Source organism: Haliotis cracherodii, unplaced genomic scaffold (genome assembly GCF_022045235.1).
Source record: "Haliotis cracherodii isolate W230 unplaced genomic scaffold, xgHalCrac1.p SCAF_19, whole genome shotgun sequence".
Lineage (NCBI taxonomy): Eukaryota > Metazoa > Mollusca > Gastropoda > Lepetellida > Haliotidae > Haliotis > Haliotis cracherodii.
In genome coordinates, this window is record NW_027266274.1 from 18,802,916 (window position 1) to 18,875,004 (window position 72,089).

General features: G+C 42.3%; 1 protein-coding gene across 2 annotated transcripts; it reads right to left on the minus strand.

The window, feature by feature from the left end:
* Positions 1–1,521: 1,521 nt before the first annotated feature.
* On the minus strand, positions 1,522–48,413 carry LOC139466833 (Na(+)/H(+) exchange regulatory cofactor NHE-RF1-like). Of its 2 annotated transcripts, XM_071248542.1 has the most exons (8): positions 47,779–48,407; positions 23,405–23,872; positions 21,908–22,012; positions 19,076–19,141; positions 15,260–15,604; positions 10,986–11,063; positions 4,492–4,532; positions 1,522–2,449 (listed from the first exon to the last, which is right to left on the minus strand). In XM_071248542.1, the coding sequence occupies exons 1-8, from the start codon at positions 48,152–48,154 to the stop codon at positions 2,198–2,200; spliced, it is 1,731 nt and encodes a 576-aa protein (XP_071104643.1). In that variant the 5' UTR covers positions 48,155–48,407; the 3' UTR covers positions 1,522–2,197. The 2 variants fall into 2 exon arrangements, with proteins under 2 accessions (XP_071104643.1, XP_071104641.1); XM_071248540.1 differs by lacking the exons at positions 1,522–2,449; positions 4,492–4,532; positions 21,908–22,012 and having other exon boundaries at positions 10,825–11,063; positions 47,779–48,413.
* Positions 48,414–72,089: the final 23,676 nt, after the last annotated feature.

The window sequence follows — 72,089 nt, forward strand, 5'->3', positions numbered from 1 at the left end:
ATTTAGGTGCCTTGGTCTGTTATTTCAAATTACATTGTCTGCCAATGTTGCAGTTGATTACACACAATGTCATTACAATGTCTAGAAACTCCACGCCCCCTTTCAGGAATGGCCTATTGGGGACAAGTTCGACTCCTCAATCCCTACATCATCAACCCCAGAACCATTAGGCCTGTAGGGACGTTATTTACATGTACTACGCTTTAAGCAACCGCTTCGTCTCAAAGCTACTGGCGCGGAACCACGCCAGCTTGGAGTATGCTGAGCTGCATAACGTGAGCTATGCTCCACTTCACACGCCTGGTACTGGCCCTCCATTTGTCATATATCAGCATGCTCAGAACACCTAATGTGGGCTCTCATAGTTTAATAAGACTGCAGAGAAACGTTTATGACTATTTCTTGTGCTGCCTAGACCCTCTGGATGGAGCATTTTGTTGTATTTGTAAAGATTAATCTGTTGTCTCCTCTGCGTATGTTTGTGTGACCACTTTGGAGGCGATCTTTGTCATGGTTGCAATTGCGGTTACATTTCCTCACCTCATTACGATTCCTGCTCATTCTCACCTGGTGGTGAAGATCCAGGGTAAAATAGGTCTTCAGCAACCCATGCTTGCCATAAAAGGCGACTATGCTTGTCGTAAGAGGCCACTAACAGTAGTCAGACTCGCTGACTTGGTTGATGCATGTCATTGTATCCCAATTGTGTAGATCAATGCTCATGATGTCAATCTCCGTCATGTAGCTGGAATATTGCTGAGTGTGGCGTTAAACAATAACCAAACAAAATCCTGTTTAACATGCAGTTAGTTTCTTTCATAATCTTCCATCATCCCTTGTCAGCCATTTCAACTTCAGTCAGCCTTATTCTCCAGGCTTGGTTACCTTTCAGACCACCACACCTCTACCCTGGTGACAACTGGGCAAAATATAAATCAGTACATTACGTTTCTGATCAAGGAAGAGAGAGTATAACACCATGTGAGCAAAACCCTCCAGCAATATCACAGCTTGAGACACCAATGGGTTTCACAAACTATAACCCGGTGGGAATAGACCCAGGTAGACCGTGTTAAGAGCAAAGGCTTTAACCACTAGGCAACCCCATTTCCCAAAATCAAGACAGAAATCCCATTTTTCTTTTCTCCATCTCTGATGAAATCACAATGCAAACAGGTAATAATCTGGTCCATACTCCAGCATGCATGACTTATCACGCTATATAAATGTCTACTACTTAGAAGACGCTAAAGAAACTCATACAGTAGTTCATGGCATGAAAGAGCAACTATAGATATACGAGACATCCAGGTGTTCTTTAACTTGTTAGTGTGGTTTATGATCAAGTGGCCTGTCACTGAATATATTATGTCTGTATGCCAAGACCAATTTTCTTCCAGGACTTCTTTTGTTGTTCAAGTCAGTATAACAAGAAATGAAACTTGCCAGGGAGGTACCGGAATATGTGGTCAAAACCTTCATCAATATGCCCACAAGATGGTAAAAAAGCACAAGACAATGTTTTTGAAATGAATTTATTCTTAACAAAATATATGTGTATACAATTGTTCCTGGAATAATTATACAAGTGAGCAGTCAGAAAGACATGTCTGAGCCTCCCAGAGTGGACATGGGCGACAATCTACACCTGTAAAACTCTGTACATTATCACACTGTGGACTTGAGTTAGCAGAATTAGTCAAATCATTCTATTTCCTCTCAATGCAGCTTCTGATACACTACCCCTAGTCTTCAAAGTCTCTGTACACTAGCCAATGAACATGGAATGCATAAGTGTATAAAATCATCCTTGTCACTCAAGCTTCAACAAAAGTAAAACATGAGTTCTCTTATTTGCTTTGAGGATATCGACAAAGCTTTCTACATAATGTAATATGTAACCAATATATGTATAGATATATATATATTTATTATATATATGTGTAGGTGTAAAGTCAAATAAACTTGGTCCATTATGAATCTGGCTGGAAAGGTGACCCAAAAGTGAATAGGCATTTTCACAAACCATATCCACAAATTCGCAACAAATTCAAAAAGAAAATTCGAGCAAAATCTGTATCATGTCTCCATTATTAGAAAAGTCTCATGTTGCTAGCTGCTTGCAGCTCTTCACTGAAACAGGTGTTCCAACTGGTTATGCTAGTTCTGATTGGACAATTAGGGGATGAGAAGATGTTCATAGACGCTCAAACACTTTGTACTTCTCCCCGAAACCGACACCTTGTGTACGTGGGTCAACCCTTCTTCGGGACTTCAGCCTCTCTTTCATCTCCTTGGCACTGAGGCCGAAGATATCGCCAGTTCCGTTTGCTTGTTTTGGGGGCTCTGGTGTGGGCTCTGGTGTGGGCTCTGGCTGAGTGACAGGAGCAAGGGTTGGTTCTGCTTCCGGTTCCGGTTCCGGCGGGCTGTATGTCGACACTGCTTCAACCTGAACAGAGGGATGAATCATGAAGTACTGTTTGTTTATTTCTTATGCCTCACTAGGCAATATGCAAGTTATACAACAGTTGCCTGTAAATCAAACCGGTGACTATTATGAGCAACGGCCCACACTGTCAGGGTATAAGACCCAATCAAATAATACCCCCACTCAACACAGTATACTAACTCCTCGCTGACCAATCCTAGATGAAACCCAGTTAATCCCAATACAAGGCAGGGTAACAACAAGTGCCATTTTTAACATCTATTAGGATGTTGTGGCAGGGATCAAACCCTAGACCTTCCTCTCCCCAGGTAGACGCTCCGTCCACTAGACTATAGAGGGGAGCTCCCGAGGGAGTATGATGGTGACACGCAATCACTAAATTCACAAAACCTGACCACCCAATCTTGTTGCCTTGCCAGACAATCCAGTGATTGATATCCCGAGCAGCGATTCACTTAATTGGGATACAATGACATGCATCATCCAAGTCAGAAAAGCATAGTCGCTTTTACGGCAAGCATGGATTGCTGAAGACCTATGACCAGGAATGAGAGGGATGATATTTAACTGCCTAAATGAATATACGAAGTTCACTTCCTTCCACACTTATGATTTAATAACAGACCCATTCATTTACAAAACTGAATTGTTAACTCAAGAACCACACATACAAAGGTTTCATTTACCTAAACAAGATAAACATCTAATCTCTATTCTATCAAAATACATTGCCCCAAGAACCAATACAGAAAAAAAAGTTTTGTAGCTGATCAATCAAACTATCAAGGAAGACAATAGTTGGACAAGTGAACATATTGCAAAGTGGCGTAAACGGATGTCATCATCAATGACAACTCTGTTGACTGATGTACATCAATGCTTGTACTTCCTGCCCATGTAGGGTGGCAGGCCGACAGAATTGAGCCCTGGTCATGTGTAGCAATGACCGGCCTGTCCAACAATTGTGGAGACCAACCAGTAAGTGCAAATATCTACAGTCAGCAGAGCATACTCTGTCTGAGGGTGAGGGCAGTTAACATTGCCACAGATAGTGCACTGGAAGGGACTAATTATCAGTCCAAATTAACCCCAAATTATCAGTAAAAGAAGTAAGTTTATCAACCATGTTGATTAAATAAAAAAGACGATGAAAGAGAACAAGTAAAGAGACACTGTAATCAAACACATACCTAACAAGCATGAAATACTCACATCCCCCGCCAATATGACATGTCAAGTGTGTGCAATGCATTAGCTCCTAAGAACTATGTTCACTTGGCCTTTTTGTAAAGAAATATGGTACGTTTTTCAAGATCTGCTCCGGAAACTAGGACTACTTCCATTTTCAGTTTAAATCAACATCATTGCCATGGAAACTTGAAAAATAATTTTTTTTTAAAATCCATGGTAATGAGGCATTGCATTGTACATCAGTATTATTATAACAGACAAATGTCACGATCAAGGAACAGATTTCATTTCTTTTACTCTAGGATAAGCAGAAATTATAGAACTTTCATAACCAAACTAACAACATGGAACAGTCAAAATAAGAGTTGATTTAACACTTCATTGAGGATTACCGGTAGTTTTATCACAATGGGTTCAACTTGATGTGGGAGGAATTCCGAAAGTCCAACATTAGGTAGGCAGTGGCGATCCAGAAGGAGGGTTCTTACCGTGGTAAGTTGATTTGGTTGTTAAAGTAGAATTATTAATGAATGGCCCAAGTGGACCCCCACCCACCCCCATTTTTTAAAATCCTGGCTACGACCCTGGTAAGTGATTTCATCACAGGGCTGGGTGTTTCCTAGTGGTTGAATGATTGAGTGATGTATCAATACATCACAATTGTCTCTAGCCCATGGCAATACATCAAGGACAGGTTAAAATATCACATCAGTCAGAGGACCATAATCAGTGTGACAGATCTAACAATCCCACAAAGAGCAAATCCTGACACACCCAAGGGATGCAACTCAGCACAGAATTGGAGCCTCTTAGACCCTTGATATTCATGAGAGAAATGTTGGCATACTTACTGTTGATGTAGCCGACTGTCCGTTCACAGTGCTTGCAGCAGCTGTAAGATAAAATGCCATTGGTCAACACACAATAATCTAAACAAGATTTAATTCCCTGGAAGAAAATATTGAACCACAATAATAATACTGTCATATTCTAAAAGAAACGTGAAAACAAAGTTACAAATGCCATAACAATTAGCATACTAATTTCTGAAACATAAGTATGTTATCATTAATCCAAATACACAACATATAAACATGACTCCTGAAACAAAGTGGCAGTGAACAGCTAGAGCACAGAAATTCATCAGTTATTAAATGTTGTTATCACATGGGACTAAATCAGGCATAAGCACAGCATACAAACATGCCCAGTACACCAAGAAGCAAGTCCTTGACTCTTGATGGGGATTTTTCTATAATTCAGCAAATGGAACTTGATTGACTATATTTTTAAATTATTGGCCCCAACAGTCTTCCATATATCAATATTAATACCAAATGTTGATTAGTATATACACAAACATTATCTATTACCGTAAAGAAATATAATTTGTTTGTCATAATTTCAAACTACGTGCAGATGAGTAGTATGACTACCGACTCGGTAAGCTGAGTCTACAAGACTGATACGGTCATTGATCATGCTGTCCTTAAGCAAATTTGATTGCATACTGTGCTGGTTCAAGTTGGGGTGCATTCATTCACTCTGCCATAACTACAATCAACATAGGTGTGAACTGTTTCATATGACCGTGTTTCTTCACATTTCTTTCATGTATGTACATACTAACATGGATAAAATGCCTGTTACTGCTCATTATTTTGGCAATTATGACTAAATTAATAGATTTTCATCCCGGTCCACCTCAGTAACAAATTTTAGTGCTGGATATCGCATATTTAGGTCAAGTACAAGCTCTCATATCAGTCACTAATACACTGTTATTGTTTTACATGAATGAAATCACTGTAAATCTGTCAATCTGAACAAATTCCAGGAAAGAAGGTTCAACAGTTTGAAGATAATAGACCAAGCATGAAGATTTTGATTGTTAACAAATCAAGTATGTGACAACAATGCTGTCCAGACGGACAGGTACATGTATAGGTACTTAAATACTTACTCTCCCCTGTGATCGTCATTGTATGTTCAACCAGGCAGTAACCACAAAGTCAAGACAAGCTATCCTCCTGAAGTTGAAAACTTAACTGACCTGCAAACTCCCCTCCCCATTTTATATTAATCACAAAAAGCAACACTGCCTAGTCCGACCAATCCTAGACTTGGCAGGGACAAAAAGAAATTCCCATCCCGGACACGTTTACTGATGTTTAATCAGAGAGGGTGACGTTTGTCTGGATGCATCTCCGAGACCCTGAATTTGTGTGCTGGCAATGAAGCAAGTCATGGGGCTTTTCTTCCAGGTTTAAATAGTGCTGTGGACATGAGACTCCTGTGACCACACTGTGACAAGCTCTTGATTTCCTCAAGTAGCACAATTCAATAAGATTCCTAAAGTGCACCTTTGTCAATGTTGGAGGATCTACACGGAAACTGATGATGCAACACACGCCAACACATCGCGTACAGGAGACAGCTGTGAAGAGGGATGGGGTCGGAGACAGATACAAATGTGCGTCTTATCAGAGAACATGACGTACTATCACGGGCTGATTGTGCTGCAGCCATGACTCACTTTTTCACATCATTCCGATGTTTTGTTTTTACATTACAAAATCCTGATGGTGGAATTGTGATTGTTAGACGTTAAACAATTCCATATGGCACTCAGGTGTCAATATCATTACGTCACGGAAGGTAATAATGTCTTGGCAACTTGCAGAATGTCCTGACCTATTGCCACAAGTTAGTGATTCTAAACGCACGGACAAACTTCTCAAGAATGTATTTACTTTATAATTGTGGGAGTATTCACGAAGATCCCCTCAATATCCTTAGGTACAAATTTAGGCCCACCATCCGAATTCAGTACCACAAACATGTCATAATACCCTGTCACGTTTAAACTGATACGAGTTCAAACAAGTTTGTTTACACTTGTATTTTTTGTCTATATTGTTATGCTTATCAGTTGTTGCATAGAATCTACTATTGTAACTGTTTCAAAGAAACAACCATTCGCACCCCTGACAGGGTCAGCCAATGAGGATAGACTATCAACAGGAAGTAGACCAATCCAACGACACTATCTGCCACACTACTCATAAATGCTGTTAGGAAATCCAAGAGTTCCGTCTCCCAGCCAACCTACACGTTCTGTGTCTTGCTCTCCAAATAAATAGCAGTGGGATGACGAGGAAGCTTAGGGGTCTGGTTGATTGTGTGCCTGAAGTCTATATAAAGATGACAAAGGGGGAAATAACATGTCTGCTAGCCTGCCATGGTGTTCATGACTAGATAAAGTGCCAGGCACACCAGGAATGCAATGATACTTGTAAAAACGCCAGGTCCTGTCACAAGCACCTGATCAGCACTATTAATAGATTGCACAAACAATGTGAAGGTTGAGTATTCATGTCCTGGTGACCGTTGTTTATATTTCACGACAAATTAAATTATTTCTGGAAATCATTCCCACACTGGGACATACATACATCAAGCTGGAAACAGCACAGATCAATTCTCTTTGCCACAGGAAATCACTACTTTGAGTCTCTTTGAGCGCACAAACTACAACATTAACTGAGGGCAATCTAACCCGGGTCTTTGGCATGATGAGCAAACGCTTTAACCACTAGGCTACCCCACTGCCCCTCCTCCCATATCAAACACCCTATCCAGTGAGTCCCAAACTACCCCCTAAAAGGTTGTTTTGGTCCATGGAGACAACACATGGAGAACTATGAATGCAAGCTGATTAACAGCTTAATGTCACAATCTGAAGCAAGGCCACCTTTATCAATCCACAATGACAGGACAAGAAAAGATCAATAATCACATTCAGATGTATGAACTGATCTGTGAAGATCCGGGTTAGGATTGGTCTCCAGCAACCCATGCTTGCTGTAAGAGGTGACCAACGGGATCGGGTGGTCAGGCCCTTTGACTTTGATGATGCATGTCATCGTACAGCAAATGTACAGATCAATGATCATGATGTCAACCACTGGATTGTTTGGTCCAGACTCAACTATTTAGACTGCTGTCAAAAAGCTGAAATATTGCTGAGTGGGGCGTTATACAACAAACAAAAAATACAATCTCATTAGAACATCACCTAGCACCTGGATCCACTGATGCATAAAACGCAATTTCTGAAGATTAAGAGATTGAGAACAATAGCTGTTTCATCTCATCCACAAGCTTGAAACAACAAACATGCCCGAGGCATACAGTTAACACATACACTGTATTGAACACTGGACACACACCTTATTACCTTATAACAGGATTTATACACCAGAAGAATGGTTGGAATATATACTCAGAACTACAAAATATATGACACTATATGATCTTTTACATTGCAGTATTTGTAATATTACCTGCTATTCAAAGGTATGTGATATATTTCACATATCATTCTATGTATGTAACAAAATGGCAGCCTTAACATATTTAATGGGAACTGTCCAATCCATCATATATTTTTGGGGGGATGTCAATTAGCTATTAATGTTTGGATAGAATTCATGACCATCTGAAGATTATAGATGAAAAGAGTGTCCTACTTGTTCCATATTGCAAACACACCAAGCACTGAATGTGACCTAATTTATTCAATCTATTTGATATAATTAGTGTAGTGCAACACATACATGGACAATATGGTAATTGACTGCCTCGATAAACATAATGCAAATGCATTTCTGACTGGTATGTCATGTTCAGAAAAAAAGTGTCACATTATGTTAAACATGGTGTACAGTCTTATCACAGTAACTGGGATATGGTGCAATATAGAACGGCAGATAACAACGTATTCCCCACCCTGTATATCACTGGATGTTCATGACAAGTGCCAGGTCATGCTATAGCTTGTTTATACACCACAATCATGCTTGTCTCAAGTGACTTGGTCGTCCTAACAATGTACTACCTAGGCAACAAACAAGGACTTGCCTTCAGTTCAACATGCCACAGAAACAAACAAGACATTGCACAAATGTAATCTCCATACCCATTCATAAAACATGCTTTCTCCTGTGAATGGATTACAACATAGACAATCAAAGCAGATCATTCTAAACTCTCCATTCTTTCCACAAATATAATGTAAAGCATAAATATAACAAATGTTTTACATAGCATTATCTGGATGATATCAATTGATCAAATCCCATCTTATTCTGCACCAGTCCAAAGTATGTTCTTGTTCTCATCAGACAGCTGCCCGTCATCAGTGAGTATGGCACCAACAGAAAAGTTGATTAACCAGACAATGACAGTGAACAGGTGTTTCCAGAATATTTAATAAAGCACATGTGACTAATTAATTAATCATAGTGTTTCACAAACATTATTTCATTCAAAGGGTAAAATTCTGCAAATTAAATGATATTTCTTGACATTACTCCACATAACTTCACGGATAGTTGGCAACAATGTATGTCTAATTTGATCTACTAGCTAGCCGTATCTAATCATGATATAAGAGCCATGGGTGTTGGCTTAGCTAGATTGACAGGTATCATGAGACCGATCCCACCTTATCCATGCATCAGTCAACATGAAAAGTGCTCCCAGACACGGAGAAATACATGATCATCATAATAAAACAAAACATTTAGGACCCGCTCTTCGATCCCCTCAAGGAAGACAACTTTTTATACTTATACGTACACATTAACTGTCTCTAGCATGTTCAAAACCTTGAGCTTAAGAAAGTCTAGATTACTGCAGTTTCTGAAAATGAAAATTGTCTCTTGGCTCCATTTTACTATATCATATTAAGATAATTTAACTGGTTTGTTTTTTTGTTGTAAAATATGCTCATTTCAGAGACTAGATGTTTGTCTAACATTTTTTGAATAAACTAAATATCAATCATTGTTCTGATTCTCTGCACAGCCTTAATAGGCTCATGACAAACGCATGTATGTCCTCCAGGCCAGGACAAACATTTTACACAGTCGGTCTGGAGCATTCCTGGGTCCCAGCTGACAAATGGCAGCCACTGTGCTATGCCAAGGAATGGAGGAAATACCTGTGCCCCTAATCCTACACACCATACTAGTCTAATTGCAGAGATGAACTGCCTGATGCTGGGCCAAGGGGTGATCACATGTTCCTTCACCTGAACCCCGCCTCCCCTAAAGCCATGCCACAATACAATACTCTATGATGGAATATGTCAACGAATTTAATGTGTAATATTTCACACCACAACTTTTTGATCTAACATATCATTATCAACTTATTTCATTACCGGACGGGCAGCCAGGGTAGGACCTGAGCTAGTCTTGTAGCTAAAAAGCCCCTATTACCCGACCCTACCCGGGTACCCGGTGTAGGTTTGAAGAGGTAGGTACAAACTGTCCAATTGGGAAAAGTTTCACCGTAGCTCTGGTAAAATGTGTTTAGATACATGTATGAAACAATCTGGTGTATACACTGAAGTTGTCGTAAGTTTTATTTTGATTCAGACATATAAAAGTCAGAAGGAATGGGCGTAGTAGTCAGGAAGAACAGCAAACATTAGTGACTTGTAGTTTAAACAGAGGTTTAGATACTTTTTGTCATTAAACAATATATCACGTGACTAACCACGGGTCTGGGTAGTCCTGTGGGTACCCAGGTCCTATTCAGTACCCACCCAATTGGTTGCTTAGTAACATGTCTTCCCAACATAACAAAGGTGTCGTCATACATTTTCTACAAGTCAACGAGCAGACTACCAAGTACAATAAAACAGGTACAAATATAGCATGCACAATAAAAGGATGGTCTGAAGACTCAAAAGTACATGCAAGAAGTTGGGAAGAGATGAAAAGCTTCAGATCTGTTATGAATGAGTGAGTAAGATATGGAGGCAAGGTTCTACCTTTGTCAGATTATCACGAGAAGGTTTTAGTCTATAGAGTGAGTGAGTGAGTAAAATATGGTGGCAAGGTTCTACCTTTGTCCAGTATATCACGAGAGAAGATTTCAGTCTATATAGTGAGCGAGCAAAATATGGTGACACGGTTCTAACTTTGTCCAGTGTATCATAACGAGAGAAGACTTCAGTCTACAGAATGAGTGAGTGAGTGAGTATGATTCTAACTTGAAGCAACCTTCTGGTCAAATCACGGCAGTGGACATCAGAAGCGGGCTTCACACATTGTATCCATGTGAGGAATCAAACCAAAACCACATTCGTGAAAAGCAACCACTTTAATCACAAGGCTACCTCAGTGCCCCTAACTAAAGAAATAGACATTAGTTCTGCAACACTGCAAAGACGAAAGGGTTAAATCCATAGCCATTCAGTGCAGTTAATTGTTAGTCCTTGAGTCTTGCCAAACATTATTAATTAGTGACGAGCTTAGTACAAGTGTTTTACCATCTTCAGCTGTTTCCACGGCAACCTCAGTATTTTCTTCAACTTGTTCCTCAACTTTTTCCTCAACTTGTGATGATACTGGAAGATTTCGGCACAACTGATATCACATCCATTACACAAATCCTAAACACATCCTCTAAGTGTTTCTGAACAGTGGTGCCAGCACACAGATATAGGTACACAATATACACAAGCCAGGAGAGCATGCAGCATATTATTAAACTTAAAGAGCTAAAATAAATATTTAATAACATTTCAGGAAAACAACATCTCATGACCACTAATGTGTCTATGCAGAAAGTTTTACATAATAATCCATACTACAATACATGAAGCAGGATTTGTGCTGGGTGAAATGCATGCTGGGAACGCACTGTCCTCCCATAATCGTGGTTTCTGCTTTTGTGACAACGACTAGTAAATTTAATTTGGCAACATATATCAAAACTTGATCATTTGTCTAAAAAAACACATTAATTCAATATGTTATCATGCTTTTCTTATGAATCCATTCAGTAGATCATTAGCATGAATACACCTGCAAAAAATAATCCCAAACTTCATATGACAATGGCATTGTGTTAAGGAAACAATTGTATTGAAAGCAACAACCACTGTTAAAATGCGATGTTAGAGGAGTATACAATCATTATGTGAAGAAAACAATAAATATGATGAGCGTGAAAATGCAAGTGTGTGTCTGTTATATACAGCATATGACACAGGCAGACATGCTTGAAGTGAAGCTTACCAACAAACAAAAGAAGCAAAGGCTTGTCAATTCCAACAAATGAAAATTAAGCTGAGTAAACAAGCTTTCAGCTCCAAGCCTGTATTTGTGGCGAGTGAAAGTTGGTTTATGCCAGTCAACAAGCTTCCATCTACGCCTATCATGTCAGCCTGCAAATAAAGTGGGCGTGGCAAGCCTGTGACTAAAAGCATGAGCCATCATCAAGGCACCATGACAGGCAATCAGCCATGATCCACGTCATCGAGGGACCATGACAGGCAATCAGCCATGATCCACACCATCGAGGGACCATGACAGGCAATCAGCCGTGATCCATGTGATCGAAGGACCATCACAGGCAATCAGCCTGATCCACGTCATCGAGGGACCATGACAGGCAATCAGCCATGATCCACGCCATCGAGGGACCATGACAGGCAATCAGCCATGATCCACGCCATCGAGGAAACATGACAGGCAATTAGCCGTGATCCACGCCATCGTGGAAACATGACAGGCAATCAGCCATGATCCACGCCAGCGAAGGACCATCACAGGCAATCAGCCTTGATCCACGCCATCGAGGAAACATGACAGACAATCAGCTGTGATCCACGCCATCGAGGGACCATGACACACAATCAGCCGTGATCCACGCCATCGAGGAAACATGACAGACAATCAGCCATGATCCACCCTATTGAGGCGCCATGACACACAATCAGCCGTGATCCACGCCATCGAGGCACCATGACAGGCAATCAGCCATGATCCACAATGAGGCACCATGACATGCAATCAGCCATGATCCACGCCATCGAGGCACCATGACAGGCAATCAGCCGTGATCCACGCCATCGAGGGACCATGACAGGCAATCAGCCATGATCCATGCCATCGAGGCACCATGACAGGCAATCAGCCTGATCCACGCCATCGAGGGACCATGACAGGCAATCAGCCATGATCCACGCCATCGAGGGACCATGACAGGCAATATGCTGTGATCCACGCCATCGAGGCACCATGACAGGCAGTCAGCCATGATCCACGCCATCGAAGGACCATGACAGGCAATCAGCCGTGATCCACGCCATCGAGGCACCATGACAGGCAAACAGCCGTGATCCACGCCATCATGGAAACATGACAGGCAATTAGCCGTGATCCATGCCATCGAGGGACCATGACAGGCAATCAGCCGTGATCCACGTCATCAAGGCACCATGAGATGCAATCAGCCATGATCCACACCATCGAGGGACCATGACAGGCAATCAGCCGTGATCCACACCATCGAGGCACCATGACAGGCAATCAGCCATGATCCACAATAAGGCAGCATGAGACGCAATCAGGGGTGATCCACGCCATTGAGGGACCATGACAGGCAGGCAGCCATGATCCACACCATCGAGGCACCATGACAGGCAATCAGCCATGATCCACAATGAGGCACCATGAGACGCAACCAGGGGTGATCCACGCCATCGAGGCACCATGACAGGCAGTCAGCCATGATCCACGCCATCGAGGCACCATGACAGGCAATCAGCCATGATCCACAATGAGGCATCATGACAGGCAGTCAGCCATGATCCACGCCATCGAGGCACCATGACAGGCAATCAGCCGTGATCCACGCCATCGAGGGACCATGACAGGCAATCAGCCATGATCCACGCCATCGAGGCACCATGACAGGCAATCAGCCGTGATCCACAATGAGGCACCATGACATGCACTTGGACTTCTGGTCCCCATGCAAGTCAGCTTATAAGTACCAGACATCTCAGACCTTTTTTAACACTGATCCTAAACTTGGATTTCGCTGACTGTAAGCACAATGGTAAGTGTTCACACAATATGTGACTTTTGATAGTGAGTTTGGTTTAACATCACTTTGAACAGTACTCCGGTCATATCATGGTGTGTCAGCGTACTGTGGGAGGTCAACTAAGGTCAAAATTGTTGACTTTCTATAATAAGTCAATAGTTGACCAGCGACAGTAATATTTCATGAACAGATATTACAACTGACATCAAGTCAACTGACTTGGTATACTGGCTATAATATGCATAGCATGCAAAGCTTTACACTCATGGCAACAACCCTTGTACATCACATTATAGACATTGACCATACTCTTCTTTTCGCTCCACTCATTCTGCTGAAGCACCAAACATTTGACATTGCAGTCGAGTGAATGAATGAGTACAGTTCAACCCAGCATCCAGCACTATTCAATATGTGGGAACACTAAGAACAGGACTTACACATTGTCGAATTCGGGGAATGGGAAATGGGCACTAAGTCCAATGCATTTATATAAAAATAGCCTAATATACTTATAAATGAAAAAAATCTCTGACATGGTTGGAAAAATTTGGAGTCCTGTAGAATCAATGAAGGTCTGTGTACTTTGACACAAGCATGACATTTTAATACCTAATCAGCATAAATATACTGTTCCCACATAGATGCATTTAAAGATATCAAGCACCTGCTCTCTGGAATAAATGTACCAAACAAGCACCTGCTCTCAGTTATCAGTGTGCCTAACAAGCACCTGCTCTTACAGATCAGTATGCCAAACAAGCACCTGCTCTCAGTGATCAGTATGCCAAACAAGCACCTGCTCTCAGTGATCAGTGTGCCAAACAAGCACCTGCTCTCACAGATCAGTATGCCAAACAAGCACCTGCTCTCAGTGATCAGTGTGCCAAACAAGCACCTGCTCTTACAGATCATTATGCCAAACAAGCACCTGCTCTCAGTGATCAGTGTGCCAAACAAGCACCATTGCTACTGTGATCAGAATGGGCAGGATGGAGCTTGTCATTGCACTGCTCCAGATCAAGAAGCCCACAGCCTCACCAGGAACAAGCTTTGTGTTACACACACTGAACCATAAAATAAATACTTTGTACATGACTTGGTTCCATTCACAAGCCCGATTGGCCACTTCCAGAGGGTTTACCTAGCTGCACATTCAACACATCGTTTGAAGCCAAAGTATGACCAAGTGGACCATTACAAAAGACACTGTAGCGAATGAATTGATCACATCTCCCATTGTACAAGTATGAACACTGAATCGAAAGAATGTCTGGCAACAGTCAATAAAACTGTTGAGTTATCATTAGACCACAAACCATAATGTATCTCCATCTTATCAACGACCCTCCAATTCCCCACGAGCATGCAACATAAAACCATCAACCAATCAACCTTACCGGTATTAATAGGAACAAGGGGTTTTGTAAGGTACACATTTAGACTTCACAAGGAAGGGACATCGATTATCTGGAATCTACCAACATGGTTGACACATTATTAGTTAAACAGTAAACAGACAGAAAATGTAAGATTTCCACAAGATTCTCTCATCTGTACAATCATGCATATAAAACTGCACGAAGGACAACACAAGTTAGACAGGCTGTAGTCCACTAATGACCCTTACACCAGGTGTTCTTTGCTGAGCAGGTGAATGCTTCAAGCTGCAAAGCTCATAAATGTAGAAACCAAAGCAGACTTTACCATTTTCGGTTATTCCCGTAACATTGTTTTCTGTAATATCCTCGGTCACTTCAGCATGTACGTCGGTTGCTGCTTCAACTTCAACCTCGGCAGCCTGTGCAACCTCAACTTCATTCTCTAATTCACTGTCAATGACTTGCAATGACTCCATGACCTCAGCTGGAGTTTCAGTAATTTCCTCTGAAGTTTGTTCAATTTCTTCGGTTGCTGCTGCCGAGGTTTCAGTATCGGCAACGGCTTCAACGGTCTCAGCCACTTCAGCTGAGAATTGTTGTTCAACTTCCACCTGGTCATTTTCAGCGATATCAGCTGTGACCAACTCCTCTGGTGGGGAAGGAATATCCTCTAAGAAAATAATCATAGTCATGAAATTTCAAACGTTTTCTTCTCATCTTTTACCTTTACGAAAGATCAATACAATCAACAGCATTATCAATACGAAACGTTGTGTCAAATTAAACTGAATCTTTTCCTTCTTACAAAAAATACATTTAACATGTTTAATAGTCATCCATCTTTTGAGTAAACATGACTGAGTAAACATGAAACAACAGCTATGTAAATAATACATAAATGAATTTTTAATTATCTTTCAGTTTCAACAAATAATGTCCTCATGAGGAAATTTGAATTTGAAACATATCAGTACTATTTGAACATGTTTAGTTATCGAAGTTTCTCAGAGATAGCTACCACTTGTGAACCCTCCTTCTACATCTAAGTGTTATCCAACTAACAACTAGGTGCAGTGCTCATCTAGGACTCGACCTTAGGTCGACAAATGGTGGATATCTATTGCCCTATGACCCTTCTACCAATTCAATGTCATATCTAACATCAGACTGAAATCATAGCAAAACTATATTTTTTACCAAAATATTTTACCAAAAAACTCAATGTTTTATTTGGAACATTTAAACACTAATTTACCATTAACATTGAAGATAACAAATCTATTCATATCTACTATTTTACATTTTGAAAATCTTCGATGATTAATTATCAAAATATGACTTAATCTCCTCCAAAGATTACTTTCTTCTTGTTTCTTGTCAGATACAGAAGGAACATGAAATTGAGCTTTTTTCAGCATACCCTGTTCCACCGAGTACACGACACACAATATACATGGGTTTCACTCGTAAATATTGGGCCTCGCCCATTCACATTTTCTACAGGACAAAGAGCAGTTGGGGCATCCAAGGAATTGGGAGACACTAAGTTTTGTTATGAACAAGCGGAGTCCACCTGAAGCAGTTATTAATTGATGAGAATGAAGATGATGGAGAAGAGGATGAACCTTGAAGTGTACATTCATGAAACATGTAGCAAAGTATGACATAACATGTTATCGTCATGGTGCATAAATATTCATAGCAGTGCTGCATGCATTATCACTTATACCCCACATCAAGAAGGATATCTCAAATGTTGCTCTGCATATTTAATTCATACAAAAATTCTTCCTTAGCCCTAGTTTCATTTACCAACACATTCAGTATTTATAGTGAGTGAGTGAGTGAGTATGGTTTTACGCCGCTTTTAGCAATATTCCAGCAATATCTCATGGCGGGGGACACCAGAAATGGGCTTCACACGTTGTACCCATGTCGGGGGGAATCGAACCCGGGTCTTTGGCGTGACGAGCGAACGCTTTAACCACTAGGCTACCCGACCGCCCCTCAATATTTATATGTAAATAGCAGGAGCTGGCTTGACATTGGTGTAATTCTTGCTTAAACAACGCAGCACCAACGGCGTAATTCTTGCTTAAACAACGCAGCACCAACTTTCACACACAAATATAAGATAGTGACCTATATAAGCAACTGGTTTCCAAGGAAACATCCTAGAGCCTCATCATTTAAGTTTTATCATCTATCAATGAACATATCTTAAGGGATTTCTTGCACACATCATGCAAAAGAATAATGTTAGAACGGAGATGTAATGTTATCAAATGCCATGATGCATGTGCAATGTGATATAACTGTATGATATGCATGTGTGTAATATAGGTCACATGGCCTTGAAAAACAAAGAGCTGATTCACTGAAAGTCAGTGATTTACTTAGTAGTAAATGTTAGTTGTAATGTGAGTAACAAACTTCTTTTAGTATGATATTAGTGTGGCATTCCCAATCTAAGGAAGATGCATGCATTGTTGGTGTTGCCTATCTGAGGATGTTACTAAGCCTCCACCCATTGATGCCTTGACTGGCACCTAACACAAATCACAGTTGGCAATGATGATGTAATGATGGTTAGTTGTCAAACACGTACTATAAAGCATGGCAGATATATGGAACATGCTGCCAGGAAATTAGCATGACATAATTCATGATCATAAACTATTAATCTACCGCTACTCTTCATATTATTGGAAACAATATTATATCGCATTTATATTTGTAAGAATGAATTAATAAATTAAACTAATCAATGACAAAACATAACATATATTACCAAAATTATCATAACGATAACTCTTGAAAACTAGGAAACTATCCTCATCAAAATGATGGAGAAAAGTGTGAGTTAGGAACCAGTCAATTATTATGGGGTAGGCGGATGTGGGTCAGAGGGAATCTGGAGAGGGTCACCAAAACTATGACAGTCTTCAGGTGAGGGTAAAAAAAAGTAATACACATTTTTTTTTTATAAACAAAGTGCCTTTGCATTTTGTCTTTTCAGGGAGGGTCAGACAAAATATACCAGGACATGGGGAGGGTCATCTTATATAAGGCAAGCATTAGGGGAGGGCCATTATCTTCATTTATTAGTTATTAAAAACCTCTGAAATACACTTACACATCCCATAATAAATGACTGGTTCCTTAAACTGATCTACAGTTAACCAGTTAAAGTAGTCAACAAAGACAAGAAATCCATACAAGGTTCAGTTATTGGCAAGTCGAAGAGAGCACAGTGTTAGGAGATGCAGAAACAAACCAGACAATGAAGATGATGTTCATTCAATGAATAAATGATGCCTGTATGATGTTCAAGTGATGTTCAAGTGATGTTCATTAGTAGCAAACTCTGAGTAGGAAGAGACAGTTAAAACACAACTACAAACAGTGTAGGAAGAGAAACTGGTATCAGCTTAACAAGTTAACATGATTAAAGCACACATACCAACAACAAGCACATCTATTTTAAAAATACATAATTCACAATGGGATATTCCTAGCACTTGATTCACAATTAACTCTCAGGAAATGCTATTGTAACTCCTCCCTTCCGTGGCTCTGAGGAAGTGGCCAATTGTCAATCAGATTCATGAGCACACATGATAATTAGTAGACGGGACGTACATAACCCTTTTTGTGCGGATATAAAGGCACAGTCTGAAGTTTGAACTGAGATCTAACCCAAATTTACAGACAGATACGTATGTCATTACATGGCCTATATCAAATTTGTGCAAATGACATTCAATAGCTTCTTCAGTTTCGTTATGTTTGAGATGAATGTCAAGGTCATGACAAACTTTCTAAAATTATCCAGGTTTCATTCAGTTCAAAATCTTACACATTAAGTATAGTAATATGAAAGAATCAGGTGGTGCCTTAACTTCTTTTGAGCACTATAAATAACGGTGCTATTGATGAAAATAACCACCTGGTTCACTGAATCAGACAAAAATGTTGTCTGACAAGATTTGACAAATATATACCCTACTTAACACCAAAACCATGAGAGCCATGCATGACAAATTGGTATGTGCTATTCGCTTCATCTTCCTACACTGTATGCCCCGCACCATCAACAACACTGACATCCTCTTATGACGATGTCATCAACCTCATTTACCGGGTGGCGGGAGCTCGGCTTCCACCTCAGCTGCCTGAGTCGCCTCCACCTGTTCCTGCACTGCTTCTGAAAACACCAGCGGAGCAATGATCACAACCGTCATGGCAATCTCTCAACGTCTAACCTCCCAACTTCACCAGCCCAAGAAACATCAGAGCCTGTGGCAGGTCATCTCACAACATTGTCATATTACTACTCAACACAATACACCCTACATGCCTAACTCAACCCTTCCACAGCTCGGCGTCAAGGTTGTATACTTCTCAGGGAGTTGAGAATACAATTTGAATGCTGATACAGGCCTTGTACATTCCTCTCTGTGCTGGCGTCTTGACCAATACAAGTGGCCAATAAGTTCATCAGGATTCTATTATTATCACACCTGCACCTGAATGCTTGCTAAAGAGCATTACGATTATGAAAAAACAAGGCGTTCTACAACAGTATCAGTTAAGGTGTAAGTCGTGCAATAAGCAGATCATGTAACTAAAGACATGACACTTTAATTAGGTAGATTGCAAAGTAATTTCCCCAAGTCAAATAAAATAAATAAACGTAACTGCCAACCTGAGAACCTCTAGAACACTTGGCCTGATTGAAATACTTCTAAATAGCATATGTCAATGCTTCTTAATGTCAGTGGTATCATGGCAGGTACACAAGGAACAGGCTTCACACGCTGTACCCATGTGGGAAACAAACCTGTTTTGGCATGATGAGCTAACACCTTAACCACAAAGCTAACTCCCTTGCCCTTTTACCAAAAGGACTACCGATTACTTATACATATTGACAGAAACAATATAAAGATATATCAACAAATCAAATTTCATTTTGCATGTTTAAGTCAATAAGTGTTTGTAATTGCTTAAATCATAAAATCTGAGTGCAAATTCTAAAAAAAGCACACTACAATTTTCTAGTCTATGAGAAGAGTTTGTGCAATGCATTTCATAGCTATGCCTTATGTTTAGTTGTTAACACTTAATTGACTTCATGTTATTATTTTGTATCAGAGACCTGTTTTTATTTTAACTACTCAACACGATCAAGATGTTTTGAAAACTTTACAAATTGACATTTCAGGTCATCTTACAATTGTTATAAGTTATCAAACTTAACTTTTCAAATATTAGTGAATGTAAGTTATATTCATAAATTTTAACGAACCAAGAAAATGAGGTTTTCAATTCAGACAACTCAGTAAACTTACACCAATATCAAACTGACCGGAATTACTTCGAATAATGATCTAAACATTGTTAAGGTGGAAAACTATTCTAAGCTATAATCTACCAGAGTCCACAACACATCCAAATGTTTCACTGTCACACTATTGTTAAGTCACAGCAACAAGTGAAGAAGACAGACACGCCCCCAAGCAACCATGTTAAGGACATGACAGTCACTGGCTCCAAGCCACTACGAATATCTCTGTCGAGAAAGTTTAGCTTATAACTAAATAAAAGACATTAATTCGCTGAAAAAGTTATTATTTTGACTGCATTTTGTATAGTTCAATATACTGAAAAAATATATTTTGAGATCATGAATATTTTAGGGGATATTATGAGCTCAAGCTTTACTTCACAAAAATATCCCCCCAATATTTTTGTTCAGTGTATTTTTACATGTTTAGTTCAGCATATTAACATCAGTATGCAGCATTCTTAGGATTCTACAGTCCTATCTGAAACAGATGGGATTAATACGTGGCGACTAATGCTAGGACACAGCATCTACAGACCTGGAAAGAAACTAAGGGTTTGTTACTGGTCAGTTCAACACCCCACTCACACGAGACACAGGACATGAATGGATCTACACAACGAGAAACAGAACAGCTCTAGAAGTCTGTGAGGAGGCAAAGCACTCCGCACCTTGTGTCAGGCCACCCAGTGTTTCTCACGGAACTTACATCACAGGGTGTCACCTAGTGTCACAGTCCCTCAACCCCATTGTCTTCCCTCCTGTCCAGCCCATACTGAATGCTATAGTCCTGAATAAAGCAAGTCTAGATTTATCCAGGTTCAGATCTTAATCTCCCATCTCACTGGGGCTCCTTATCAATTTAATTGCGGTTGTTTGTTTTTATCAAAACTATATTTTTTCAGTGACAAATCTTTAGTGTAAGTGTCTCCCTCATAACATCCCACAAACAATTCTACACATGCAATTGTAGTGCTACAACTACAATAACTACAGTCTGTGCCAAAAACAAGTTAACTCTACAATCCCAAACCTGGCTCCCCTTCCTTTGAGCAGATTTCAGTGTTAAGCTCCTCAAACAAATCAGAAACTTATTAGACTCAGGCTTCAGAACAAAAGGCAAAATCCCACACTGCCATAATACTTCAATATTACTTACAAAGTCGTATCTCTACAATCTATTTGTGGACCAGGTGTAGATTTAAGCAAGTCTACATGATAACGCTATGTGTCCAAACAGACTTCAGTCTCCTTTAACATTTTCTTGAAATGTGCAAGGGCGTTACTTTTGGTATAAACTATTGTGGTCCTCGTCTACAAAAGGTACAATGTTTTAAATATGGCCTAAGTTTAATGGACCTTGGTGGAACTGGGATCTCATTTTGAGATATAATGGTTGCATGCATTCTTATTGAATTCTGGATTCTAAATAAGTCTTTGTCATGGTCACTTAACAAATACTGCAAGTGTCCCCAAACATGACATTTTTTTCCTTGGTGAAATGGGACAAGAAACACTGGGTGGCAGGCCAATGCCGCGGTGATGGTAGCCTCACGCAGAGACGCGAGAGGCAGAAGCATTAGACACGGCAGCTGTGCTTGAGATCGAAGGATCAAAGGTTACCATTGAAATCATCAACGTTAAATTCTTCGTCATCTGAAGGGTCCTCGATGGGAGGAGGGGGGATGGAGAATACAGGCGGTTCCACAGCAACAGAAACAGCCTCTCCTGCAAGTCAGCGCTGACCGTTATATCTTGGATATATACTATGGAACACAGAATCTTGGTCCATACGTAATATCTCGCCATTATCATGATTATCTCCGAGCTTGATGTAAGCAAATGATACATTTTTTGCAGCACTTGTCCAAATACATCAAGCTATCAACAGTAAGAAAGAGAAACCTGAGGCTATGCTTGCTCCAAAGATGCTATTGTTGTGATACGAAGAAATAGCTGCAATATGTACAATATCTCCTGACGCTAAAGATGCAATTAGCAAGATACGTTCAATACTCTCTAATCCTACGGATATCACTGCTGTGATATATACAATATCCCCTGACCCTACAATAACAATAGCTGTGATACGTAAAATATCTCCCAGCCCAACAGTAATAATAGCTGTGATACATGGGATCATTCCCGACCCGCCAGTAACAATTGCTTCGATATGTACAACAATAGCCCCTGAGAGCAGTTCCCACAGGTATGTCGATATTGAATTTTCTATCAAAACAAGCACAGCTAATGACAATGTGACAGGGCTAAACACATGATCGGTTTACCAGATCTGAATCAGAGCATGGCTAAATCAGATCACAGCCTGAAATATGCAGAGTGGCACTCAGTCAGAAGTGTAATGGATGACAGCCCCTGGAAAGTGTAACAAGAATGCAGTCTTTATAAGGGCACGTCCCACATAGCAATGCTAGCTGGTTGGTCTATATTGCAGCATGGAGTGTGGAGCCCCTGTCACAATGCACACAGAGCTGAACATTTCATTGAAATGGTCCATAACTTCGCAAAAAGGGATTGCCAGTTTCAGTATCAAAGGAAACCCTATGTGTTGAGTATAAACTAGTCACTGGTGCATTGCAACATAGAACTTGTTTACAGGATACACAAATACACCTGGATGCACCTAGTATCATTTTGTGCATATGCTTGAGCATGCGTTTAGGAATGTAGCATACATTACAACATGGATACTTTAAGCCACCACTAGAAAATCTCTTCCTGCACTGTCAGCTTCCTCCAACTTAATCACCTTCTATTTCACAACCTTGTCATGACCCCATGGAAACGTTCCAATTTCTTCCCTAAATACATATCACAGCAATTACCGAGGTTGGGTCAGGGGAGTATTGTAGGTATCACAGCTATTGCCGATGATTGGTCAGGGAGTATTGTACGTATCTCAGCAATTGCTATCATTGGGTCAGGGAGTATCGTTCGTATCACAGCTATTGCTGATGTTGGGCTAGGGGAGCATTGTACTTAACACAGCAATTGCTGCTGTTGGTCTTGGATATTATGTTCTTTCAGTGAAAAAATTAAACATGCACAAATATGGCCTGGGTAGCAAATCAAACCGATTCCAGAGAAGGTCTATATTACCTGTAACGCTGGAGATCCTCCTCACTTCATCCAAATCCGTGGAGACAGTAATCCCCCTGCTCTTGTAGTACTCATCTGTGTCTTTGTCCAACACCAGCAGCGTCGTCTCGTCACCTCCGCTCTTCACCAGCTCAATCACCCGCTGGTGAGTCTCGCTTTCAATGTTTGTTCCATTCACAGCCACTATCCTATCGCCCTCGCGAAGATCTGCTCTTTCAGCTGGCGAGTCTTCGTCGATTTTACCGATATACTGTCCTGGTTTGTCTCTTTCCGCATGAAGATTGAAACCGTATCCGTTGAAATCGGCCCGTTTCTTGATATGGCAGAGCCGGGGAGCGAACTCGCTGGTGCTGCTCGTACTTGTAGTGATGGACGTCTGAACTTGACTAACCTGTGTGCTTGTAACGGCATCCAGGACAGGCTCTTCATCATGGACATCAGTGTAGGATGGGGGGTCTTGCTCTGGCTCTGAACATAAAGAAACAATGATGTTACATTTGTAAAACCCCAAAATACTGCTATTTTCAGCATGAATCATTAAAGCATTTAAGCAATATGGTATTATGTACCACTAAACAGGATTAACTCTTCTTCGTTAGTTTGGCACCTACCCATTTGTCTGCCAGCATATGTATGTTGTAATAGATATATACCTCCACGGCATTTTAATTGCTTACCAAAACCTTTAATTTGCTTTTGTGCCTCCATAACCAAACAAAATTAGGCCAAGCCTACTCACAGACTATATTCATCGCTTGTGCTGTATTACTATTTCATCCCCTCGCCCTGATTACCATAGTCACAGATACTCTTCTAAATTGAAAGTGTGGGTATCCATTTAAAAAACAGTCATTTTATATCTGTATCATGATCTGTGGAATACACAATGGTACTTGGAAACTATGATATATTATTCATCTTTTAACAGAGATATTCTCAGCAGGTGGGACATTTTGGTTGCAGGGTGTGTATGAGAGGCTACATGTTGGCCAAAGAAACAAACTGCATCTAAATTACCAATCAACTCGAGTGAAACATATAGTGATATATGAGCTTGTATCCAACTAGGTCATTACGAGTCAATATCCTGCCCACAGTCCCTATTCAGTTATCCAGCATAAGTCCCAACCAGATTGCCTAACTTTAGAAAGACCAACATTTCCCATGCACACCTGCGACTCCGATGAATATCAGTTGTTATGCTGCAGTGTTGCCACACAAAAAGATCTGCCCTTACCCAGAGGGGTGAATCCTAATGGCCATGTACATGAAACCTGACTTGTGCCTCCACATGCCAGGGGTTTGAATTAGAATTTAATGGGTTCCACTCTGAATATTATGGCAGGGAATGTTCCTTCATATGTGAGTGAGTGAGTGAGTGAGTAGGGGATCAAAGTCTCTTCAACCAATCTTGTAGTTGGTAGCCATGTCAGAATAATCTGCAAGTAATGACTTAAGTGGCACAGCTCCTGGAAGTTCCTGGAAGCTCCATAAGCATGGGATACCAGCAACCTTGTCTGTCATGGAATCCCAAAGGGAGTCAAGCATGGGATACCAGCGACCTTGTCTGTCCTGGAATCCCAAAGGGAGTCAAGCATGGGATACCAGCGACCTTGTCTGTCCTGGAATCCCAAAGGGAGACAAGCATGGGATACCAGCGACCTTGTCTGTCCTGGAATCCCACAGGGAGACAAGCATGGGATACCAGCAACCTTGTCTGTCCTGGAATCCCACAGGGAGACAAGCACAGGGTACCAGCAACCTTGTCTGTCCTGGAATCCCAAAGGGAGTCAAGCATGGGATACCAGCGACCTTGTCTGTCCTGGAATCCCACAGGGAGACAAGCACAGGTTACCAGCAACCTTGTCTGTCCTGGAATCCCAAAGGGAGTCAAGCATGGGATACCAGCAACCTTGTCTGTCCTGGAATCCCAAAGGGACTCAAGCACAGGGTACCAGCAACCTTGTCTGTCCTGGAATCCCAAAGGGAGTCAAGCATGGGATACCATCGACATTGTCTGTCCTGGAATCCCACAGGGAGACAAGCATGGGATACCAGCAACCTTGTCTGTCCTGGAATCCCACAGGGAGACAAGCACAGGGTACTAGCAACCTTGTCTGTCCTGGAATCCCACAGGGAGACAAGCATGGGATACCAGCGACCTTGTCTGTCCTGGAATCCCAAAGGGAGACAAGCATGGGATACCAGCGACCTTGTCTGTCCTGGAATCCCACAGGGAGACAAGCATGAGATACCAGCAACCTTGTCTGTCCTGGAATCCCACAGGGAGACAAGCATGGGATACCAGCGACCTTGTCTGTCCTGGAATCCCAAAGGGAGACAAGCATGGGATACCAGCAACCTTGACTATCCTGGAATCCCACAGGGAGACAAGCATGGGATATAAGCGACCATGTCTGTCCTGGAATCCCACAGGGAGACAAGCATGGGATACCAGCAACCTTGTCTGTCCTGGAATCCCACAGGGAGACAAGCACAGGGTACCAGCAACCTTGACTATCCTGGAATCACCAAGGGTACACACGCATGGGGTACTGTGAAGGCAACTTAATAGTGTCTCCACTTAATCTCTTTGTAAAAGTTTTACCAGTATCTTACAGGGACATATTAAACTCATTTCCCCCCTCTAATTTTTAACCAGAACCTAAGCAATTTTATATGGCTGGTTTAACGACAACCATAAATTGGCGATGACTTCCTTGTGTCATGTCATACAAAACCCACATTCTGTCATTGGACTAAATGTCTATGTGACAATGAGCTGGCTAGACTTGCTTTTGTATACCTTTTTCAGTTGTTGTTTTTTCCATAAAATAAATATATTCCACTGTCATGGTGCAGGAAGGACTACGACACCTGTCATAGCAAGATAATGTACATGTACATAAATATCCATGACTCAAATCACATACCACACTTAATGTAATAAGCTCCCAACCTCTGCAACAATGTGATACAATTATGTATTAAAGATTTAAAGGGGTCCTTGGCTTTTCTTGGTTTTACCTTTGGGGGGGGATTACTATATTTTAAAGGTCCTGAAATGAGAATCCAGCCCTACAACACAGCAGTGAAAAGTCAAACTTCAAATCTTTTAGACATGAGATGGAATAACAGTAATGAACATTATAATAAACTTAGTATAACTATTAAGATAACAGGACTTATCACACCACTGACTATATTAATGGGTACATAATGGCTTTATATTTGGTGTCCCTTGGGAAAGGTTTATCAGCGCTACGAATCCGGCTTTAGGTCATCATTGTGGGCTTCTCATGACCTCCGTGCTCGTGGGTTTCACCGAAGTGGTAAACGTCTGAGACCTGCATCACTTCGGGCTTTCCTCCCACATTAAGCGGACACGCCGCGATATAACTGGAATACTGTTAAAAGCGGTGTTAAACCCAACTCACTCACTCTCATGACCTCATGGGTCATGCCAAGTTCATGGCAACTCCTTCATTGCGGTTTTATTCCAGTACTGTATCATGTATTTGCAACACCATGTTTATACCACTAGTACTTATACTATGTGGACACCATGATAAATGTGTTTGTTGTTTAACGCTGCACTATTCCTGCTCTATCACGGCCACCTGTAAATAATGAAGTCTGGACCAAAGAATCCATTGATCGAAATTATGAGCAAGGATCCATGCTGTCGAGGTATGATGACACGCCATCAAGTCACAGCCACAGCCTGACCACCAAATTCATTTGGTCGCCTCTTAAACCAAAATCCCCACGGGAGGACATCACAATAAAAATCAAACTAGTTCACAAACTAAGTTTGACTTCAGATACCAAAACTAAAACTAATGGACTTAAAACTCTTACAGATTTGAATACGGTACAAGACTTGCATGATAAATCGCTTGACAATTTACTTCTTTAACAGATGACATGCCAGATCAAGCAGCCTGCCTTCCACCATCATAATACATACATTGTACATGGGCATTTTAAATCATAGACATGAAAGCTTGATCAAAGTATGATTTGAATTCCATGGAGGCAGTCTCTTTGCAGGTTACAACACAACCACTGAATGCATGAACAGAAACCTCATAAAGGAGTCCATACTTCAGTGGCTTACGTACCTGCATGGCCTTTCATTCTACCATGCAATAGAGCTGCATAGTTATTATCATCATATGCCCCTATTCTGATCGAGCCGATATACAAATATTACCCGGAACTATTGTGGATAATTATTGGTGTCAAATTAACCTTTTACAATCACTATGTTGCTTCAGCTTGCAAAGCAGATCCTATCTATGCATCATTGCAAAGCAGATCCAATCTATGCATCATTGCAAAGCAGATCCAATCTAAGCATCATTGCAAAGCAGATCCAACCTATGCATCATTGCAAAGCAGATCCAATCTATGCATCATTGCAGAGCAGATCCAATCTATGCATCATTGCAAAGCAGATCCAATCTATGCATCATTGCAAAGCAGATCCAATCTATGCATCATTGCAAAGCAGATCCAATCTATGCATCATTGCAAAGCAAAGTGCAAATGTCTTTGTTCTTTGACTTTGGTGTCACCAGGGGCCTCTAGAGCATGTTCAGGAGTTTTGGAAAAGATGGGTTTAAGTTCAATGCTAGCAGATGGATGGACAGACGGACAACAGACGAAGATCCATGACAAAATCTCACTGTGATGTCAAGGTTTTTTTAGTGGTAAAACTGAAGATGATATCTATTCATCATATCAATCATTTTTCTATCATCCATTTATCACATCAATCATTTATCACGATATCTATCATCCATTTATCATGATATCTTTCATCCATTTATCACATCAATCATTTATCATGATATCTTTCATCCATTTATCACATCAATCATTTATCACGATATCCATCATCCATTTATCACATCAATCATTTATCATATCTATCATCCATTTATCATGATATCTATCATCCATTTATCATGATATCTTTCATCCATTTATCATGATATCTTTCATCCATTTATCATGATATCTATCATCCATTTATCACATCAATCATTTATCATGATATCTTTCATCCATTTATCATGATATCTTTCATCCATTTATCATGATATCTTTCATCCATTTATCATGATATCTATCATCCATTTATCACATCAATCTTTTATCATGATATCTATCATCCATTTATATCATCCATTGATAATGATATCCATTGTTTAAGTCACATGTGCTTTACCGATGTTGCATCATGTAATCAGGAATCCTACATTTTATAGATACGAGCTCGTATATACTGCCTTAGGCGACAATAGGCTATAACATAGCTGAAGGGTTATTCTCTAACATTAACACACACAAACTGAAAAATCTCATTGGCATATTCACATGAACTCTTATCACTCCATTGTGGAGTTTTGTCCTACACGAGGAAGTTTGAACCAGTTAAAGTTTCATTAAAATGAAATGAAATGTGTTCAGGGTTTACATGACACGGACAAGTGTCCAGCACTCACAAATGTTTGGAATGGAAAGAGAGAAAAAACATCACAAGGGGTGTACAACAATCTTCATTGTACCAAATTGTTGACAAGAAATTTAAAGGTCCTGTAATTTAAGTAATTATCAAATCTAATAGTACACAACTACAGCATTTCATTACTTAACAGGACCCTCATATTTCCAGTAAGAACCCTTGACATTAATTATTTGGGGACCCATGGAACCCTAGACTTGTAGGTCACGTTAAAAGCCTGAGAATGAAAGGGAGATCATAAAACTACAATACAAAGATCTCCATCATCTATCTTGTTTATCATGATGACAGGACACACTTTTGTTTGTGTTTGTTGTTTAACGCAGCACTCAGCAATAATCCAGCTTTATGACCAGATTCTGTAAATAATCAAGTCAATCCAGTGATTGACAGCATGAGCATTGATTCATGCATGCATCAACCAAGTCAGCAAAACTGACCACCCGATCCTGTTATCAACAAGCATGGTTGCCTTTTACAGCTAGCATGGGTTGCTGAAGACCCATTCTAACTGGTCATCTTCACGGGTGATGTCTTACATGTGACAGAGCAGGAAGATTATAAAACTACAATACAAAGATTTCCATCATCAATCTTGTTTATCATGTTTACAGGACACACTTTTGAGAACATTGTGAAAGCAATCTCGGAAAATCAAATACAAAATGTTTGATTTGGGCACTGTATAGATGAGCAAACAATTATTCCACTTTCCACTTCCCACAAAATCCAAAAGGCAGAGTCGTATCTACTTAAGTGGTTGACGAACTAATTCTGTATTGAAACTAAACACTCTATGAACACAACAACCTTCAATGAGACGGAACATAAAACCACAAATTAAAAGAAAGAGGAAATTCAACACAAGTTTCAATGTATCATGTACACCAAATGTACACCAGGGTTAACTGGGAAAACACTGGTCAAACCATGACAGCATTACTGATAGTCTGACCCACATTTAACCTGGATGTCCAAGAAAAGGTCATCCCCTATCTAAATGGTCAGTACAGTTATCACAGTGAATACCACTGCAAGAATTGGGTTGATTATAGAGGAAATTTACACTATTTGCTCCCTCTACCAGGAAGTCTGATCAATACTACATATGACATACACAGTAATACATACTACCTGATGCAACATGTTAACACAGATGTCTTACCAATGATACAATGTTCTCAAATATGTTTTGAAATGGTACAAATATGTACTGATAATATCTACAGAAACCATTGTGTAAACATAACACATTTTACCTTGGTGTATACGACACATACCACATCCATCGTAACCTCACCTTCCTACAAACCAGTCAGCCAGTCAAGCCAAAACAGGCTACAACTAAGTACAAGAAAGTATATACAAATCCTTCACTGCAGATAATTAGGGACAGATTTTCTTGGTATAGAAGCATTCTTCAAGGAGAAAACTTTAGCACTGAAGTCCATACCCTTTTACAAGAACATCAATGGCCAATAAATAAAATATCATAACAACCTGTGATTCCCATAGTGCCAGTATGTAGGTCTAGTAGCTGCTCCCTCCGAGACGATCTGTTAAGAAATGAGCACAACTGTGTGCCACTATGACATGTATGTTCAGTATCTCCATGGCTCCAGGCATTGGCATTAGCTCATTGTGCTGTAACGTTAGGACCCAAGATGATAGCCTCCAGTGAAACTTAGCTGTCAAAATGTTTGATTGGCAGATAAATTGTCTTGTCAAAAATTCAACTTGACTGAATAATTGATGACTGAATTGATGTTGTGTGATACTATGTTTTCCCTATCGAGATGATCATGTTAAGTGACATTAACAAATAGACAAGGGATTATGTTTGTTTTTGTAGGTTTGTTTAATGTTTAATGCTGCACTCAGCAATAATCCTGCTTGATAATGTTGGTCTGTAAATAATCGAGTGTGGACCAGACAATCCAGAGATAGACATCACAAGCATCAATCCACGCAATTGGGATACGATGACATGCATCAACCAAGTCACTGAGTCTGACCACCCGAACCCGTTAGTCACCTCTCGTAACAAGAAAGGGTTGCTGTCATGACCGATTCTAAGAAATGACAAAAACAGTCAACCTACCAACCTCTAAATGTGTTAGTCTCAAAGGTGTTTTCTTTTAATTCAGGAGAATGAGGGAGTCGGATTTTAATGCAACTTTTGTATATCAATAGTGTCATACAGACTCACCGAGAAACACTTTCTCTTATTAAATGACAAAGTAACAAAATGTTTCATTTCAGAGTCAAAATGTTAATCTGACACATTCCATCCTTGTCGAGGATGGGCTTCAAGAATGAGCTTCACTCATAACAATGTGACATAACTTTCCACTTAGAAAAAAACACAAATCTTTCCATTTGGCAAATAAACCATGAGTACAAAATGACACGTGCAAAGGGCAGACCCTGATAACTGTAACAGCAAGTGTTGTCTTGCATATATACTCATCACGAAAAAAAATGCGAAACATAGAAACATATAGAGAAGTATGTACGTTAGGAAGAGATGATTCCAATGTGTACCACTTAATGACAAAACTAACAATTAGTCAAGTGTTACCACAGAGTGTCTTTATTCTTATCACAATACGCTGCACCTGATTTCCAAACTTAACACGCAAATCCTGCACGAGTCAAAAGGTGCATCTCGACTCGTGAATCTATGACGCCATATGTGATGCGTTTATGAGCGTGGGTTCACACAACATACCAGTACGTTCATTTGTGCGTCAAATCAATTTAATATCTCTCGAATATGAGTAATTCTTCATATATTAACCAACGTCTATGGTGTTCGCGTTTCTTTTGGCGGTGAGTATATATTCTCAAGCACCCGGGGGTCAAGTCTACATGAGAACACAACCCTATGGCTCAACAGGGAGATAATGCTGTCACTCCTCTATAAGCAATTTTTTAACAAAAAAACAAACGCCAAGAATGATGGGAAAGCAGACTTCTTGCATTGTGAAGCAGTTTATTATATGGCGAGACACAACAGGGAGCAGGGCTCAGATGACTGAGGAGGAAGGCAAGGTGAGGAGGCACTGTAAAAAGGGGTGGTGTCAGGTTCGCGATAAAGAGACGAGAGGGTTGGGAGAAGGTGTAGGTGGGAGAGGGATGGGAGAGAGTATCATTAAATGTTGTTTAAGGTTGGGAAAAGGGGTGCGGGAAGAGGAAGAAGTACCTATCAGAAATCAGGGTTGTCAAGGTGACAATTGTAAATCTTGGTTTGGAGGCATATTTGAAAGTACAAATATCAGGAGTGAGTTGGGATGAGGGTGTAGGTTGGATGATGGTAGGATGAGGGTTTGGGTGGTGTGAGGGTGATTGTTGGGTTCAGGGTAGGAGTCTGTGTTAGAGGGTAGAGGTGAGGGTGATTGTTGGGGTGAGGGTAGAGGTGAGGGTTGGAACAAGGTTACTAAGGATGTGGTTTGAGGGTAGAGGTGAGTTAGATTGTAGGGGTGAGGGTAGGGGTGAGTTAGATTGTAGGGGTGAGGGTAGGGGTGAGTTAAATTGTAGGGGTGAGGGTAGGGTGGGTGTAGGGGTGGGGGTGAGGGTAGGGGTGAGTTAGATTGTAGGGGTGAGGGTAGGGGTGAGTTAGATTGTAGGGGTGAGGGTAGGGTGGGTGTAGGGGTAGGTGTAGGTGTAGGGGTGAGGGTAGGGGTGAGTTAGATTGTAGGGGTGAGGGTAGGGTGGGTGTTGGGGTGGGGGTGGGGGTAGGTGTAGGGGTGATGGTAGGGGTGAGTTAGATTATAGGGGTGAGGGTAGGGGTAGGTGTAGGGGTGAGGGTGAGGGTAGGTGTAGGGGTGAGTTAGATTGTAGGGGTGAGGGTAGGGGTGGGTGTAGGGGTGAGGGTAGGGGTGAGTTAGATTGTAGGGGTGAGGGTAGGGGTGGGTGTAGGGGTGAGGGTGAGGGTAGGTGTAGGGGTGAGTTAGATTGTAGGGGTGAGGGTAGGGGTGGGTGTAGGGGTGAGGGTAGGGGTGAGTTAGATTATAGGGGTGAGGGTAGGGTGGGTGTAGGTGTAGGGATGAGTTAGATTGTAGGGGTGAGGGTAGGGGTGGGTGTAGGGGTGAGGGTAGGGGTGAGTTAGATTGTAGGGGTGAGGGTAGGGGTGGGTGTAGGGGTGAGGGTGAGGGTAGGTGTAGGGGTGAGTTAGATTGTAGGGGTGAGGGTAGGGGTGGGTGTAGGGGTGAGGGTAGGGGTGAGTTAGATTATAGGGGTGAGGGTAGGGTGGGTGTAGGTGTAGGGGTGGGGGTAGGGGTGAGTTAGATTGTAGGGGTGAGGGTGGGGGTAGGTGTAGGGGTGGGGGTAGGTGTAGGGGTGAGTTAGATTGTAGGGGTGAGGGTAGGGTGGGTGTAGGGGTGAGGGTAGGGGTGAGTTAGATTGTAGGGGTGAGGGTAGGGTGGGTGTAGGGGTGAGGGTAGGGGTAGGTGTAGGGGTGAGGGTAGGGGTGAGTTAGATTGTAGGGGTGAGGGTAGGGTGGGTGTAGGTGTAGGGGTGGGGGTAGGTGTAGGGGTGAGGGTAGGGGTGAGTTAGATTGTAGGGGTGAGGGTAGGGGTAGGTGTAGGGGTGAGTGTGGGACAATTTGGGGCAGTGGGATTGGAATGTTACAGGATGGTGTTGAGCACCATAAAGAAAAGAAGATCCCAGCCAGGTGGTGTGACAGAGGGGGCAGGGCAGAGATGTGACGAGGTCATCATTCCTTACTGTGACAGGTACAAGGTGACAACCTAGCTTGGTCATGTGAGGAGATTACAGGTAAGTTATTGTGCAGCCAGCAGTGAGTCATACCTGTCTGCAACAGGCATAAGCAGTGTGGGATAAGAGACTGTATGCTGGGCTGCTTAATATCAGGACAAATAACTAAAGACCGCCTCTCGGAGCAACTCAATATCAACTAGGCCAGGATTGATTATAAGATAACAGAACATGAAACGAACAGGTGAATTGTTTGATCATTTATGAGAGACTAAACTTGGCCTGAATTTACATTAAGCAAAACAGACAAACTCTGGATGACACTGGGACAAAAAATCCTATTGCAACTACAGTGAACCTGCCCCATATGTAAGCATATTTACAGCCAGAAGCTGATAAGGGAAAAACACTGAATGACTGGAGCAAAAATCGTATCAGGGAAAACACCCATCACAGGGAGAAGAGACACACTTAAACACACAAGAATATTCCACATCCAAATCACCATCACATCATCATGCCACTCTGCGTGCGTACAACTGGCAACCATACAAAGACATACAAAGTGCCAGGGGACAAAAGGACACTGAACTGGAGCTGGTTGACACTGAGCGTAGCTTGAGGGCCCTTTCATGCATCAAACGTCGGGGATATCCAATACCTTGAGTGATGCGACTCCACGGCTGTCAGATGGATCATGAGTGAGGTTTACAAAGTCAATGGCCGAGGAATGATTTCAACGCAATTGGATTGGATGGTTGGTTTGTTGTTTAACACCGCACTCAGCAATATTCCAGCTATATGACGGCAGTCTGTAAATAATCGAATCTGGACCAGACAATCCAATGAATGATATAAGTGCATCGATCCACGCAATTGGGATAAGATCCATCAACCAAGCCAACGAGCCTATCCCGTTACGATAAGCATTTACGTCTTTTACGGCAAGCATGGGTGGCTGAAGACCTCTTCTAACCAAGATCTTCACAGGTGTTCAGAGGAATGAGTGAGATTTACCCTGATCAATTTGACCCAATGTGTTTTCAAAATGGGTCGTCAGTGTATTGCACCTTGTATCATAGGGCATCTGTCCAAAGAATCGAATGACACTGCACACATACATACATATCTTGTGTTATCCTAGTTATTAGAGGTGTAACGATACGGGAGGGTCGCGATAAGATACGTATCATGATACAGGGATCGTGATACGATATGTATCACGATACAGTGTTTACTGGTACAAGCTAAGCCAAGTTGATGTTTTTCTGCTTTCTAAAAGATGTGACAGTACAGTTGAAGAAGATATAAGGTGTTTATTTACTGTTATAGCAAATTGTCAGCAATACAGTATGTTTTACTGAAACAACAAACTGGCTTTGAAACTGTTAAACGTATTTCATGTTTAAAAGTACTGGGTAAGTAAAACTGTGTTATGAAAATATCGTATGTATCGCAATACATGCTTTCCAAATCGATGCATTGTATCGTGGGCTGTGCATTAGGGATACAATACTGTATCGCCGTATCGTTACACCACTACTAGTTATTAAATCTACATACAGTGTTCACTGCAAGATATACTGCCTGGACAACATTGTGTAAACTATTCATCATGTTTATAAAGGCAGACGAAGCAACTTGCGTCACTACTACTCATGCATATAAGAAACATAATATAATCTTTTCAACACCGACTGACTCATAAAGGCAGGTTCCTTGCATCACACACAACTTCCAAATATTTGAGGTTAGGAGAGGTGAAATGGGGATTAATGTCCTGTATTTATCTCGAGATGTGCATGTACGTGTGTGGTCTTTTTAACCAGTCCGAACAAAGGCAGATTTTCTAGTGCAAGTCAACTGAGACACACTGTACAGACTCCTAAGCCAACTAGTCCTTGAGATATCTCATTAATGCAGAGAGCCAGACAGGGTAAAAACAAGTACCATCTTTCAACGTCTCTTGGTATGACATCACCAGGGATTGAACCCGGACCTTCCGCTCTCCAGGCAGACGCACTATATACTCAAGTACAGAAGCAGCATACGTCAGGCTTTTACCTCTATAAGCGAAGACAATTCTTAAACAAACTTTTTGAAAAGAATCTTTGGACTTTCTTGATAACAAATAAGTCAACATAGTCAGTGTACTATAATTTGAACCAGTCTTCAAAAAGACATTCACAACAAAAAGACTGAGTGTATGTGATGCCAGGATAACCCACTTCACAGTAGTAAATCAAACGAGAACTAGACAATGTCCCGACAATCTGTGTGTATCTCTGGTCAATATTGTCTTGATAAAGTTGTAACAGCTGGCACAGACATCAGCACTAGTCGACTTTCCTCTACAAAGAACTTTTATCAAAGGCTTTCCAGTACAGCAAAAAACATGAGTCAGATAGTGTCACATCCAATATATGCTAGGACTGAGTGAGAATGGCCTGACATTGACTCCAGCAATATCACAGCAGGAGACAAGCAAAAGGCCACAGGCACTGTACCCATTTGAGGAATCAAACCCAGTCCTTCAGCGTGTCAAGCGACCGCTCAGACTAAAGCTACCAAACCACAGTTCCACCTGTTGATGGCATGGTCTGGTTGGTGGGTGCCTGGTGAGATGTTTTGTTTGTTGACAGCCACACTCAGCAATAATCCAGCTGTATGACGGCGGTCTGTAAATAATAAAGTCTGGACCAGACAATCCAGTGATTGATATCATGAGCATCGACCCACGCAAATGGGACCAATGAAATTCGTCAACCAAGTCAGCGAGCCTGACAACCCGATACCGTTAGTCGCCTCTTACGACAAGCAAAGTCGCCTCTTACGGCAAACATGGGTTGCTGAAGACCTATTCTACCCCAGATCCTCACAGGTATGCCTGGTGAGAAACTGAGACATTGTCCCCAAGTACCTAGGGTAATCAATCATAAGTTGCAACATTGACCCACATCATAAAACTTGAGATTGCGACAAGTTAATTGATATTTGACCTGATTCAAACTTGGTAGGACAGCATACTGACCCTAGCGTCCATAAACCTCAAATGCCAATTTCGGTGTCCATTCGCATAAGGTTGCTGTAGTGAGTTAGTGAGTTTGGTTTTGCACCGCTTTTAGCAATATTCCAGCAATATCACACCTTGTACCCATGTCGGGAATCGAACCCCGGTCTTCGGGGTGACCAGCGAACGCTTTAACCACTAGGCTACCCGACCGCCCCTGAGGTTGCTGTAAAACATGTTAACAGCACTGAACACCTTGCACTGTGCAGATCAGCAAGTCAAGTTTCAACAGGTGTACCTATGCAGGTGTGTATTTCAGTAAAGGAATGCAGCTTATCATACAAGGAGACGACTGACTCCTCTCTGTGGATTTATCAGGGCGTCTGTCTTATGTAAAGCATACACAAGTCACGGAGGACTTATATTAATGTATAAGTAAAACCTCTACGGCATTCGTGCAACATCTTATCAACTATGCACACCGAGGCCCTTCTTGCAACATATTATCTCCTAGCTGGACTTGTCGCTATAGAAGTGCAATAATCTTGGACGTGACGTTAAACACAATTTTACCTCACCTCCTAGCTGGAGAATATGTGTATTGAGAACTAGCCTCTTCTGTGAAGTTAGTAGTAGTGCCAAACTCTTGGTGATTAATTCTTCTCAATGAGTTTAATTTAATTAATAAGTGTAATATTATGACTAATTATAATCAGAGATAATGAGAGATATTAAAATATCACCAACTATTGTCTCTTACTGAAAGAAGATTACTAAACCTTAGACACCTCAATACCTATCAAATATTGCAAAAACACAACTACACATAACAGATAGTGGAAATCTTTGGAAATCCTTCACTAAGCACAATGTTTACTCTTTTTCATATCATATTTCTCAAACATAACCAAAGTACTTCTGCTATTGTATTAAATATAGACTAACATTTAGTCTCTGAAATCATATATTACACAATATCCTTCTTGACTCTAAAAATAAAAAAATTCCCTATGCTGTGGAATAGAGCTAGCTTGAGCTGGCTAGACTTGCTTTTGTATGCATTTCTAGATTATTATTTTTTCATAAAATAAATATATTCCACGGTCATGGTGCAGGAATATATTAAATATATCACCACATGTTAACATAGTATTGAGCAGAGGGGGCTAATGCACTGCAGGCCACTATAACAAAAGTGAGACACTTGAGCACATGTACAGTGCTGACAAACTAAGTATCACGATTGGTGCAAATCAGGGATTCGAACCCCTGGGACTGGGAGGCAAGGGAGGCAACTCATGATCTAATAATGCTGCTATTTGGAATAACGTGATATAGAGAGTGTTATCTGGAGGACATAGAACCTTTTATTGTATAAATAATATATTATTAACAGCATCATTCAAAGATAAAAACTTGTAACACCCGGTAGAATTAGATGATTTGCTAAAAGCTCTTCCTTTTGTTGTTTATGCTCTATCCTGTTGAATTAACATGCAGATAAAGTTACAATGTACCATTTGAACAGGGGATCATGTTGCCAGTGAAGTGTCACATTACTTAAATGATAGTACGAGAATTACTCCTTTGTTTGTTGTGTAATGCTGTAGTCAGCAGACTTCCAGCTACATGATGGCTGTCAGTAAATAATCAAGTTTGGACCAGACAAAACAGTGATTGATATTATATGTAACGATCTACACCCTTAGCCTAGGATGACATGCAATAAACATGACAAACCAAGTCACCAAGCCGGACCACACAATTCACTCTTGCCTCCTACAACAAGCATCAGGAAGGATTTGATGTTAAACAATTTAGTTACAAACTAAGCCCAGAAGTGATGTGTGACTATTTTTACAAAAGTAAAAGCCTAAAACGTGGACAAATACACATAATGACCAACATACCAATTGGGCAAAACCCACAAGGACAGGGGTATGAGGCTGACAGACCAGGTTCAATGGATCAAGGGACTAAGCTGGAACTCCGGAGATGAGCTAATTGTTGTGTGTAGGACAGCTGGACCACCCATTCCTCAACAGATGCGAAAGTCCCAGGTACTGATTATCAGACCCCAGCCCTCTCCATGTCTAGTATACACATAGACCCGGACAATGTCAAGCAATGAAGCCACATGTCAATCATGACACCAATGTCAAGTACACACACAATAGACCCGGACAACATCAAGCCATGACACCACATGTCAAGAACACACACAATACACCCAGACAACGTCAAGCCATGACACCACATTTCAAGTACACACACAATAGACCCGGACATTGTCAAGCCATGACACCACGTGTCAAGTATACACACACAATAGACCCGGACATTGTCAAGCCATGACACCACGTCAAGTACACACACAATAGACCCAGACAACGTCAAGCCATGACACCACATGTCAAGTATACACACACAATAGACCCGGACATTGTCAAGCCATGACACCACATGTCAAGTACACACAATAGACCCAGACAACGTCAAGCCATGACACCACATTTCAAGTACACACAATAGACCCGGACAATGTCAAGCCATGACACCACATGTCAAGTACACACAATAGACCCGGACAATGTCAAGCCATGACACCACATGTCAAGTACACACAATAGATCCGGACATTGTCAAGCCATGACACCACATGTCAAGTACACACAATAGACCCGGACAATGTCAAGCCATGACACCACATGTCAAGTACACACAATAGACCCAGACAACGTCAAGCCATGACACCACATGTCAAGTACACACAATAGACCCGGAAAATGTCAAGCCATGACACCACATGTCAAGTACACAGAATAGACCCAGACAATGTCAAGCCATGACACCACATGTCAAGTACACACACAATAGACCTGGACAATGTCAAGCCATGACACCACATGTCAAGTACACACACAATACACCCAGACAACCTCAAGCCATGACACCACATGTCAAGTACACACAATAGACCCGGACAACGTCCAGCAATGACACCACCTGTCAAGTATACACACAATAGACCTGGACAATGTCAAGCCATGACACCACATGTCAAGCACATACAATAGACCCGGACATTGTCAAGCCACTTCGGCTGTGAAAGAAGCCCTCCTCTTCAATCATCACCAGCCCAAGAAGATTACCCACATCCCATGTGAATCACCTTTGTCCCACCTCCAGATATTAGGAAGCAAATACAAGATCCACAAAACACAGCTAGCCATAGATTTAGGAGCGTGAAAGATTACAAGTGTTGACCGAGCCTGTCTGGTGTGGGACAACACCAACGATGTGCCTTGACAAGTTTACCTAAAAGCTATTCCAAACACAGCAGAAGCTAGGGTACAACAGGTTCTTCTTCCGAGATCAGGAGTTCAAGAAACCCAAACACATACACCACTCATTGGCAGAGTCCACAAAACATGTGCTCGTCTCCATCCACCATGTGACGAACCCCAAACACATATGCCACTCGCTGGCCAAGTTCACACACCATGTACTTGTCTCCATTCACAATATGGCCACATTCAACTGAAGTCATGCCCACAGTTGGCCTCTCCCGCAGATCATACACTTGATAAAACAATGCCAATCTAGTCCTACTCACACTCTCAGATGTAAAGGGACTCCATGCCTGCTTCATAGTAATAATATTGTGCATATTTATCATAAATGAGCTAAATCCACACCTTAAGGGATGCTCAAGGCACTCCATTACTATCCCAGTCAATGGGTCAGTGTGCCCTCGATTTTCATTCTCAGTTCCCTGTGGAGTATACAAACAGAGCTGCTTGTGAGGTGCTAGAGGTCACACCTTTATATCTCAACCTACCGGGTACCCCCTAACTGCTGGGTGAACACAGGCATATTTCAAACAAAGTCACTTGCCTAAGGAGACACCACTTGTGTTCATGAGCTTCAGTGTGGGACAGGGCCTTATCATCCAAAACTGGCTCCCACAGGAGATATTGCTTGGATGAGATCAAGCGATATCTACACTGTAGATATCGCTGCAATGAAATTGCATCACAATGCTTTGCAGACCATTGTAATGTCACTTGTTACCATGACGTCACAATCAAATGTCATCACTAATGGCTTTGCTACTGAAGCTGTTAGCAGTACTTTTTACACTGAAGACACTGCTAATTACTGTCTACAAACTGAAAAAGTTCGAAGCATGATGTTGGATGATAAATAAAATCTCACCCTCGTGTCTTTTGATATCAAATTTATCAACACTCGTTGATAAAAGTGGCAAAAATCCTCGGCAAGCCTCGGAATTTTTCCACTTTTATCAGCTCGTGTTGATATATTTGATATCAAAAGACACTCAGGTGAGATTCTCTATTTAGCCCTAGAAACTCTAAGGAGTTAAGCTGACGTCACCATTTAACAACTCTCTGCCACCAACAATGCTTAACTTCATCTGACTTTTGACACAATGCTGTACACAAAACCACATACTAATTAGTACATCTAACCTGATACATTGCATTAGTTTGGTAGTCAGTGAGCATTAGTAGTTGAGTGAGTGAGTGAGTAGTGTTTTATGCCACTTTTAGCAATATTCCAGCAATATCATGGCAGGGGACCCCAGAAATGGGCTTCACACATTGTACCCATATGGGGAAATCGAACCCGGGTCCTTTGTGTGACGTGCGAATGCTTTAACCACTAGGCTACCCCACATAAAGAGATGATGGTTGTCAGGGGCTCGAGCATTTCCAACAGATAAGTCACAGATCACACCATTGATGCACTGCCGCTGACCTGATGACAGCACATGATGGTAGGCATTGGGGGTGTCAGAAGCTCAAGCACGTTGATTGGTGGACATGGACACAGTAAGGGCTGTCCACAGTGACATGGTGACAGTGCATGTTAATTAAATAACAACTGATGAAAATAGTGATGTGCTATGTCCTATAGGGAGCATATCAAAAGTTAAAACTTTAATATCAATACAGCACTACACATTTCATAGTCAAATGTAACGAAGAAAACGGACTGAAATTCAACATCTCTAGCAAGTATATTACGACTCATTTGTATCCAAAATACACTTTGTTCTAAGATGTAAGTGCATCCATATGTTCCTGTCCCTATATCAAACAATTCTCCGTGCTATATCCCCCAACAAAAATCCCTACCTGATTTAGGGTTAACAGTGAGTGAGTGAGTATGGTTTTATGCCGCTTTTAGCAATATTCCAGCAATATCACTATTTCTGGACTTCAAATTCTTTAGGAAGTGTAGGGCTAAAACCCTAGAGTAATCTCTGGTATCAGTTACTTATTTCGAGCTCCCTGGCTCTCATCTTTTACATGTTTTAACTTTCTCTCTGGCTCTCCTTTTTTCACTTTCCCCGTTCTGCTGTAGTCATGATAATTGCCATGCAACTTGCCTTTCCTTATCAGTTTCTTTCAGTTATTGTCAAACATGTTCAATTGCAGTCAATGCCTTTGAAAGGAAATAGATACTGTGCTTACCATGGAATATGTAAAAAAAGACTTAAAAGTATTCATGATTACATCGCAACTTCCTGTTACAGCTGCACTATTATGGTGGTAACTACTCGGGAATTATACCTCATATCACATTCTTGCTCAGACCATGGGCAATTGACCCTAAAAAGAGACAAACCTAGAATAAGCATGATAATTACTCCTATTCATCACCTGAGAGCAATAAAATAAGACTTCAAACACATAGTATCTTAGAACATAATACAATATGTCTGTTTTCACCAGAATGACGCATTACAAACTAGATGTCCTGAGGGATGGTATAACTGTTATATCACATTCCACCGAGTTGTTTACGACGAATACCACATTCCCTTCACTGCTCTAGTATCAACGAATGGATTCAACTGAAAGGCAAGACAAGCCAGATATAACACCACATCCATTTCCTTGGCTAATAACTTAGATACCTAGATTTCAAAATGATGCTGCTCAAAGTGAGTTTATGAAGGTTTTGCCAATATTACAGCCTGGATGGTAGGGGACACGAAGAATGACCACCCCACAACTAGGCTACACCACCGCCCCTCTTCACTCAGGACCATATGACATGTAATGATATATGAAGTCCATAAAACCTGACAATCCATGACGTCATAATATGAGTGGGACTTAACACTAGTTGCCTTAGTAGTAGTACACTTAGTTTAGTGAGTGAGTGAGTGAGTGAGTATGGTTTTACGCCATTTTTAGCAATATTCCAGCAATATCACGGCGGGGATCACCAGAAATGGGCTTCACACATTGTACTCATGTAGGGAATCGAACCCGGGTCTTCGGCGTGACGAGCGAACGTTTTAACCACTAGGCTACCTGACCGCCCTAGTTTAATGAAGGCATGTTAGAGTAGATGCACTATCAGGTATGATTTCAAGATTCTGGAGCTTCAATTCCCATGGGGTGAGAATTGGTTCCCAGCAACCTATGGTTGTCCTAAGAGGCTATTTAGTGGATCAAGTGGTCAGAGTCGGTTGATTGCACGTCACTGAACTATGACAGCATGGAATGCTGTTCATGATATCAACCACTGGGCTGTCTGGTGCAGACTGGATTATGTATAGGTTCTTGTCACATAGCTGGAATATTGTGGACGGCATCTGGCACCTACAATGACACTGAGTACTGGGGTCAACCAACCGAAGCTAAAGTTGAGAAAATGATTCACAAGAAATGATGCAGTGTTCCCTTAACACACTCCTTTACAGAGACATCTGGCCATAAGCAACGATAAGGTTAGAACAGTTACTCTTATAAGCATGGTAAGGGAAATTTCACTTCGTACACTTTCCTACAACAGGTCCGAGCAAGTATATTTTCGTATTATCCATAGGAAATGCTAGCCTTAAAAATTAAGCCATAACCCTGTGGAATTGGAACAGCGTAACCTTGAAGATTGCAGCCAGCGGCCGTCCCCAGCAACAGTTATCTGTGTATACTAGGTAGCGTGGTAAGCTATATACTCTTTGGGAGATAGACAACAGGTTAGTGGGGTAGTCATAAACTCCAATGTGTCACTGGATAACTCATTTTATATCACAGTTTACAGGATGGTGGGGGAAATATTGGTGAGATACAGCTTATCTGGTGATATCAGTGGCTTTCAGCACAGGGTTAGGCATGTTAGTGCCCATAAGCAGTATAATGTTATCTTTTATTCACCAGCTGCAACAAAATGAGAGCTTATCGCTTTTATTACCCACTTTGAGTGAAGACTAGATTATTCCCCAGTTCTGTAATTTCTGTAATGAACACATACTTACCATCTAAATCTGTAAACAAATGAGTATTGGCTATATTGATATTGTAAAAATAAGAGAACAAAGTACCTCAATGCATAAGGATTCTACTAGTGCCCAATACATGAAGTATATAAATGACTTTCACAACCTCCAGTCTGTAGTTTAAAACAGAATTACAACTGTCCTAACCTCAATAGTTTACAATAGACTTGAGACTGTGGCCATGTGCGGATCAGGCCCCATCAAGTGATATCATCTCATATGATACATTTGACCAGGTTTCACTTTACCATGTCCTACAGGCTAAAAAAGTGAAGACCTGGACAAGATGGACAGTGAGACATTAGGAGGAGATAAGCTAACGTTTTTATTTGACAGAGTGTCCAAAAACATGTGCAGTGAGAAAAAATATATCTGGTAGTGTCTGTTTCTGGCACATACAATATACTTGTGTTGATCATTGTTGATTTACAGCAGTACAAATCTCCATACTGAGAGCCATACATTACATCCGACAGCCTGTCGACATTTACATGTCAACACTCCAGCAGTTGAAACTTGATTATTTATTTAGCAATTTTGTATTGAAGGTATGGAGCAGATGGTTTTTAGATTCTTTGTTTAAAAATATATTTTTGTAATTCTCTCCTGTAATAAATCCATCAATACCATGTACGTTCTTACATCCACTGTCCTGTGTTTGCTATTTTACCTTTTTTGAAAAAATTAATTACTTTGACGCAAGCTTTTAATCAACCGTTGCATTGCTTCATAAAAAAAACATGAATGGACATTACGGGAAAGCAGAAACCATCTGGTGAGGTGGGGGCATGGGTGGCCCAGTCGTCTAAGGCACCGCAATTTGCTGTGCAGAGTTGCATCCCTGCAAGAAACCTATGATAGTGGGTTTGTATCCTGGTTCGCCCAAATTATGTTTCAAGGTTTCTCAGCACCATACCCGTGCTCGTGGGTTTCAGTAAAGTGGTAAACGCCTAAGACATGCATCATTTCGGGTTTTCATCCCACACCAAGCTGACATGCTGTGCTGACCTGTGACGATCCGGGGTAGAATAGGTCTCCAGCAACCCATGCTTGCTGTAAAAAGCGACCATGCTTGTCATAACAGGCTACCAACGGGATCTTGTTTGATGTAGTCATCGTATGCCAATTGCGTGGATTGATGCTCATGATGTCAATCACTGTTATGTCTGGTACAGACTTGATTATTTACAGACTGTCGTCATTTAGCTGGAATATTGCTGAGTGTGGCGTTAAACAACAAACAACCATGCCATGGTATAACCATGACAACTTCAATTGTTACAACATACCTCATTTATATGTAGAATGTGCCTGCATGTTTTGTACTTCCTGCTCATATATTTGCAGTTTGTAGACTATTGCCACCATTTCCTGATGGAATACTACGCAATAAATATCTAATCTATCATGAGCAAGTCAGAAATTATGCTTACTTCTTGTTTACAAGTCCTGAAAAGCCCAATAACAAGTATAAATTTAAACATGATTGAGTGGATTTATTTTGTAATATGTAACAACATACTTCACTATCTAATCTCTAAGGAACTTAATTCATGTGTCTGAATACTCATTAATTAAATATGTACAATCACAAACACCTACACACAGCATGCCAGTACTGACCCTCATATCCCTTCAATGAGGAACCAATAAAATCATACTCGGGCTTTAAAGATACATTTATGCCGTAGTAAATATTTCAATAGAAATATTGCGACTTGACACCAAGATGGTAGGTTTGTTTTTTCATCAAAAAAGTGAAATGAAACCCAGCCAAAATGCATCAAGTAAGTATGGTAAGTATTGAATTACTGCATCAAGTAAGTATGGTAAGTATCGAATATCTGCTTACTCACAAGAAACACTTTAAGATCAACCCTCCTTTCATTTTAAGTAAAAATTAATTTTTATACCACATGGTCAATGCATCATGGCTTATTCTAATAAGAACACAAAATGATTACCACTTTATTATACATGTATTATAACTTTTTGCACTAAAATCTTACAAACTAGCCTTTATCTACCGACAATGTGTGTGAATACTGTCTTTATATTGTCTTGCAAAACAAAAAAACTTCACTTTAATTGGAATTTTAAACTGCTACCTCACGCTTAACTCTGTAGTTCCCTGGCTGCCGAGATGTATTTGTTACAGGGATGCAGGAATGAAAAACACCCCTATTACCCACACTGACTTCAGCAAGGAGTAAGAAATTAACAAAACAAACTTAATCGGCTATGAATGATCAGTCATTTGATGCAATCAAAGCATGTTACATCAAGCTCAGTGATCCTCTTATATCAAGGGTATTGACCTGATTAAAATGTTTGCTTAGTTAATAGTAAGGTAAGTGCAGGATTAGGATATGAAATAAATCTGTGTGCTAATAATATGTTCGTGTAGACAAGACTGCAGTTTATCTGGGTGCTGAGGTGTGATGTTCCCTCAGCAAGCGCAAACATGTTGTAATCTAACACCTGATTGACCATCAACTACACACCAGTCTGGTTTACTACTCATTGTCAACAGTCTGCTGGAGATACATTCAATATTGTTTCAGTCCAAGGTAAGTTCAGGCTATAAAATCTCCTTATAACAATCATGAAAATATAGGAAAGAAATGATAACAAGAAAGTACTTTAATGTCAACATAGCTGTAACCTAATAGACTTTATGACAGTGTTGTAATGAGTAGCAATGTGTTCATAAAGAGAAACAATGTTGAATTATTTTTTATCAATATCAACCATGTCTAGAAAAAGAAGTGTCTATAGCCTAACATTGTAATATGCAGTGCTGCATCCCATCATACAATGTTGTTAATCATGCTTATCAACTAAGCATTTTAGAAGAAAATGCTACATTCATCATAATGATAGTTACAATGTATACATATGCAAACCATCACTTATTAATAATATAAGGAACTATTCCATTACCTATCAAAAACGTTTGTACTATTTTTCGTCAAATCTTCTGTGCTAAATCTCAGTTGCAAGAAAACACACCTTTTTTACATAAGTACACATGAAGGATATTCTGTACAGCTAATGTTTTTGCCCACAGGTCTAACTGGAACCTGACTGAAGGCCATGTGGTGGTGTAGTGGGTTCACTTTAAACCCTTTGATGTTTCGTCCCTGGGGGATAAACAAATTCCAAGTTAATTGTACTTGGAAATAGGAGTGTGTTCACACATGTATCCCAACAAGAAAAGCAACCATTCCAGCATTGCTCCCCGATTGTCACTCTAGCTCTAAACGCCCACCAACTTCGGCTAACAGGTCAAATCCTTTAGTCTCTAAAAGGGGAGGGGCACAGATTCCATGCGGTCAGTCGGATATAGGGTGTATGCCTTCATTCACCGTAACATTTCTAAAAACGTCTGTAGATTGAAATCATACAAATAATATAGGGCATTTGCAAAAGTTATTTGACATCTACTAAAGTGCTGGCGTTCAAGTTTTAGAACAAGTTCTGCTCCTGTCAAATCTCTCCCGATCTGACAGCCATAAAGTAATGCGAAGCGCCAGCCCCGTTCAGTGGGCTAGCCCTGGTCCATATATCACCAGGAACAATGTACACAGCGGAGAACAGCGATCCCTTATCGATACCTGGCGGCTGTTCAAACGTAATCGAAATAAACAAACCCCCTCTAGTCAATACCATATAGATCCTGAAGGTAATACGTAATCAGAACAACTTTCTTTTCTGGGGCGTTTTCTGGGGGCCTAATTACTTAGATTACCTGGCAGGTAGATACTACAGATGACACATTAACGCTCACTCACCTGTATCGTGAGACGGGCAGTGGATGGTAACCACTTCGGGGAGGTCACCCCGAACGACTTTTCTTTCATCTTTATAATGCTGATCTGTTTCGTTATCCACCACAAGCAGGCGTGTCTCTTCCCCTCCAGCCTTCACTCGGCTAACAACCTGCTGGTGATTCTCATTGCCGATATTTACGCCATTCACCTCCACGATCCTGTCACCGTCTTTCAAACCTGCAGCCTGAGCTGGCGATCCATCGTCAACTTTCCCGATATATTGTCCGGCTTTACCTTTCTCCGCATGGAGATTGAAGCCGTATCCATTAAAATCGGGCCATTTTAAGAGATGACACAGGCGAGGTTTCAGGTGGGTATCCGTGCCGTTTAGACTCATCTTGCCTAACTTGTGATCGTGAGATTTGTTTGCCAACCACCTGTCCCGTCGTCTGCCAATTGATAGCTCGGCAATATGGCGTCGCTCGTGCAAAGTCACATGATGTCAACAACCAATCAACTTAGGTCACGTGCGCCTCCGTGCCCCGTCCAAGGGGTGTCACAATTTGACCATTCAACTTTTGCTTGTTTCGACTTTGCGAAGTTATAGAATGATGTATATGAAAGAAAGGCTAACCGAAGCAGAAAGAAAATACACCAGTTATCACGGCCTGTGTTATACGGGTCAATAGCATGTCAATTTCATAATGCGTATTATCAACAAGGTGGTATAACGAGTTTATTCCACACCCATTTCACTGGCTGCGTGTTACATTCCTGTAGCCCATATGAGTAGGTGTCACGCATTGAAGACACTATACGCCCGGTTAATGCCGTACTTCAAACGTGAAAACGCCGTGAGGATTAGATATCTTAAATATTTTCCCACCGAGGCCTCGCCTACTGTGTGAAGACAGGCGGCCTGGCATGTCACTGCCTGCTGTCATTTTGGCTGCTGTGCGTTTGTTGGGTCACACTGAACATTGTACTCTGCATGTTTAATGAAAGCAGCCGAGCTTCACTACATTTTGTTTGTTTGTTGCTTAACGCCGAACTCAGCAATATTCCAGGTATATGACGACGATCTGTAAATAATCGACCCCGGACTAGACAATCCAGTGATTAATGTCATGAGCATCGATCCAACTGGGATACGATGACATGCATCAACCAAGCCAGCGAGTCTGACCACCCGGTTCCGTTAGTCGCTTTTTGCAAGTATAGGTTGATGGAGACCTATGAGATTCTTACCTGGAATCCCCTTGGGTTCAGTGAATGAGAATGAACACTTGGTTTATTTATTTGTTTAAAACACACGACGTAGGTTTACCGTATCTGGACCCAATTATGAATGCTTTCTTGACCTACGAATGCTTTAATCACTAGGCTACCCAGCTGCCCACTTCAGTAGCTGAAATCTCTTGTACTGATAGAGACTACTCCGTGTCCAGTGGATAGAGCGTCTGTCCGGAGAGCGGAAGGTCGGGGGTCGATCCCCAGCCTCGTCATACCAAAAGACGTTAAAAGATTGTACTTGATGTTACCCTCCCTGGCGCTCGGCATTAAGGGACTAAACCAAGGACTGGTCGGCTCAAAGTCGGTAAACTGAGTCTGAGTGGGGTAGGCTGCTTCAGTACTCTAAAAAAAAAAGTGCTGTCGGAAATGCTAGAAAACATCTTTTCAGGCTTCATTTAATAAATACGATTCTTGGGACTATAAAAAGAGCAAATATCAAAATTACGCGAATTGCCCTAATATAGCCTGTCCTAACGGACACTGTGATTACCCTTAAAATGTACTTTTACAAGTAAAATGATGATAAACTTAGAATATGTTCGTGTTGTCATGCATGTATGAAATGGCCTATAACCTGAGGTAATTACCTGTCCCGAGGTGATGACCTCACACAGTCCCGTGCATTCTCCCGGGTGCAAATGTCACCGAGTTGGGGGTGGTCTCAAAATATTGCTGTTATTGTACTTAATTGACATGCTTTGATGAGGTAACAATTTAGGATATGTACTGCATTATATTTGCTTGGCAACATGATGGACTAGTTAAGAGCTATGAAACGGGATGAGTATTGGAAGGTTGCGGTTTTGCAATCCAGAAGTATTTGTTTTTCTACAGATGGTTTCTTGAGGTAGCATTTATCTCCGCTGATGACGTATACTGAATAACACAAGTTCCTGTGACATTGAATAACATTTAGTGCAAGGTTACGTTTTTTACCAAATCTGAAACAATTTCGGTTTGCAACAGATAAAAGACTCCTGTAAGTGTTCAAATGGTTTAATTTACCGTACTGACTTCAGAAAATGCGTGATTTCATAAAAATAAAAAAACATGAACATGCCAAAATGTCAATTTACAAATCAATAGCGTGTGTGTCCACCTCTGGTTGCGATGCAAGCAGCACATCTTCGTCTCATGGAATGGACCATGCGTCGCACAAAGCCCTGTGGGATATCTGTCCATATCTGCTGGAGCATGTTTCCAAGTTCCTGGAGTGTCTGTGGAACACGTGGTTGACACGGCCGTGTCTGTAGGAAGAAATTGAACTGAAATATGTTGACGACCCCTGTGAGTATATGTAGTTTTACGCCGCACGGGGCCACTCAAGTTCGACCAGCGAGACGATATCAGACAGACATGTGGGTGACAGCATGAGCAACATGATTTGTTTGTTTCTTTGTTTGTTGTTAAACGCCGCATCCAGCAATATTCCAGCTACATGACAGCGGTCTGTAAATAATCGAGACTGGACCAGACAATCCAGTGACTGACATCATGAGCATCGATCAATTGGGATACGATAACATGCATCAACCAAGTCAGCGAGTCTGACCACACGATCTTACAAGCACAGTCGCCGGTTACGGGAAACATTGGTTGCTGAAGACCTATTCTTACCCGGTCACCTACTATTACTACTACTACTACTACTACTACTACTACTACTACTACTACTTCTGCTGCTGCATCTGCCTATTTCTTCCATTTCGACTATTTCTAACTCAACTACCGCAGCAACTAATATCGATCCTGACTAGTATAATTTCGTGTCAAGCACATGCATGTGTGTTCAAACATCTGTACAGCCTTGGAGCCAGGCAACTACTACTACTACGACGACGACTACAACTACTACAACGACTACCACAACTACTGCTACTAATACCACTACTACTACTACGACCACGACTACCACTACTATAACGACTACGACTACCACTACTACTACGATCACTAAAACGACTACGACTACGACTACCACGACTACTACTATTACGACGACGACTACTACTACTACGAAAACGACTTCTACTACAACCTCTACAACTTCAACAGCTACTTATATCGATACGAACTACTTAGTGTATATATTCCAAACATCACGACTCATTCAAGGAGTTGTTCTCGCATTTATGTGAACACGTGTGTTTGCTACCATGTCTGACATGCTTGGCCTACATTCTCACTAGACTCAACACCTGTTCGTTTGACAAATCTTTGTAGACGTCCCTTACCTGATTTAACCCCCTTTAAAAAATCAATCAATTCGTGCTGGATGTGAATGAATTGTACTGCGTGGAGAATGTCTCTTTGTGAAACTCCATACAGTGTACACGCCTGTGACGCTTGACTGAGTGGGGACTAAACGCCTTATATACATGGACGGCAAGGTCACCACGTGCGTAGGTCAGGTTAAAGGTCGGAGCAAGACCCCCCATCGAGATCCGCAATATCGTATTCAGTTGTAAATTGTAATATGTTTATGATGCCTGGGAAAGGCACGGGCCCCGTGGGAGAACTGCGTCCTTAGAAAACTGGGGACAAAGCCTATGTGTATTGTGAGTGAGTGAGTCTGGTTTAACGTCGCTTTTAGCAATATTCCAGCAATATCACCGCGATACCAGAAATGGGCTTCACTCTTTGTACACATGTGAGGAATTGAACCCGGGTCTTCGGCGTGACGAACGAACGCTTTAACCACCTGGCTACCCCACAGCTCCTGATATGTATAGTGAGTGAGTGGATTTTGGCTTTATGCCGCTTTTAGCAATATTCCAGCAATATCACGGCAGGGGACACCAGAAATGGGCTTCACACATTGTACCCATGTCGGGAATGGAACCCGCATCCTCGGCGTGACGAGCGAAATCTTTACCCACTAGACTACCCAACCATGTGCACCCCTTCTACGTACAGGGGCGGCTAGCCTTGTGGTTATTGCTCGTCACATATGTGAGGCTGCCAAACCCCCTCTTGGTACGCGGGTTTCGGGTCTATTTAGAGGGCATTCGGGATTCATCAGTCTGGTATGCGGGACGCAAATATCATTGAATTTGGTACGCAGATTCGACATTTTAATAAAAAGTAATGGTGTTCGTAAGAAGTGTCCTTTACACATTGTACTTTTTCAAACGCCCATTTTTCTCAATGCTTTTCTCAATGCTCACTTTGCGGGATTCAGGGGTGAGCAATGAGACTTACTGGATGGTATGCGGGATTCAAAGGTGTGTTCAATGTGTGAATGCGCGAGCTAAAATTTATCGCAATTGCAATTTCTGCAGCCATTTAGCAACGAGAATAGTACAAAACCAAAACGTTTTCAGTACATCAAAGGAAATTGTCAACTTACTGTAGCGTAACAGTAACATCTTCCATTGTAAAAGTCCAGTTTCCACCCCGCCGAACTAGGCTGGAATTTCTGGTCTCGATCGTAGCACCACCAGTGGCTATTAGGAGTTATAGCCCTTCTATGACCCTCCTATTGACCAAGTTAGCGGTACACGTTTTACAAATCCTGCAATCAACCGAAATCTGCGCGGGAGTTGACGAACCGGATGTCGACCTCGCTACATGATATTGATTAGACTATGCATAGACTCGTTAGTCCAGCCAAAATAAAACTTCATAGTTCCAGCCTAGTTCGGCATATCAAGGGGTGGAAACCGGACTTTTAGAGTCAGCGAACTCCCTTGCCTCGGGAAGATGAACAATAATGGTACTATATGTGAAGCGCATTGTCTGTCTGTTTGTTTGTTTGTTTGTTGTTTAACGCCGCACTCAGCAATATTCCAGCTATATGACGGCGGTCTGTAAATAATCGAGTCTGGACCATACAATCCAGTGATTGACATCATGAGCATCGATCCACGCAATTGGGATCCCGTTAGTCGCCTCTTACGACAAGCATAGTCGCCTTTTATGGCAAGCACGGGTTGCTGAAGACCTATTCTACCCCAGATCTTCATGGGTAGTGAAGCTCATTGAGATCATAAATGCCAACTTGTCCTTGCACTGGTTTCTGCTTCCGTGTACCTGGTATTAATAAGTACGCGTTGTATTCTACACAACTTTTGATAGGGATAATCAGATATGTCATTCTATTTAGATAAACACTTGACATACTATGAGAATGTGTTGTGTGTCATGGGCATATTAAAAATCCCTCTCGAAAGATGAGTAGTATAGATCGCATACGGGGTGGTGTTTCTATAAGGCATGCAATGTCCGAGATATCTAACATACGTTTTCAGGCAGCGTCGCTTATCCAGTGTGATATGATATTCATAATAGTACGGGGATGTAGTACGCTGGATGATGGAGTTTTCCGAAATACTCTGAGCGTCGTTATCATTACAAATACCGGGTTTCAGTAAACAGGAATGTTTGAAATATCCAGCTGAGGTTATTTCATGTCACAGAAACACCCCACCCTAGTGATGGCTTGCCCGGGGGTATCGCCCAGTTCAACATACCCGGGGATGAGGGGTGGTTAAAACGTTCGCACGGGTGGCCCAGTCGTCTAAGGCGCCGCGATTCGCTGTGCAGAGTTGCGTCCCTTGGGCACGCCAGAAACCTCTGATTGTGGGTTCGAATCCCGGTTCGCCCCGATTATGTTTCTAGGTTTGTCAGCACCATACCCGTGCTCGTGGGTTTCACCAAAGTGGTAAACGTCTGAGACCTGCATCACTTCGGGCTTTCCTCCCACATTAAGCTGACACGCCGTGATATAACTGGAAAACTGTTAAAAGCAGCGTTAAACCAAACTCACTCACTCACAAATCAGGTGAAGTTAGGCTACTTTGGTCGCGGAGTACTTGGAGGGGTGACCGTACGGGTTCGGCAGCTTAACTCGTGGGTTTCTGCGGCTTCGGTCCTGCCACACACTGAAGCACGTGTAGCACATGTGGTGTCTCCTTAGGCAAGAGACCTTGTTCGAAATGTGCCTCTGTTCACCCAGCAGTGAATGGGTACCCGGTAGGATGAGATGGTAATGTGACCGCAGCTTGGGTTGTTTAATATCCAAAGGGAGATAACAATGAAAATCGAGTGCACACTGATCCATTCACCAGGGTAATAATGCAGCCCTTTGAGCATGCTTTAGGGTGTGGATTGGCGAATTATAAATATGCACATTAACATTAATATAAAGCGTAAATTTCAAAGGAGCCTAGAACAATGATAACATCCAGGAAGCTGAGGTAATCTAGATTTGCCTTATCATTCTAGACTTGAGTTGAATTCGTTTTTAAATTTAATCTCATGGGTCTGGGAGATAGGAACTTAAGACAGGCGTAGTGCTGTTGTCGCTTTGTGAGACGGGCCCCTGTTCAGGAATGACGCACTTTACGCACGGATGTTGAAAGAATGTGCACGGTGGCCACAGAGGAGACGACAAGGAAGGCCTGCGGTAGGAAGGGATTAAAATCACGTATTGTTGTTTATCTCGCAGGTATTGTGCTTGCATGTCAACAGGTATGAGAAGAATGTCAGGGCAAATATATTCACCTGCAAAATGCTTTCGGGGTGAGTTTTGTGGTGGGGGACTCCATGAAAAGTTTGTTTAAAAAGTGCCACGCCTTCACGATGAGGGAGCAACCATGACAGTTTCGGGGGTAGGGGGTGGAATTGGGGAGCGGATTTGGTGGTTGAGACCAGCATAATTTTGTAATGTTTAGGAGCTCAATTACTTTTTCAAACATTAACAGGTGCTCACTCATTATTTTTTAAGTACATAGGAAAAACGAACTGTTATCATAGGTCACGTGTCTGCAAGAAGAAAACACAATTTCTTTTTCCTTCAATGCGAGGCACATGTATTTTTTCAGTAAAACAGGGACTTCCTTATTTTATAACCTTCCTTCCCAAAAGATCGATCAGCCGTCACATAGCTGGAACATTGCTGACTGCGGCGTGACACCAGGAACAAAAACTCTGAAGATCGAATGTTTGCAACCTTGCCTAAAATATTTGACTGGTGTCTAAAGTAATCAGTTTCATATACTCAAACAATCAATACACGCTCCAACAGTTGTAGATAATACCTGAAAATGGTTTGGGCAAAATATCAGCAAGAAATTAAGTTCAGGAAAGAAACGACTGTCAGTTGTAAATGGGCAAACGGTACGAATGCTCGTAGAACAGTCAGCTAGACACCCAGCGATGTCATTCACAACACGGGTGTTTGTACACTGCACGTGCACCACGAGCGTTTTTGACCTACAGTTTCCGTGAAAAACCCGACATGCGTGCTGCACCGGCGGTACGGATGGTTAATGTCCCACCGTGCACGCTTCTCATTACCCCCGTGCACGTAACAATTACTCCGTCGCACGAGGGGAAGACAGGCATGGTTAACACGTGCCGCACACTGCAGTTTTATTTGCCCTCGGGATTTTTTTCTCACAGGAACTCGTTGTTCGTCAGTAAATTAAAATATATACCCCCCCCCCCCCCCCCCCATATGTAAGTAGAGAATATAGAGGTATATATATTTATCATATAATGGGTAGGTTTCTCGGCAGGATAAAGCCAACGGATAAAAACGATATCCGTTGGGGTCATATGCGGATAGAGATGCAAATATCAAAGGTCAAGTAGGGACTACTTTCACTGTTTACAAACAACATGGCGTCGCCCTTGTCATTCGGCGATCGAGTCAGAATTAACCATCGGGAATCTGGATAAACTAAAGGGATAATTGCTATCATTATCAAACGAACAGTCTAATATACTGAAAATCAGTGTCTAACCGTGACGTAGCTAAGGCATTTTATAAGTTTTGGCAACTTTCGAGATATAAATTTCGAAACAATTTTGCGAGGGCACGAGGCCTAGCCAAGCGGGATCAGTAGCCATATCTGTGCTTGTAGACCTCTGTGGCTTGAAACCGTCTCCACAAATCAAAATGGTTGGATTCGGCCGAAATATGTTTGAACTGATACCGTGTTTCGATTTGTCGCTGTGTGTACATCTGACTACACTTCTTAACGTTATGAAAGGACAGACCGACTGTCAACAACGTCTGACCGTGGCCGTGACGTCTCGTAGACTAGGGTTAGAGTAGCTTCCCTTTGACAAAGGGCAGTTACTCTAGCGGACAGACCGATGGACTGCCACGAAAGGCAATTAAAAACAACTGTTGTTTTGCGTATAAGTTGCTTCGCCACTGTATATGGAACAGATTTCAGTTGGAACTATATTGGCTACTGTCACAGTCCTACTGACACATCATTTACTCTGTGACGTAATAAATATTAATGCGCGCATTCCAGGAAAACTCACAATGTTTCGGTAATGTTTGTGAGAGATGGAAAGCGATTTTAAAGCACAGAATTAAAGAATGACATTATATGATAAAGAGGTTATCACGCTTGTGTGTTTGGGGATGGTAAATATCCTGTATTAGGAATAAACATTATGTATTTATAGAGGTTATCACGCTTGTGTGTTTGGGGATGGTAAATATCCTGTATTAGGAATAAACATTATGTATTTAGCTCGCCAAGGCTCGCTAAATACAATGTTTATTCCTAACGCAGGTTATTTACCATCCCCAAACACACTCGCGTGATAACCTCTATATATTTTTTTTACTGACCAATAACGAGTTCCTGTTTTTTTTCACCACTGATTATATTGATGTTAAACTTCAAAATCCTTATTTTCAACCCTTCAGAAGCTTCAATTTTATTTTTTTTAAAACCTGCAAACAATGTCATAACGTATTCCTCATTAAAACTGTTTTAAATTACTATTTTAATGCATCCTACAGGTGTATACATTTTAGTAACCCGTGACCCGGGTTAGGGTAGGTTTTCAGCAACCCATATTTGTCGTAAGAGGCGACTAACGGAATCGGGTGGTCAGGCTCTCGACTTGGTTAATGCATAATATCGTATCCCAATTGTGTTGATCGATGCTCATGATGTCAATCACTGAATTGTCTGGTCAAGACACGATTATTTACAGACCGTCATATTTAGCTGAAATATTGCCGAGTGCGTCGTTAAACAAACAAACACATTTTAGTGTCTCACAAGTCAATTAATGGCTGGACGCACTACATAACATGTGCTACTATTATTATTACGAAACGCACATCCCCATGGTTGTCAATTTATGATCAGCACGTTCTGTTTCTGGATAGAGAAAATTGATTTAGTGGTATATAAGCGCAAAGAAACGGCGAACTGGGTCGCCTGCAGCATGAACATAGTATGTGACCCCTTCTCACCTATCACTATTATGCAAACACGACAATATATATGGCTCTTATATATTAGTATTCGCCGTGATATATGTCATGACAATAATGGTCACTTGTGAGTATAACAACGGGTAATAAGCTGATAAGTTGAGTTGTGATCTGACAATTAACCCCGTATGACTGACTATGTATGACGCCAACCCACTGGCGCGTACAATTGTTAAGAAAGGGGTAGCGGGTGGTCCGCGACAAGTAGAACGATGGATATATGCGTGTCCTGTCTCGGCTAACAAGGAGTTCTAGTGGCGAGTTCAATAGCACATAATAATTCGTGCTGATGTGAGGTACCTGACAATTAAGGGATTTTATTTGCTGTAAAAATGGAACACTTTTATTTACCCCAGACAGCAGCAGTAATGAATCGTGTCATGCCATTCATCAAATGATTGTGAAGGTTGAGACCTTGACGTAGTGAGAGGTGACACAATGACACACTCCTTAATTAATCCCATGTTGATTGTTTATGGGGTTTCAGCATACCGTAAACGTAGTAATACTTGCTGGATACCGTTCAGACATAACTATAAGCTTCTCTAGAACCCTAGAAATCCAATCAGTTTTGATCATGCCACAGATACTGTCAAGAGTTGGCAGTTGTTTTCGCACTACATACGAGTTGTGTATTAATTGTCGAACAGCGCACTGGTCCTTATCATCAAGTTGGGATTTGATCACTGGATGATTTCGCGATTCACTCCTTTGTCACGAGCGATACCTTCTGCTCTGAAGAGCTTTTACCTTAATACAGACAGACCAGTGGCCATGCTAGGTTTTGACAATGCTTGAGATTTATTTTACATTCTTACTCCATGTAATTTACGGCATTAGAGACCAAAACTCTACCCTGGGAATGTATGATTTGGCCACGCTTCTACCTACCCTTGACATGTTTATTTGTTTGTAATTAACTTCTATCAAACGACTTTCAGAGAATCTTCAGCAGCCCATGCTGGCTGTAAAAGGCGACTTTGCTTGTCTTAAGAGGCGACTAACGGTATCGGGTGGTCAGGCTCGCTGACTTGGTTGATGCTTGTAATCGATCCCAATTGCGTGGATCGATGCTCATGATATTAATCACTGGGCTGTCTGGTCCAGACTCGATTATTTACAGGCCTTAGTCTTATGAGCAACACGTGTGACCACGGGAGCGTTGTCAATATCATCGTCATGACCTGCACGTGCACAACATGCGTTAACCTCGCCACAAATACGTTTGCCCAAATTCTGCGCGCCGCCAAATTGTCTCACACGCGTTTCGGGAGTTGGATCAACTTATCGGGGATTACGAGAAGTTACGGCCGATTGTTTGCAGCTGAAGACCGGGTGAACAGACAGCCGAACTCCACACGTGGACAACGCGCAGAGCCACTGACCCCATTGACAACCCGCCTGGGGCGACTGGCATACTTTCAGCAGGAGAGATTGAGTGGACGAAGGGTCAATGCGTCCTCTCAGAAAGACGGGCATGTAATCGGTCAGTGACATGGTCGCACGTCATTGAGCCTGCATTTCGTGTTCTCTGAAACCGGAAGCGACCGACCATTTGATATAAGGTTGGTAGAGGGTGGGGGAGGGTGTGGGTGACACTTTTGTAGGAACCTGGAAACATATTTTGTGTTGGATATCCTGAAAAATAAAAGTGTTTTGAACACAAAAATAAACTTTTCCACTTCTAATTTCACTGAAAAAAGCATGTTTTGAAGCGGTGGCCAAACACATAGCCTGTCTCTATGGAGACAGGTGAACATCACGGCCATCCGTACCCTGCACCTTACATCACGGCCACCCGTACCCTGCACCTTACATCACGGCCATCCGTACCCTGCACCTTACACCACGGCCATGAGTACCCTGCACCTTACATCACGGCCATGAGTACCCTGCACCTTACATCACGGCCATCCGTACCCTGCACCTTACACCACGGCCATGAGTACCCTGCACCTTACATCACGGCCATGAGTACCCTGCACCTTACATCACGGCCATGAGTACCCTGCACCTTACATCACGGCCATGAGTACCCTGCACCTTACATCACGGCCATCCGTACCCTGCACCTTACATCACGGCCATGAGTACCCTGCACCTTACATCACGGCCATGAGTACCCTGCACCTTACATCACGACCATCCGTACCCTGCTCCCTACATCACAGCCACCCGTACCCTGCTCCTTACATCACGGCCATCCGTACCCTGCACCTTACATCACGGCCACCCGTACCCTGCTCCACACATCACAGCCATCCGTACCCTGCACCTTACATCACGGCCACCCGTACCCTGCACCTTACATCACGGCCACCCATGCACCTTACATCACGGCCACCCGTACCCTGCACCTTACATCACGGCCACCCATGCACCTTACATCACGGCCACCCGTACCCTGCTCCTTACATCACGACCACCCATACCCTGCTTCTTACATCACGGCCACCAGTACCCTGCTCCTTACATCACGGCCATCCATACCCTGCTCCTTACATCACTGCCACCCGTACCCTGCACCTTACATCACGGCCACCCGTACCCTGCTCCTTACATCACAGCCATCCGTACCCTGCTCCTTACATCACAGCCATCCGTACCCTGCACCTTACATCACGGCCACCCGTACCCTGCACCTTACATCACGGCCACCCATGCACCTTACATCACGGCCACCCGTACCCTGCACCTTACATCACGGCCACCCGTACCCTGCACCTTACATCACGGCCACCCATGCACCTTACATCACGACCACCCGTACCCTGCTCCTTACATCACGGCCACCAGTACCCTGCACCTTACATCACGGCCATCCATACCCTGCTCCTTACATCACGGCCACCCGTACCCTGCACCTTACATCACGGCCACCCGTACCCTGCTCCTTACATCACAGCCACCCGTACCCTGCACCTTACATCACGACCACCCGTACCCTGCTCCTTACATCACGACCACCCGTACCCTGCACCTTACATCACGGCCATCCGTACCCTGCACCTTACATCACGGCCACCCGTACCCTGCACCTTACATCACGGCCACCCGTACCCTGCATCTTACATCACGGCCACCCGTACCCTGCCCCTTACATCACGGCCACCCATGCACCTTACATCACGGCCTCCCGTACCCTGCACCTTACATCACGGCCACCCGTACCCTGCTCCTTACATCACGGCCATCCATACCCTGCACCTTACATCACGGCCACCCGTACCCTGCACCTTACATCACGGCCACCCATGCACCTTACATCACGGCCACCCGTACCCTGCACCTTACATCACGGCCACCCGTACCCTGCTCCTTACATCGAGGCCATCCATACCCTGCACCTTACATCACGGCCACCCGTACCCTGCTCCTTACATCACGGCCACCCATGCACCTTACATCACGGCCTCCCGTACCCTGCACCTTACATCACGGCCACCCGTACCCTGCTCCTTACATCACGGCCATCCATACCCTGCACCTTACATCACGGCCACCCGTACCCTGCACCTTACATCACGGCCACCCATGCACCTTACATCACGGCCACCCGTACCCTGCACCTTACATCACGGCCACCCGTACCCTGCTCCTTACATCACGGCCATCCATACCCTGCACCTTACATCACGGCCACCCGTACCCTGCACCTTACATCACGGCCACCCGTACCCTGCACCTTACATCACGGCCACCCGTACCCTGCTCCTTACATCACGGCCATCCATACCCTGCACCTTACATCACGGCCACCCGTACCCTGCACCTTACATCACGGCCACCCGTACCCTGCACCTTACATCACGGCCACCCGTACCCTGCTCCTTACATCACGGCCATCCGTACCCTGCACCTTACATCACGGCCACCCCTACCCTGCTCCTTACATCACGGCCACCCGTACCCTGCTCCTTACATCACGGCCATCCGTACCCTGCACCTTACATCACGGCCACCCCTACCCTGCTCCTTACATCACGACCACCCGTACCCTGCACCTTACATCACGGCCACCCGTACTCTGCACCTTACATCACGGCCATCCGTACCCTGCACCTTACATCACGGCCACCCGTACCCTGCACCTTACATCACGACCACCCGTACCCTGCACCTTACATCACGGCCACCCATGCACCTAACATCACGGCCACCCGTACCCTGCACCTTACATCACGACCACCCGTACCCTGCACCTTACATCACGACCACCCGTACCCTGTTCCTTACATCACGACCACCCGTACCCTGCACCTTACATCACAGCCACCCGTACCCTGCACCTTACATCACGGCTACCCATACCCTGCACCTTACATCACGGCCACCCGTACCCTGCACCTTACATCACGACCACCCGTACCCTGCTCCTTACATCACGACCACCCGTACCCTGCACCTTACATCACGGCCACCCGTACCCTGCACCTTACATCACGGCCACCCGTACCCTGCACCTTACATCACGGCCACCCGTACCCTGCACCTTACATCACGACCACCCGTACCCTGCACCTTACATCACGGCCACCCGTACCCTGCACTTTACATCACGGCCACCCGTACCCTGCACCCTACATCACGACCATCCGTACCCTGCACCTTACATCACGGCCACCCGTACCCTGCACCTTACATCACGACCACCCGTACCCTGCACCTTACATCACGGCCACCCGTACCCTGCACCTTACATCACGGCCACCCGTACCCTGCATCACGGCCACCCGTACCCTGCACCTTACATCACGGCCATCCGTACCCTGCACCTTAAGCCGGGATTACACCTGACCGGGGTGTTTTTGCCACCGTATTTGCATCCATGAAATGCATCCGTATTAATTTACGTTGACACACGTAGCCCAAGTTGCAGACGCGCACCCTGCACCTTACATCACGGCTACCCATACCCTGCACCTTACATCACGGCCACCCGTACCCTGCACCTTACATCACGACCACCCGTACCCTGCTCCTTACATCACGACCACCCGTACCCTGCACCTTACATCACGGCCACCCGTACCCTGCACCTTACATCACGGCCACCCGTACCCTGCACCTTACATCACGGCCACCCGTACCCTGCACCTTACATCACGCCCACCCGTACCCTGCACCTTACATCACGGCCACCCGTACCCTGCACTTTACATCACGGCCACCCGTACCCTGCACCCTACATCACGACCATCCGTACCCTGCACCTTACATCACGGCCACCCGTACCCTGCACCTTACATCACGACCACCCGTACCCTGCACCTTACATCACGGCCATCCGTACCCTGCACCTTAAGCCGGGATTACACCTGACCGGGGTGTTTTTGCCACCGTATTTGCATCCATGAAATGCATCCGTATTAATTTACGTTGACACACGTAGCCCAAGTTGCAGACGCGCTTAAAGGGAATTCCACGGGATTCACAATATTTAATGTGACGTCACAACAGGGGCTGTCATCCGCAGGTCCATCCGTATTCGCACAAATCGGTCTAGGATCGAAAAAACCGGCGTTGATGCCCCTGTGTATTTTCTCTAAAAGTGTTTTTTGGCGGATACGGGTACAAGATTCTGGATATGCGTAAATGGCCCATAACACCACGGCCACCCGTACTCCGGCACCTCAGACAACGGCCACCCGCACTGATGATAGTTTTTTTTTTAACAAAGCAGCACGAACAATCAAGATCAAGCGAGGCGGGGTGATGACCGCCCTGTGTTGTCAGAATCCTGTCTTTGATTTCGATAGCGTTAATTGCACCTGGCTGGAAATGAACACCAACACCTCCGCTTCAACAGAATTTCTTTCTTGCCAATTAGCCTTGTGTTAGCCGGTGTCCAGCTGTGTCCAATCGATGTCTCGACCACTCACTGATCCGTCGAAGCATCATTCAGTGGAACATTACGACCTTGTCTGTCATACAGACCCTGAAACAAGCAGACCCGTGAAGATCTGGGTTATAATAGGTCTTCAGCAACCCACGCTTGTCGTAGGAGGCGACTATGCTTGTCGTAAAAGGCGACTAGGGTGGTCAGGCTTGTTGACTTGGTTGATGCATGTCGTCCTATCCCAATCGCGTGACTGATGTCCATGATATCAATCACTGGATTTTCTGGACCAAACTCGATTATTTACAGACTGTTGTCATAAAGCTGGAATATTGCTGTGTTCACACAGTGCCGATTATGGCTCCCGTTTGAGATCAGACAGCGCTACGATACGAAAAGGGAAAAAGTCGGATTACTATCCTCAATGATCTGGAATGTCCTATCATTGTCTGAACGCGGTCGTATACGTTCATAACAGAGTCCTACGGATCGGGAAAAGTCCAGAGAGGTCGGCCAAGCACTCCCGACAGTATGTTGCGTCTCGTAACATTCGGGAAACTCGGCTGATTTTGTCTGGTCGGATTACAATCGTGTCTATGTCGTGACAGATTCTGCTGTATCGGATCAAAATCGTAACAATGTCCTGTGTTGTCTGGGCGGTGTCCTGTGGATCGGACGCTGTCGTGATGAACGGATGTGATTTGGAGAATTGTTCATTGCCGTTTCTTGTCGTTTGAGTGCAGATCTTGCCGAATGCGAACCGTCTTTGTCGGTTCACTGTCCGGTCACTGTCTTATTTCTGTCGGATCGCATTCGGGAGAATCGGCGCGCTGTCGGGACAGATTCGGTTGATAAAAATCGGATCAGATTCGGACTGAGAACAGGAGAATTGGGGCGATTTCGGCTAGAAACGGTTGAATCGGGACGCTTCCTGAATAATATCTGATTGTTGTCGTGAATTTCCCGCGTCGAATCACAGGATCTTGATTAGACCTTTGACAAACTTTAATCGGGAATAGTCCTATCAAGTACGGCAGTAAAAATCCTGAATGTGTGACAGCCCTAAGCTAGAAATTAATCAAATTAAAAAACTTGCAAACCAGAGCTGTGTCTTTCAACAACGTACCAAGCAGCGTTCAGACAATGTAAATACATGCATGTTTTAAAACATATGCAACGCATTACTCCCAAGGGGCCCGTTTCTACGCGAGCTGGTATTCATCCTTGCACAAGTGGCTCCACCTATCACAGAAATTAGTGACTGCGTTATGTCTCCAGCAGATGCGTGGGTGGTGCTATCCGCGGCCATGTTTGTCTAGCGTCGCCGCCATTGTAGCTGCCGGGTTGACGTCTGTGAAGTAATAAATGGATAACAAAAGCAAGGAGACACGATCCAGTTTTCAAGATGTTTCGGTAAACGCGCAGTTTTTACTTGCTTCAGATTACGTAGGCGTTTGAGAGATGCTTTGTCCCTGCATGTTTTGCCCTGGGCCAACGCTTTGCCTCTCTGTTTAAGAGAAACAGGCAGCTACATTAAAATTGAAAAGGAGCCCCAGAGAGATTCAGCAGTTGTGGAAAATCTAGACTTGCTTCATTCAGGGCTCTAGACTTACACTTACAGACTAGATTTGTCCCTTGGTCGAACTATCATTGAACCAGTGCTGCATAGACAACTCCTTGGTTGAGTTCGGCTGTTAGAGTAGTGTCCCTTAGTTGCAAGGATCTGCTGATCCTGGTAAAATCAAATTAATACTGTCCTGTTCCATTACATTTGAACCGTTCTATGCAGTTTCTTTATATCTGATCTCTTATATCCGATTACTATATATCTGATCTCTTATATCCGATTACTATATATCCGATCTCTTATATCCGATTACTATATATCTGATCTCTTATATCCGATTACTATATATCTGATCTCTTATATCCGATTACTATATATCTGATCTCTTATATCCGATAACTATATATCTAATCTCTTATATCCGATTACTATATATCTGATCTCTTATATCCGATTACTTTATATCTGATCTCTTATATCCGATTACTCTATATCTGATCTCTTATATCCGATTACTTTATACCTGATCTCTTATATCCGATTACTCTATATCTGATCTCTTATATCCGATTACTATATATCTGATCTCTTATATCCGATTACTTTATACCTGATCTCTTATATCCGATTACTATATATCTGATCTCTTATATCCGATAACTATATATATGATCTCTTATATCCGATTACTCTATATCTGATCTCTTATATCCGATTACTCTATATCCGATCTCTTATATCCGATTACTATATATATGATCTCTTATATCCGATTACTCTATATCTGATCTCTTATATCCGATTACTCTATATCCGATCTCTTACATCCGATAACTATATATCTGATCTCTTACATCCGATTACTATATATCCGATCTCTTACATCCGATTACTATATATCCGATCTCTTATATCCGATTACTATATATCCGATCTCTTATATCCGATTACTTTATATCTGATCTCTTATATCCGATTACTCTATATCTGATCTCTTATATCCGATTACTCTATATCTGATCTCTTATATCCGATTACTCTATATCTGATCTCTTATATCCGATTACTATATATCTGATCTCTTATATCCGATTACTATATATCTGATCTCTTATATCCGATTACTCTATATCTGATCTCTTATATCCGATTACTCTATATCCGATCTCTTACATCCGATTACTTTATATCTGATCTCTTACATCCGATTACTATATATCCGATCTCTTACATCCGATTACTATATATCCGATCTCTTATATACGATTACTTTATACCTGATCTCTTATATCCGATTACTTTATATCTGATCTCTTATATCCTATTACTATATATCCGATCTCTTATATCCGATTACTATATATCCGATCTCTTATATCCGATTACTTTATATCTGATCTCTTATATCCGATTACTTTATATCTGATCTCTTATATTCGATTACTTTATATCCGATCTCTTATACCCAATTACTTAATATCTTAACCGTTCTAGCTGATTCATTTCATATTCAACCTGTTGTACGTATTGTGGAATGTCTGGTCACGTGGGTCTGTATTCACAGCAGACCACTAACTGCCATGTGGAAAGTGGAAAGTCACTCCGAGCTATGACTTCAGCAAGATCTACATGGAGCAATATGGCGCCCAGGCTTTTCAGTGAGGCCGTAGATCACCGTGACGATGCATAAGTCACAGTCTCCTTGTGTCGCTCTGTAACCCTAGAAATAATATATGTAAGCGCCTAGGGCCATGTTGCTTCATATAGGTGTTGCCACACTTTCGACAACGCAGTTAGTGACCTGCTGTAAATACAGAACCACATGACCAGACATCACACAATATGTACGAAGTATGCACACAATATTGAAGTCATAAATAAATAAATAAATAAATAAATAAATAAATAAATGAATGAATGAATGAATGAATGAATGAATGAATGAATGAATGAATAAATAAATGGGGTTTGTGTTGTGTTATTGCGCTGAATTCCTTTCGTTGTCTACAGTTTGTTTTGTATTAATGATTCAATAGAATATAAAATATGAGTTACAATATCATCAAATGCAACCTGTGAAGTTATTGTTGTTGACCTATTTTATGTATAATATTGTCGGCAGGATAAAACTAACGGATAAAAACGGTATCAGTTAGGTACATATATATCTAAACGTCAGACAGGTCCTTCTATCGGTGTTTGCAAACAAATATGGCGTTGGCCTTGTCCATCGGCAGATTACACAGTGTGGTTACCGGTTTTCACGTTAAAACCTCCATAAACGCAAAACATATTGATGTCAGTATGCTACATGCTTCATGTATCAATATATCTCATGTCAGTGACAGAACGCGGGTGGGACAACTCGATAGAGGCTTCTCAAAATGGTAGAGTGGTGAGTGAGTGAGTGAGTGAGTGTGTGGGTGAGTGGGGGAGCGGGTGGGTGAGTGAGGGAGCGGGTGGGTGAGTGAGTGGGTGCGTGGGATTCGGGTGTGCGAGCGAGATGTGAGTGGTGGATGAGTGAGTGAGTGAGTGGTGGATGCGTGAGCGAGTGAGTGATATAACGGAGGGATACATCATGGATTGTAACCCTCTACTATCTACGGCCACTATCAACTACCTGACACAAATCATAGGTCAAGTCTATAGGTGTGGCCATGTACTATGAACAGGGAAAGGCAGGACCTTTGTTTGTCGCGGTGTATCACTGAGTGGGTGTTTGAGTGCTACATTTCCCAGTAGACCTGTGGAGATCCGGGGTAGAATAGGTCTTCAGCAACCCATGCCTGCCGCAAAAAGGCGACTATGCATGTCGTAAGAGGCGACTAACGGGATCGGGTGGTCAGGCTCGCTGACCATAGTATCCGAATAGCATGGATCGATGCTCATTATGTCAATCACTGGATTGTTTTTTCCAGACTCGCCGTCATATAGCTGGAATATTGCTAGGTGCGGCGTTAAACAACAAACAAACAAACATCTCCCAGTAACACCGTGGCAGGTGGGGACACACAGACTGGGGTTCACAGATCGTACCGAGTATGGAATCAAACCCAGGTTTTCGGCGTGACGAGCGAGTACTATACCCATACCCTCCAACATGTCCCCCGTCCTATGGTAGCAACGGCATGGTGAATCAAGTATGTCTTATGTAGAATGACATACACTTGTCCAATCCTCGACAATTGTCCTCTTCACAATAAATCATAATATTAGCTCACCCACACAGGGACGGTGCTATAATTCATGTATTCCACGGCACAGTATTGCCCAGAGGTCAATCAAATATGAATAACGACCGCTAGCCATGCGTATTACGGTATCTCCTGTGTTTGCCCTATGAAGACGTCATACATACATCTCTAGGCCGGCGGTGATTAGTGGCCAGATGAAGGCGGTCGTACGGAGACACGCATGTACTTCCCTTTGAAGGGAGATTATATTTCCATGGGGTGTCCACACAGACAAGCAAAGATGTATTGGCCTACATCCTAATTGTTCATTGTTGTACACGACACCCAGTGTAGTAGGGTCGTTCACCTGTGGAGAGACAGGCAGATACATACACGGGGAGGACAGTTCATACTGTGGTAAAACTGACGGACAGGTAAACAGACGGACAGGTTTCATGCTTAGATAAAACATACGGACAGGTAAAACAGACGGACGGGTTTCATGCTTAGATAAAACAGACGGACAGATTCCATACTCAGATAAAACAGACGGACAGGTAAAACAGACGGACGGGTTTCATACTTAGATAAAACAGACGGACAGATTTCATACTCAGATAAGATAGACGGACAGGTTTCATGCTCAGATAAAACAGACGGACAGGTTAACAGACGGACAGGTTTCATGCTTAGATAAAACATACGGACAGGTAAAACAGACGGACAGGTTTCGTATAGATAAAGCAGACGGACAGGTGTCATACTTAGATAAAACATACGGACAGGTAAAACTGACGAACAGGTTTCATGCTTAGATAAAATAGATAGGTTTCGTATTTAGATAAAGCAGACGGACAGGTATCATACTTAGATAAAACAGACGGACAGTTTTCATGCTTAGATAAAACAGACGGACAGGTTTCATACTCAGATATAACAGACGGACAGTTTTCATACTTAGATAAACAGACGGACAGATTTCATACTTAGATAAAACAGACGGACAGGTTTCATACTTAGATAAACAGACGGACAGGTGTCCTACTCAGATAAAACAGACAGACAGATTTCATACTTAGATAAAACAGACGGACAGATTTCATACTCAGATAAAACAGACGGACAGTTTTCATACTTAGATAAACAGACGGACAGTTTTCATACTTAGATAAAACAGACGGACAGTTTTCATACTTAGATAAAACAGACGGACAGGTTTCATTCCCAGATAAAACAGACTGACAGGTTTCATACTCAGATAAAACAGAGGGACATGTTTCATACTTAGATAAAACAGAGGGACAGATTTCATACTTAGATAAACAGACTGACAGGTTTCATACTCAGATAAAACAGAGGGACAGGTTTCATACTTAGATAAAACAGAGGGACAGTTTTCATACTCAGATAAAACAGACGGACAGGTTTCATACTCAGATAAAACAGACGGACAGGTTTCATACTCAGATAAAACAGACGGACAGGTCTCCTACTTCGATAAAACAGAGGGACAGGTTTCATGCTCAGATAAAACAGAGGGACAGGTTTCATACTCAGATAAAACTGACGGACAGTTTTCATACTCAGATAAAACAGAGGGACAGGTTTCATACTCAGATAAAACAGACGGACAGTTTTCATACTTAGATAAAACAGACGGACAGATTTCATATTCAGATAAAACAGACGGACAGGTTTCATACTCAGATAAAACAGACGGACAGGTTTCATACTCAGATAAAACAGACGTACAGGTTTCATACTTAGATAAACAGATGGACAGGTTTCATACTTAGATAAAACAGAGGGACGGGTTTCATACTCAGATAAAACAGACGGACAGGTTTCATACTCAGATAAAACAGACGGACAGATTTCATATTCAGATAAAACAGACTGACAGTTTTCATACTTAGATAAAACAGACGGACAGTTTTCATACTCAGATAAAACAGACGGACAGTTTTCATTCTCAGATAAAACAGACAGACAGGTAAAACTGACGAACAGGTTTCATGCTTAGATAAAATAGATAGGTTTCGTAATTAGATAAAGTAGAAAGACAGGTGTCATACTTAGATAAAACAGACGGACAGGTAAAACAGACGGACAGTTTTCATGCTTAGATAAAACAGACTGACAGGTTTCATACTCAGATAAAACTGACGGAGAGGTTTCGTGCTTAGATAAAACAAGCGGACAGATTTCATACTCATATAAAACAGACGGACAGGTTTCATACTCAGATTAAACAGACGGACAGTTTTCATACTTAGATAAACAGACGGACAGTTTTCATACTTAGATAAAACAGACGGACAGGTTTCATACTTAGATAAACAGACGGACAGGTTTCATTCCCAGATAAAACAGACGGACAGGTTTTATTCCCAGATTAAACAGACGGACGGGTTTGATACTCAGATAAAACAGAGGGACAGGTTTGATACTCAGATAAAACAGACGGACAGATTTCATACTTAGATAAACAGACGGACAGTTTTCATACTCAGATAAAACAGAGGGACATGTTTCATACTTAGGTAAAACAGACGGACAGTTTTCATACTCAGATAAAACAGACGGACAGGTTTCATACTCAGATAAAACAGACTGACAGGTTTCATACTCAGATAAAACAGACGGACAGTTTCCATACTCAGATAAAACAGAGGGACATGTTTCATACTTAGGTAAAACAGACGGACAGTTTTCATACTCAGATAAAACAGACGGACAGGTTTCATACTCAGGTAAAACAGACTGACAGGTTTCATACTCAGATAAAACAGACGGACAGTTTCCATACTTAGATAAACAGACTGACAGGTTTCATAATTAGAAACAGACTGACGAGTTTGAAACTCAGGTAAAACAGAGTGAGTGAGTGAGTGGGGCTTCCGCAATATTCAAACCATATCACGGCGGGTGATAATGTAATCGATGTCACATGTTGACCCATGTGGGGGATCGAACCCGGCCATTTTGCAAGATGAACGGGCATGTGACCACAGCCCATCGTCCCAATTCTTCTCAAAGAACCCAATACAATGTCCGACCAGTCAGCTATTTGATATCCCTCTGGCTCTACAAATAAGAGATAAAATGTCGAGTGTGCATGATTTTGCATATATAAATGTTGATAGTGTCCCTGTCAGTTCGCCCATAAAGGGGGCCTCTCATACGCCGTGGATATAATTTGCCAACTCAGCAGATATTCCACCGAGACACAATCTCACCTCTCCTACCTTGTTCCTTATAGTGGGGCGGTTAAGGCTGGACTTTGGTTAAAGGTTCCAAACGTGGCACACTCATACACTGAACCATTGCAAACATTTCTGGCCATGGATCCAGCGCTCCCTGTTGGAAGAAAAGCCAAGATGGCCGCCAACATGGCTGAAATCTCTAATTAAATCTCTATACTCAATATTTCATAAGTATCTGATCAGTTTATACAGATATCCATAGAAATGTATTCAGAATTAATTTCAACAATGCTGTATATACTTCAAGTATAGTTTGCAGTGCCTCCTTGTAGTAGAAAATCCAAGATGGCCGCCAACTTGGTTGAAATCTCTTACGCTGCCAATCTATACTTAATATATCATAGTTATCTGGTCAATCTCAGTAACTTATGCCGGATTAATTGCAATAATGCTTTATATCATTCAAATATAGTATGCAGCGCCCCCTGGTGGTGACGAAAAGCCAAGATGTCAGCCACAATTTACTCAATCTTCAGAAATTGTCAAATATTTGTTCACAATACCCGTATCATTAGTTCATTTCAATCAGTTCAATTAAATTTGTCTTTAAAACAATTCACAATAATGTTTTACTGAATGTATAAGTTTCTGATACTTAAATTCATTCTTTGAAGCAAGGCCTGTATTCCGTAAGGCAGATCTGCACTGCATGAACTTGGTTTAATCCTGCAGCTGTTCAGACAACAAGACAATCAAATCTTGTCAGCAGTTCCACATCTGAGAGCTCACCATCAAGGTCATATCAGTCATATCGGAATTTGATAAAGATTACTTTATCGTTATCCTTAATACTCAAGCACCGTGGTATACCTGGAATACTGTTCAAAGCAGCGTTAAACTAAACTCACTCACTCACTCACTCTCTCGTAATTGTCAAGCAGGGTGCAGCTTTTTGTATTTTTGTTGTTTAACGCCGCTCTCAGCAATTTTACAGCTATGT

Bases quoted from the DNA above. Each gene is read 5' to 3' on its own strand.
- LOC139466833 (XM_071248542.1), bottom strand. From the start codon at position 48,154: ATGAGTCTAAACGGCACGGATACCCACCTGAAACCTCGCCTGTGTCAT. The intron at 23,873-47,778 runs GTGAGTGAGCGT...CTTTATGTTCAG, and splicing joins CTGCCCGTCTCACGATACAG to AGCCAGAGCAAGACCCCCCA. The intron at 15,605-19,075 runs GTAAATGAGGTT...TTATTTTCTTAG, and splicing joins AGCCGAGCTCCCGCCACCCG to AGGATATTCCTTCCCCACCA.